The 72,089-nt window shown below is 36.0% G+C and overlaps 3 protein-coding genes, 1 long non-coding RNA gene and 1 pseudogene across 4 annotated transcripts; 3 read left to right on the top strand and 2 right to left on the bottom strand.

Moving 5' to 3' along the window:
* The first annotated feature begins 6,308 nt into the window (after positions 1 to 6,308).
* On the top strand, positions 6,309 to 7,553 carry LOC147522467 (uncharacterized; annotated as a pseudogene).
* Positions 7,554 to 11,505: 3,952 nt separating this feature from the next.
* LOC147522466 (uncharacterized) lies at positions 11,506 to 12,340 on the top strand. The gene is made up of 3 exons (XM_086593582.1): positions 11,506 to 11,839; positions 11,938 to 11,993; positions 12,087 to 12,340. The coding sequence occupies exons 1-3, from the start codon at positions 11,773 to 11,775 to the stop codon at positions 12,207 to 12,209; spliced, it is 246 nt and encodes an 81-aa protein (XP_086449708.1). The 5' UTR covers positions 11,506 to 11,772; the 3' UTR covers positions 12,210 to 12,340.
* Positions 12,341 to 29,179: 16,839 nt separating this feature from the next.
* On the bottom strand, positions 29,180 to 36,967 carry LOC147522465 (uncharacterized). Its single transcript, XM_086567827.1, has 7 exons — positions 36,935 to 36,967; positions 36,594 to 36,852; positions 36,378 to 36,481; positions 36,207 to 36,281; positions 35,841 to 36,080; positions 29,751 to 29,828; positions 29,180 to 29,618 (listed from the first exon to the last, which is right to left on the bottom strand). The coding sequence occupies exons 1-7, from the start codon at positions 36,965 to 36,967 to the stop codon at positions 29,361 to 29,363; spliced, it is 1,047 nt and encodes a 348-aa protein (XP_086423953.1). The 3' UTR covers positions 29,180 to 29,360.
* Positions 36,968 to 38,802: 1,835 nt separating this feature from the next.
* Positions 38,803 to 42,337, bottom strand: LOC147522464 (uncharacterized). Its single transcript, XM_086567822.1, has 5 exons — positions 41,578 to 42,337; positions 40,959 to 41,458; positions 39,862 to 40,493; positions 39,565 to 39,782; positions 38,803 to 39,410 (listed from the first exon to the last, which is right to left on the bottom strand). Exons 1-5 carry the CDS (start codon positions 42,335 to 42,337, stop codon positions 38,803 to 38,805), a joined length of 2,718 nt encoding a protein of 905 aa, XP_086423948.1.
* An 18,523-nt stretch (positions 42,338 to 60,860) lies between these two features.
* LOC147522463 (uncharacterized) lies at positions 60,861 to 62,057 on the top strand. Its single transcript, XR_015197048.1, has 3 exons — positions 60,861 to 60,989; positions 61,806 to 61,881; positions 62,003 to 62,057. It is a non-coding gene; the product is annotated as an uncharacterized LOC147522463 (long non-coding RNA).
* Positions 62,058 to 72,089: the final 10,032 nt, after the last annotated feature.

The raw sequence follows: 72,089 nt of genomic DNA, 5'->3' as shown, positions 1-72,089 counted from the left end.
AAATTTCTATTTCGTTTACATTACAGATCCAAATGGAGTATAAACAAACCTGGTTGTAGCTAGCAGACACACTGTGCTTCATCCGGAGCATCTCCCTAAATGTGTCCTCGTTACCATGCTGCACCTCAAAGTCGTGCCACTTAGTCCAAAAATCAGCATCAGACCTTGGATCAGCATATTGAGACGAGAAATTATATATTTCTTGAGCTTGATCAATCTCTCCCAAGCTCTTCTCCAGTTCGGCATACTTCATGCACATAACTTTAACATCTTTATCCGGCAGCCCAGATTCAATTGCTTGTTGTAAGAAATACAAAAAACACTATTAGCTGCAGTTAGCAAGATGAAAAATGACATAGCAAAAGACTGACACCCACACCATAATGCACCAGCCACATGCAAGAAAGAAGCAAACATGATTTCGTATAAAGAAACAGATCGGCATATCTGAGAGCTTTGGCCATGGGCCAAAGCCCAATGCAATATGAAAAGTTGAAAACTACCACGGGGGTTTGTTGGGGGACGGAGCTGTTTTGAATCTTGGGCAATTGGCGAAATCCCAACACAACAATATGATATGAATGAGGAAAGGCAATGCTTTACAAATTTCATGAATATTTATCAGGTTTGTTTTATGGAACTAGGAAATTTGTGTCACAAAGTACCTACATGACAAGGCCCAAGAAAAAGTTGAAGCTGGTTTACATTTTTAGACATCCAGAATATTAGCAAAATATTCAAAGAAGATACATGAAGATGCTTGCATCAACTAAATAAGGTAAAAGTGAATAGACGTTACCTCATAGATCTCTCTTGTTTTGGGGACACCAAAGATCTCAGCAGCACGAGCAATGTAAATTTCATACATGCTCATCTTCTCATTATCGGGAACAGTCTTTGCAGCCCGATCATAAACCTTCAAGACGCGCCCATAAGACCATAATCCTCCTCCAACTTTGCATATTGCAAATAAAGTACCTTGAGATTTTCAGCAGGAGACTGAGTGGTATATCAGATAAAAGAAATAAGGAGTCTCAGCATTGAAAGACATTCAATTTAAATAGCAGACAAAGTATATACACTAGAAACAAAGTGGATTACAAGAAAAGTTATCAACTAATCACGTAAGTTAATACAAAAAATATGTGAAGCTTGCAAAATAAATAGATGGGTTAACTAGTATTACCCCCCCACTAGATGAGCCAATTAGGATTTCCTCCCCACTAGATGGGAAATTAGGGTCTCCCCCCTAAATACACACAAAAAAAAAGTTGTATTTCCCCCCCACTAGATGACCAAAATTTTTGTGTGCATTTAAGGGGAGACCCTAATTTCCCATCTAGTAGGGGATCCTAATTGGCTCATCTAGTGGGGGGGTAATACTAGTTAACCCTAAATAGATTGTTACCTGCCTGATGGTCTTTCCTTACTGAGATGCCAGGGATGACGGGTTTTCCAGTCACCCCTTCATCCATCTGCGAGAGATTGATTCTTTGATCATCAGCTTCACTCTGTCTTGCAAACGGTGAAGTCGCGACCCATCTATGGAGTTGAAATGGGTAGTGGAAATCATTTCTAAGTTGGTGCGAGAGGTGAAGAGAGGGCAATATACACGAAGAGATAGTGGATAGGCGAGATAGTTGGGATTAGAATGGCAGTTGCCATCGTGAGTTCGTGCTAGTCATGAGAGATGCAGAGTACTGTAGAGCGGGACTTCTATTTTTTTGGGATTTCTGTTTTCTTTGCCAAATTTATTCCGAGATATTTGGTATAATAACAATTATATCATTTGAGTGCCGAGATATTTGGTTTAATATCAATTATATCAGTTCAATGTGAGATAAATTAAATTTCCTATTATATAAGTTCCACAATGGTGAGATAAATAAAATTTCCTATTATATCAGTTCCACAATGATGAGATAAATGAAATTTCCTATTATATCAGTTCCATAGCACCAGTGGTAAAATCCATATATTTTATCTCGGTTAAGTAAGAGGCGAGATAACAGACTTATATTCAGAGTTACTACCTAAGTTATGGGACATATTATCTCATTTACAGGACATATTATCTCTCTTATCAGCAGAATCGAGATAAGGCTAATTTTATAACCGAGATAAAACCCTTTTTTTAGTAGTGTGTTGTATGTATATGATGTATGATAAGTGGGCTCATCACAACAAGCAGGTTTAACTTTTTGGGTGTTCTTCTTCACATTGCGTATTATTTTATCCCTCACATCCAGGGACAGAGCCAGGATTCTAAGCCAGGGGGTTTGAGATTATTTGCACACCCACCCCACCCAAAAAAAAAATATGCAATTTTTTTTTTTTTTTTTTGTCAAAAAGTCTAAACAATAAAGATCAACAAAATTATGCATTTATGTCAATTCACAAAACTAGAGTGTGTTGACTAATAAAAATTTAATATGAACCGACGAAGTTAACTACTTAAGTACTTAAGCCATTAATTGATACTACTATGTCTATATATATCTACATAATCTAGTCTACAAGTCTACAACAATTCAACAAATTGTTAACTTCCTATAATACTATAGCTAGTCAATATAACCCTACTATCATGTGGAGAAAACTATAAAAGATTAACATTGAAAGTAAAAAATTACCTTATTTTTTTTTAAAGTGAAAATTTTATTGATAATGATAACGAGTTTTACAAATAATTAGGCTAAACGTGTAACAAATTTCGCAAGTTCTTTCTGAATTTGTTTTTTGTTTTTTTTTTTTATTTTTTGTTTTTTTGGGTTGAGGTCTTACGCTTGTTTAAGAATTGATAGTGAAAGAAATGAGGGAGAGCTTATAGGTTGGGTTTGTTTAAGAATTGATAGTGAAAGAAATGAGGGAGAGCTTATAGGTTGGGTTTGTAATGGGTGATTAGAATTATACAAACTGACCGGTTGGGTTTTGGGTCTTTGGCTATTTATTTTAGTCTCATTAACCCATCAAACATTCAAAGATATATTTGTCCATCTTTACTGGTTTTGGACTCAAAATAAATGATAAATGATAATTTTGTAAAGGCAAAAAGAGAAGTAAAAAAAAAAGTTGGTTTATTAGAATGTTTTTTAATAGTTTTTTTTTTCATATTTTTTTTTGTTGGTTATATTCTCACTATAGTTGTTAAAATTTTGGGAGTGTGGTAGGAGTGTGGTAGTAGAAGTTTTCTAAAAAATTTAGGGATGCGAGTCCTTATAGTTTGAAAAAAATTCTAGACAATTAGTTATGTGGTAGTATAGTTTTTCTAATCTCAGGAGTGCGACTGCCCCCACACGCACCCCCCCTATATCCATCTATGCCCACACCATGATGGTTTGTCAAGTCACATATGTTTTGGCTTCATGCCTTTAACATTACAACTAGGCCATTATAATAACGAGATGATCACCTACATTGAACCATCGATCATGCATTACGATCATGCATTAGGGGTGTAAAACAGGGTAGCCCCCCCTCAAACTATGAAACCCTCATGACTTGAGGGCCGAGCCGGCTTATAAGGGCCAATAGTAAAATTGTGAGTCTCTAATCCTCACCTCATCCTTCTTTTAGAGAATTGAGGGTTAGGTCAGTGAGCCGAGTTTGATTACTCTCTTAAACTCTTTATTTACAGTATAATCTTGCTAAATTGATACGCGATAAATTAATTATCACACTTAAATAATAAATTTTGTCACTCCCGACTCTGGTCAATGTACTTAGTTAATAATTTAGTTAAATTTTGTAAGATAATAAAATTCAAAAGTTTCAACGTATGGTTCTTAGGCTATGTGTGTTGCCCATATATTCCATGAATCATTAAGAAGTGTATATGAGACCAAATATGATGTGGTGTTGTAGCTAGATTGTAGAATAGTTTGTGTTTGATTAAAACTTTATTACCATATACCAATGATCATATCATATCATTCTAATTTATATTTTATTCTAATTTATACATAGAGAAGTGACCGGCCGGGTTCATATTTCGGCAATGGAACAATTTGTTCTTTTGAACTTGAACTAGATTTTTCATGTAATATTGCAGGAGCTTACACAAGACACTTCATTTTGTTATTTATACGTAGAGAAGTTGTAAAGGCCTTAATGTGGGCCTTATGAGGGCCTTAGAGGGTCAGACTGAGTACTGCCCTCATATATCTAAGCCCTTACCCTCAAATTGCATGAGGGCTTAAATTTCAGGGGTTTTCGCGAGAGCTTGAGGGCCTTTTCTACGCCCCTATCAGACATCAATACAAATTTTTCAAAAACCCATAGTCCAGAAGCTCATCCTCATCTTCAGCTGAAGAATTCACATTAAAATTGATTGTCAAATGCTCGATCCAAGTCCAAGTCCAAGTTCCTATTGAGGATCGCTCAATCCTCTAGCCATAAGTGAATTGGGCCCATGTGCAAATCACTAAGCCCAAAACTTCCAAAAGTTAATTATTGCCTTAACTAGTTGGCATTGAACTATAGAATATTAGCTCCAGCCAATAGGGAGGTTTTTACCGATAGTCAGTTTAAGCATAGCTAGTAATTTGCCGAATTATTCACGAATTATAAGGTTTGGCGAATAAAACGAATAAGTCAGCGAATTTTTGAATGATACGGTTCAATTCGCGAATTGGTTGGGCTGGGCTTATAATTGCCGAATTATAATATCCGGATCTTTGAAATTCAAAAAAATGGCCGGGCCTTAGTTGGAACCAAAAATAAATGTGTTAGTAATAGTAAGTAGAAGCAAACATTTGACATTTGTATTATTTTTTCATGAATAAAATTGTAAAAATAAAAATAAAAACGTTATGTACCTATATTTCAAAATTTTAAATGTAAAATATATAGCCGGATTTTAAAAGAATGCATTTGTATTATACCCATTTAAAACACATATATCGTATTTTTACCGTTAGCGTTTTATTGGACTGAATATTTAAAAGTATTATTGTTGAAAATTTCTAATCTTAGGCGAATAATTGCCGTATCGAACTTTTGCCGTCCACGAATTTACAAGCTATGAGTCTAAGTAGTTAAAATTGGTTTTCGAAACTAATAAGTCGAGGAGCGATATGTGATTAATCGGTGAATTGGTTATTAATTAACAATTTAATCGGATATATTGAATTTATATATCTAGTCATTTCAAAATATATAAGAATGTAATCATACCAAAAAAATTTAAATAATTATCCGAGATACAAAAAAAAAAAAAAAAAAAAAATCAAATTCTTATAATCGTATCCAACTAATGCAACTCAATTTTGGAATACTACGGAGATGTCAAACACAATAATTATATTATATTTTAAAAAGAATAAAGGGAAGAGAGAATAGAAAATATATATTAGAGAGATAATATAAAAATTTGTACACCTAACTTTTTTTTAAAATAAAAGAAAATAAGTAAGCTCTTAGCTTTGTGTGTTGATTACACTCTTTTATTATTAATCCGTTTTAAGAGTGATTTTATGTATTTTTTTTTATAGGAAACAAATAATTTCAGTGATTTTTTTATCTCGGTTTGGTGAGAAATCGATCATCTCGGCCAATTAGTCAATCTATTGAGTGATTAAATCAAGTCGGTGAGATAAATCGATAAATTGGTAAAAACTAATCACTTCACAAGCAATAATAATGGGTCCTATTACTGACGGACCCCATATTGTGTTGGGCATACTCAAAAAAAAACAATTATTACAAGTATGCCATTGGTCTTAAAAAAAAAAAAAAAAAAACAAATATTACAAGTGTGCCATTGGTCTCAAAAAATTGAATTAAAAAACCCCAAGCTTAAACGACTCGGTTAGGTCATTCATTGTGTAAACCCAACGATGTGGTCACATCGTTTGGATTGAGTCCCCAACGATGTGGCCACACCGTTTGATGCAACTCAATTTTGGAATACTACGAAGATGTCAAACACAATAATTATATTATATTTTAAAAAGAATAAAGGGAAGAGAGAATAGAAAATATATATTAGAGAGATAATATAAAAATTTGTACACCTAACTTTTTTTTAAAATAAAAGAAAATAAGTAAGCTCTTAGCTTTGTGTGTTGATTACACTCTTTTATTATTAATCCGTTTTAAGAGTGATTTTATGTATTTTTTTTTTATAGGAAACAAATAATTTCAGTGATTTTTTTATCTCGGTTTGGTGAGAAATCGATCATCTCGGCCAATTAGTCAATCTATTGAGTGATTAAATCAGGTCGGTGAGATAAATCGATAAATTGGTAAAAAACTAATCACTTCACAAGCAATAATAATGGGACTGTTATGAAATCCATGGGCTTATATGGATGCCCACCATTGCTATGTGTTATCCTGATAATCCTCTATCTTGGTATTTATCCTGATAACCTTCTATCTTGATGTTTATCATGATCATCCTCATTCTTACTGTCTATCCTGTTAATCCCTTATCTTAGAAAGGAGGTTACCTAGTTGTATATAAAGGTAACCTCCTCCCATTTAGTTTTAATCTCAAGAAATAAGAATTCTCTCTCTCTCTCTCTCTTTTATTGATTCAATCTACATGTTAAGTTAGTGTGGTGTTCTCTCCAAATCGGTTTAATTTCTAACACGTTATCAGTACGAAAGTCTCTAGCTTTGGATTAAAGTTACTTGAAAGATGTCAAATCTTACTAAACTCGATTTTCAAGCTCTTTCAATTAGAGGTGACAATTATTTATCATGGCAGTTGGATGCCAAGATCCATTTACAATCTAAAAAACTTGGTGATGCTATTAAAGAAGGAAACGAAATGAGCCCAGAGGAAAAAGCCACAGCTCTCATATTCCTACGTCATCATATTCATGACGACTTAAAGAATGAGCACCTAACAGAGGAAGACCCAGCAGGTCTTTGGAAATCCCTGAAGGATAGATATGATCACCAGAAGATGGTCATACTACCAAATGCTCAAAATGAATGGCTCAACCTGAGGTTCCAAGACTATAAAACAGTTTATGAATACAACTCTGCTTTGTTTAATATAGTTTCTCGGTTGAAATTGTGTGGTGAAAATGTAACTGATGAGCAGATGTTAGAGAAAACTCTTTCTACCTTTCATGCCTCGAATGTGCTCCCCGCAAAGCAAACAATATCGAGAGGCGATTCTCCAAATATTCGATCTTATCACATGTCTCCTTGTTGCGGAGCAAAATAGTAATCTTTTAATCAAGAACCACAACTCCAGACCAACTGGGTCAATGGCCATTCCAGAAGCCAATGCCAGCTTTCGAGCTAATGGTAGTTGTGGTAGAGGACATGGGAGAGGGCGTGGAAGAGGCAGAAATACTGGGAGAGGTGGTCGAGGTTATCATCCTTATAGAGATGGCAATGGTCATAGAAAAATGACCATTGGAATACTAATGACCAACAAAAGGGAAATTGGAACAAGTGGGCTCCCCAAGATAAAAGGGACTCAAATCCTCGAACTCGAGAGCACTTGCTATAGATGTGGAGAACACGGGCATTGGTCACGTGCTTTGTCGCATTACACCGACACATCTAGTAGAAAAATACATAACTTCTGTTAATGCCATGGAGTTGGAGACAAATGTGGTGGAAGGATTTGATACTGGAATACCATTGGACATTACACCCTTGAATTGTAATGATTTCTTCGAGGATGTTGATGGTCGACCTCTCAGTAATTAAGCATTTGATGCTATGTTTAAACCATTACCAAACTAGATCCAGAAGATCTAAATTTTATTATTACTTGTCTAATTATTAGTAGACAACTTAGTTATTTTTGTTTTTAAGTTTGATTTTTCCTCATTAGGTAATGGTCACTATTGTTTTCTTAATATTATTTTGAATTGGAATTAGACAGTATTAGTTATTATTCTGTGATTCTCTAATTACGTTAATTTATTCTATCACAATGCACTAGTATCAATTTCTCTAGCCTTGACTGTCGTTAATATTTTGAATTTCCTTATTTTGAATTTATTCTATCACAATGCACTAGTATCAATCTTTACAAATTTATTTTGCTTTATGTTGAAATGTATGGATATATAAATGGAGAAAAGTATTATGGATATATGTCTGGTCGACTATACCCATAAATGAGAAAGACATTGTGTATCATATCTAACGTTGGAAGCCAAAAGCTCACTTAGACAGTCTGTATTACATAATTGTCAATTTAATGAGATAGTATTCTCGTCGTTAGGGGGAGAAGAGCAATGGTTGCTCTAAGGAACGACGTGAATCAACTTGGATCACGTCCTCTGTCTCATTAAGAGATAAGGAGAATGATACACTTGCAAGCGGTTGCAAAGAAAATGCCAAAGCATTTAATGATATGGTAAAAGTAACCATGAATGTGCCAGCCAGAATTGATGTTCCATTTGGACGGGGTCCAAACATGGTGGCAAATGAATCTACTATACGCTAAAAGCGTGGTAGACCTATAGGATCCAAAGCTCCTAGGAGAGGAGAACTGAGAAACCATCTTGTCCAATTAATAGCCAGGTAATGGCTGGAGCTCCATAAACAAATAATGTGCAAATATCCAAATTCACTGAAATGCCTATATATGGTTGCCCATGGAGAGGCACAGGTACCTGAAAATAAAGAGATCGATCTCAATATTCCATGCATGTTCAGGTGAATTGTGGGATAGGAAAGCATTTGTCATAGATGACATATTTAGCTATGGTATAGCTATTGGAACATCAAAGGACAATGATGAAAAATAAATGAGCCACGTGTTTTGTCGACAAAGGAAAGATTGGCCAATCTGGAATTTGCTATTAAAGCATAATTAAACTCTTTGAAAAATATGGTGTGGACCTATAGTAAAATCCGAGGTTGGATTCAATATAGTAGCAGCAAGTTTGGTTGGTACAAACTTGATTGGGACTCCTAAGGAATTGGAGAAAACTGCTGACTATAGATTTTTGAAATGAAATGGACAAAGCACATGGTTGTGCGAAACTTGGATTTGGATAAGAATCCATTTCGAATAAAGGAAGAACAATGAGGAAGTTCTTGGTCTTGAAACTACTCTACTTGAGTGATATTGAAGCATTTATGTATCTAGCACAATATGTGCACAAGATCATACATTGCATTTTCTATTAGTTTCTTATCAAGATATAATTGTGCACATACACTTAGACCTTTGGAATGATGTCTAACACATATTGAGATATTTTTTATGAATTAACTTGTATGAAACTATTTTATTCTTATGGTTCCACTAATGACTATGATCTAGTTGGCGATATGCAGTCTTTGGTTATCTATCCGACCCTCGGAAGGGTCACTCCCAAACAGTATGTATTTCTTAGTGGTAATCTTTGTCATTTGTTGGCATTGCACTAAACAAACTTTAGTGGCAACTTTCTCTAACCACTCTGAAATTTTAGCTCTTCATGAAGCTAGTCGTGAATGTGTATGGCTAAGGTTATTAATTGGGCATATTCGTAGTTCTTGTCAATTGCCTTCTATAACAGGTGTTCCCAGCATTATTTATGAGGATAATCCAGCTTGTATAGCCCAGATTCAAGAATGATTTATAAAAGGAGACATGACAAAACACATTGCGCCAAAATTCTTTTACACTCATCAGATTAAGAAGAAGAAGCAGATTAAGGTCGAGCAAGTAATAGAAGCAGATTAAGACTTGTCTTTATCAGAGGGAGTAATTGAACAGGGGGAGCATCCTGAAGAATGTGTCCCAGGACATATGCGATCTGTACTCTTTTCCTTATCTAGGTTTTATCATTTGGGTTTTCCTAGTAAAAGGTTTTAATGAGGCATATTAAGCAAGTCACAATGATTCTAAGTAATGTTGTACTCTCTTTTTCCTTAGCTTTGGTTTTTCCCACTTTGGGTTTTCCTTAGCAAGGTTTTAATGAGGCAACCTCGCCATTGGATAGTTATAGAGCATCCGGAAGAATGCTACAAAAGATGCATCCACCATAATTTCCACAAGAATGGTGGACATCCAAGGGGAGTGTTATGAAATCCATGGGCTTATATGGATGCCCACCCATTGCTATGTGTTATCCTGATAATCCTCTATCTTGGTATTTATCCTGATAACCTTCTATCTTGATGTTTATCATGATCATCCTCATTCTTACTGTCTATCCTGTTAATCCCTTATCTTAGAAAGGAGGTTACCTAGTTGTATATAAAGGTAACCTCCTCCCATTTAGTTTTAATCTCAAGAAATAAGAATTCTCTCTCTCTCTCTCTCTCTTTTATTGATTCAATCTACATGTTAAGTTAGTGTGGTGTTCTCTCCAAATCGGTTTAATTTCTAACAGGGACCTATTACTGACGGACCCCATATTGTGTTGGGCATACTCCAAAAAAAACAATTATTACAAGTATGCCATTGGTCTTAAAAAGTAAAAAAAAAACAAATATTACAAGTGTGCCATTGGTCTCAAAAAATTGAATTAAAAAACCACAAGCTTAAACGACTCGGTTAGGTCGTTCATTGTATAAACCCAACGATGTGGTCACATCGTTTGGATTGAGTCCCCAACGATGTGGCCACACCGGTCAAGAGGCCAAAAAACAGAATTTTATATTTTTTCAAAGTTCAAACCCCAAACGGTGTGACTAAATCTCAAACTAAAAAAAAAGAACTTTATATTTTTTCAAAGTTCAAATCTCAAACGGTGTGGTCTCAAATAGTGTGGCCACATCGTTAGGGACTCAGTCCAAACGGTGTGGCCACATCGTTGGGTTTCTTACAATAAACGACTTTAGGCCGTTTAAAGCAGGTTTTTTAATTCAATTTTTTTGGGACCAATAACACACTTGTAATATTTATTTTATTTTTTTGGATTTTTTGGGACCAATGACACACTTGTAATAATTGTTTTTTTATTGGAGTCTGCCCAACACAATATGGGGTCTCTCAATAACAAATACCATAATATATGATTAATCGGTCATCTCGACTGATACTGATAGCATAGTAGTCAATATTATCTTATAAGCTTAAAATAGCAGCTCTTTATGCAACATGAAAGTACCTTTTGCCCCTTACCATTATTGTTTTCTTTGTAAAATCAATGAGTTGCGTGAGATTTTACATTGTCTATCCCTATAAAGATCAAATGCATAATGCTCTGACCTAACACAATAAACGATTCTTCTAGGAAAAGGAATTTCATCAGATAAGCTTAAATATATTTTGTTCTTAATTAGGTACATTGGAGCATTATCGAAAAAAAAAAAAAAAGTACATTGGAGGGAATTGCAGAAATAATCACATTTCAAAAACAGCATATTGCAATCAGATTTCTTTTCAGTCAGTTCTACTCTATTTGCAATTTTGCAGCACTCTTTCTTAATTCCCAAAACAGCCCAGGCCAGAAATCATCACCAAACTAAATTGTCGATTTTTCAACAAATATCTTCATGGTTGACCCGAGTTTCTACTAACGTGGGTTACATAAAAGGACTGGTGTTGAATTGTAACCTTATCTCCAGTAGTAGAGAATGTCCACTCTTAAAAATAGATTAAATTTTATATTCATGCACCAGTCTGTACTCTGTGGCCGCCGTGACCATTAGGGGACAAGTACACAGTCCACAGTCCACATCAAATGATACAATCCTTGTTCCTAAACACAAGTGGCGGTAGTATTTTCTTTTTCTTTTTTTTCAATTCTGGGTGTTGAGGTTCTGTAAAGTTCATAAGCTAGAACTCTCTTTCATCTAAGAAGTAAGAGTAAGGACAACCCTTTTCTTAGATACCCAAAAAACAAGAAATAATTAATGGCTCTGGCGTACTTTCTTAGGATTCTTCTAATTTCATCTCTTCTGACTCTATGCTTCTCTCAAGGTACTCTTACTTGATTTATTTTCAATCTTTTTAGTTGTGTTTAGCGATTTTTATGTTCTTGACCATTTTTCTTGCATGTTGTTTTTTCACAATTGTAGGATATGGAAGAAAGTTAGTGAAAGATGATAAAGAAGAATCTGTTGTTCTATTAGAGGTATACCATTAATATTTCTTTCCTTGTGTATTTGTTCTCATTGCAATCTATTTCGGCTAAAATATTGAAAATTGGGTTCATGGCATGTTGTAGGATTTTGAGAAATATATCCAAGAAGGAAGATTGTTGATTGGTGTGATGGATTATCCAGATCCAGGACCAAATCCAAAAAATCGTCCTTTGCTCAGCCCTCCTCCTCCTTCAACAAGGTTCTGACGATCATACCAATCAAACAACGGACAAACAATGGTTAATGTCAAATAAATAAACTAATATTTGTTTCATGTCTTCTTGTTTTCGTTTTGTTTTTCAGTTTATTTCTTAAATCAGTTTTGACTTTTGGACAATTTATGTGCATTGAACTAGATAGTTGGATTGTCTTTAATTTTCATGGGGTCCATATCCACCATTGTTCGAAGTCATTCGATGCCACTTCACTGCCAACGCTGGTAATTTCGGCATATACTACTACAAAGATACACAGCCAAAAAATGCCGCATCAAATTTCAGCAGTGTTTCTTGTGTGGGGTTTTTTTGCCAGAGATCCTGCATTCCTGCTGATGCTTGATCCAATCATTCTGTATTTATTATGATAAAATAAAAAGAGATTTAGGTATTGGTCCAAGTGAATTAGACATTGAGGACAAAATAATGTGTAATTAGAAATTGGTCCTAGTTCCGCCTATGGACAAGTTTGGGCGTGAGCAATGTGGTACCAATATTATTTAATACCCATGGGCATACACTCACGTGTATTTTTGAAAAAAAAAATTAAATCACATGATATCTACAAATAGTCGTTATAGCCGTTGGGAGTTATTACTTTTCTTATTCATCTATAAATACTATTATTCTTTACTGTTTTTCTTCCCCAACACACTTCTTCTCCATAATCTTTCTTCTTCAACAATTTTTTCACAAATTGCAACTCAGTAGTACTTGATCAAAGTATAATAAATTACAAATAGGTGGAGCCGCTATAGAAGTCTATAGGGCACCAAAGGTATGTTCATGTTTTAATGGCAGAAAAGTAGAACTTAAACCTAATTTTCTAATTTATAGATAGGACTTAAACCTAATGTTTTCAAGCCCCCCAAATTCATGGTCAAACGCGGTCGACTAACTTTTTCCGTTTTTTGACCCGTCAGCACACATGAAATAACCTTGATATTTTTTTAATATATATATTTTTTATTATTATATGGGCTCCACAAAAAACAAATGTTCTCAATTTTTTTAATAAGTGAATAAAAACGAAAAGAAAAATAATTAAAAAAAAAAAAAAAAAAAAAAAAAAAAACTAAAAATAAGTGCGGCTCACAGTAGACAAAATTTTATTTTTTTAGTTTTGTGGGGCCATATGAAAATATTTTTTTTTAAAAATTTTCTCTTTAAAATAGATTTTTTTCCTATGGGTCCTACCATAATAAAAAAAAATATGGGTTCTACTGTTACATATTATCCAAGATATAATTATCTCAATCGTCGTCCTATTCAATCATATGAAAACCCAAGATGAAATGAAACCCTAATAATATATTATCAACTACGATATTAAAATCTGAGATCAAATTTAAAACTAAAAGGGACAATCTTTTAATCACATTATTAAACAACAAAGAAACTAACAAACTCTATTACATCTGTCTAAAAACAAAACCGTACACTTCAGAAAAACTTAAACCATAAGACTCCAAGAGCAACTCCAACTCACGTGTCCTCATCTAATGCACTCCACCATTTATGTTTCCAAGAACACACCCACGTTGTAAAACAAAGCAAACATGTGTCAGTAAATTGAATTTGTTGGTATAAGTAAGACTAAAAATATAAAATAGTATAGCAGTATGTTCAATCTTTCAAATCAAGAAATATACTATTACAATTATTTTAACTTGGAAGACAATTTAGTTCCGTATTCTCAAAATGGCATGCCGTTTCTTCCTAAGTAAGATTTCAACCCCCAATATACATTTCCAAGAAATCTCATATAACAATATTCATCATTCTCACTTTCCAAAATAACTCACAATATAATTTCCACTTACAGTCCACTTATTACATACACATATGAAAACTTATTTAAATATGAGTTTGATACACTTTACCTTTAAGCCAACACATCGTCTTAGGGTAGGACAACGTCTCTGCATAAAAAGTTAATAAGTCCTACCCTTCTGCAAAACAAAGTTAGATTTCCCAAACGTAATCATTTATAGTATACATCTATTTCACTCTCACTGTAACCATCATGAGTATATATATAATCTGGCATAATATATCGCCAATATTAACATTTATGTCACATCACCATATCCATTATATCATAATATATCACCAATATTAACTAAAATTCATATCACACCACCGTATCCATCATATCATAATATATCATCAATATTAACTAACATTCATATCACACCACTATATCCATCATATCACGCTAACCATATTCACATTCCTTCGTAAGAAATTATATACATCATATTCACATATTCACATTCCTATACCACTAATCATATTCAACAACTCGCTCATACTTAAAACCAATATTTTTCATAAAAACCACTCGTCTACTTATCAGAACGAGGAAACATATCACAACTAGGGAGTATATTCATCCCTCGTGAGTATCAACTCACACAAACCACGTATACATTTTCTTGTAAGAAATCATGTACATCATAATATATAAATATTCATATCAATCTTCTGAGGAATGACACTTATACCAATCGTTTTTAAGTGTGATATAAATATATTTACCTTTGTTATACAACCGTGACAATAGGTGGTGTGGTATATAATAATAGCAAAAGCTGTGGTATATATGTTTAACGAATACCACGGTTTTTCAAAGAACCGTGGTTTGTATACCATTATATACCACGATTGGCAAATGTAACCGTGGCATATAAGCTATTGAAACCGTGGTTTATATTAGTGTATGTGTTATAATACCGTGGTATATAGTTATACTAAACACTACGGTTTATGCCAAACCGTGGTATATATATATATATATATATATATATATATATATATATATATATATATATATATATATATATATATATATATATATTTTAATAATAATGCTAGCAAACAGTCTTCCACTTAAAAACCGAACTCAGATAACAAAATTTACGACCTGCCTACATACAACATTTCCATCTTCCCAACAAATTCCAAAATATACAATAAACTATCAAACATTGCAAAAAAGATAATAATAATAAAAAAAAACTTCCATTAATTTTTGAGTGCACTAAGAAAACAAACTTTAAATTCCTTTTCATAAATTAAAAGGTAAGACTCATAAATTAAATTTGGAGGGTCCGAACATAGCTAAAACTCATCCTCATTCGCCCGACCGAAACACCCCATTTTCCTAGATGAACTAAATAATATCGAAGTATAACACCGACAAGTTCATCTTGGCGTGTATGTCTCCTTCAGTTCTAAATTTGTTATCCGGATGAGTCAAAGCACAACACTAGCAGATTGATTGACAAACATCTTTTCAGCCGAGTCTTACCCTGCAGAGTGGAATGCATTAAACAATCGCCTACTACCTAATTCTAAATTGTAATTGTAATCTAGAATTTGGGAAGGAACCAAAAGATTTAGGAATAAATATTTCGAAAAAGAACACAAACTTAGAAAGCATAAAACATACAAAACTATGGCTCGGTCGGGCACAATCACGAACATGATGTGATATTGATGGTAAATCCGTGAGGTTGATCTTGAACCGAAGTTTAGCTTGACTTTGATTGGAAAAGTAAAGATTTCTTCGGAAAATCTCAATATATTTTTCGGTCGGCCAGTATTTTTACGCCGCCATAACTTCATCCACCATATTCATGGCGAAGTTTATCATGATGGAGAAGTATATATTTTCACCACGTGGCATGAAATTTGTTATGCACGCTTATTGGAGCATTTTAAGAAAACTTAGAAGCTGGGGGTTTTCCTTTTTTTGAAAACACAGAGCGACAAAAGGACCATAAGTTTTGTCCTCGACTTACCAAACGCAGCCTTACATATCATATATAAGTTAGTAGAGATTCGTCTATGAGTTTGAGAGAACAACACGAAACATTCAACTTTGCTAGAGGCAGACATTTTCCCTTGACAAAACCTCAGATAATCATGGAGTCATGGAGAGATGACAGAGTAACTTAGTTGTAGAGACCCAGAGGACAAATAGAGAAGAACGAACACATACCTATTGCACTGCGACCGTGATGCATAGTTGTGGTTGCTGCAGTTTGTGCACATCCAATCTCCATCACGCCATTGCTTTGCTCTAACACAGAGAAAAGATATGGTTGTACTTTTTCCTCAAACATAAAATTTTTGGCAAACAAATGTGCACAATTGCAAATGAATGTCTCTTTAGCTTGTTAAGATTAAGTAGCAAACAAACATCCTTGAAAGCAATGTTGTTAAAAACTACTGGTTTAGGGGCAAACCTCAAAGCCAGTTTTATTGTACAATTCTTGGGCAGGTATGTTGTCGGCATTTACATGAACAAATAATTGTTTCATACCTGTTAATGAAACAAAAGTAGACTAAATTAATACAAAATATTCTAAAACAAAAGTAGAATTGGATATAACTACCGGTAATTGGGAACTCAAGGCGGTATACCGCCAAGGAGGCAATATCGTGGCCAAATACAACATATTAGCAAAGCAATCCCCGACGACGAGCAAACCGACACACAAAGATTTGCAACGTAAGCATACTTGTGCATATCATAAGCCTCGTGACTTGCCAAAACCGCGGAATACTTTTTGTGTTCCCGGAGATAAGATGTGGATTTAATATGGACAATGGCTACCATGTTGATTGATGTATTAGAATCAAAGCGATGAGAATCCATAATACAAACAAATAACAGAACATGAAGGAGTTGACATCATGAGGTTTACCCTGGGTATGTTTCTCCTTGCAAAATCGGCGGATCTTTGAGGTCCGGTGTTCCTACGACGCTATTTAAGACAGTACGCTTTACATTTTTATCATCCTTGACCTGAAATGAAGAAAGTGTATCGTACCACACCTAAAATTGTACATCATTACAAAGTAACTAAAGAAACTTCTAATGTGGATCAAAGCTTTACGGGGACTTTCTTAGTTAAGGATACTCCGTGCTATTGATTTAGACTCTTCTCAGTAACTACTAATGACTCAATTCTTCAAAGAGTTGCGAGATAGTGTAACTTACTTCAAAAGTTCTTTAACAAAACAATATCCGTGTGGATATCGAACACACTTTAATTATTTTTATTTGAAAAATTGATAATATTTCTTCCCCTTTCAACTTGACCCATAAAGTGGCAAGCCAAGTAACCTTCCACTTGTCTTATCTTCCTTATTAGATATATTCCAATAAAACGCCACCTTTTTAAATAAAAAGCTTTGACATTAGCATGTGACCGATCATTCAGATATATAGCTGGGGACGAGGATAGCTTCCCATTTAGAAAGTAATTAGTTGTGGGGTTGCAAAGATAGGCTTTAATCGCATGTTGTAATTTCACCCCAAACAATTTCAACCGACGGCACCATTCTTCTTATAAATGATTTATATTTTCACATTACTATTCACACAAAAACTACAACCAAGAAATCAAATGCATAAATAAGTGTAGTCGTCGGATGAAACATACTATAACCATGCAAAACAGCTCAACTAATTTCCATCCCCTCCCACCACACCGGGCGTTTCAAGGCATAGAACTCCTGCAACCCAACAACAAACAAAAGGTAATTTCCCATACGGACCAGGTAAAAACAGAAAAATTCTCTTGGGAAAAGAATGTGTTGAGGTAGAAATTGAGTCAAATCTAAAATGAAAAGGGCTGAGACCACCACGTTTTTGAATGACCTCCTAAGGGGAGAGGGTTTACTGTCAAAGACACTTCCTTCGTAACTATCGACATGCCCGGGGAACATATAAGTTTCTTTTTAGAATTCATATTAAATCACTTGAAGTCAGAAAAAATAATGATGTTCTTGGGTGCCAAAAATATTGTAAGGAAGGTCAAGTTTATAACAGAAAACGAACCTCATGTAAGATCTGAGGACTCGATATTTACGCCCGCAGCCATGATCTTTGTCGCAAAGCAAAACGAGATAAAATAACAGCTCAAAGTAGCGACCAAAGTTTAAAACAACTCAATGATGAGGCAGCCACCTCGACACAGATGGGAGTATGGGGCATAACCCAAAAGGATGGAGCACAAGCCCTCAAGCTCCATCTTTGTGGCAATAAGTTCCGTAATTAAAGATTTAAGTTGGAGGCAAAACGGGATAACTTTGAATAAATAAATATCTACATTGCATATAATCCTCTAGAAAATCACCCTTGCACTTCACGGTGCCATTCCATTGAAGAATGTGACCTCTTGAACCTACACCTTCTGAGGATATGTCACAAATGTAGGAACACACCATAGGAATGCAATCTAAACACCAATCACATCGAAGTCAAAAAAACGTACTCACCCAGTACTCCTCATCCAAAACAGCTCCACGAGCAACAAATCGACCAAATCTTCGTTTTTGAATACCACAAGTTTCAGTCGTGATCGTAAAGCGACCAAAAGCAAGCTCAGGCAGTGTTGTGCTGTCACTTGTACATACAGATGGTTGTAGGATACTGTGTGCACTATCATTACAATGGACTTCAATAGGTTTCCATCTATGGTATGACATTGGAAATGTCTCCCTGTACGTAATCACACAAACTAAATCACAACCACAAAGAAAATAAACTACCCATTCTCAATTGATGTATAATATACCTGAATTGGTGTGAAGATGAATTCCTAACAACACAAAGAAAAGTGTTAAGCTTCCGCTTTTTAGCAAACACTAATGGAAGTCGTAGAAATTCTGGTGAAACTATCCCTTTCAGCTCCATTTATTACAAATTCTTCAACGATCGACCCATGAAGCTCAGATCGTTGAAGAATTATTACTGGATTCGATTGATTGGAAACTCAAACTTTCAGACCTGATAATAATACAAGCTAAAAAAGGGGATTATTTATAGGTACTGCTCTATATATTAGTGGATAAAAATCGGTTCTTTTTGCAATTATGCGACTTTTTAGAGATGATTTTTTTGTCTTTTTGTCCACGCGAGCTGTTGCAGAGTTGCAGCCGGTCGATTTGATTAGTGGCTTTTTGAATTTCTCCATCATCTATCCGGTTTACATAAACAATTCGCCGGCCATATCAAACTTGGATAATTGAATACTCTATAAGAAAAAATCCAGTCTACCTACGATTTCCACTTTCGTTTTCTTTTTGTTATGTTCTCTATTCACATAACTACCTATCACTTTTCACAAATCCTAAATCTTGATTTCAACAAACCAAACATACTGTAGAGGTGATCGTCTACCAAAGGAAGCCAAGGCAGAGATTGAAGCTTCTGTAAGGATTGATCTATCTCCGGTCAACTGCTTTCGAGACTTCGGAAGGACGACTAATCCCGAATCCGGTAGATATAGTTTACTCGCTACAATTCGGACACACTTCGCGGTCCACTAGAAAGTGATGAGAAGAAGCATCGTGCAGATACGATGAGCCTAAGGATCAAAAGCCTTGATGAGTATAAGTGGTACAAAGGCGTTTTTCCTAGAACGCGTCTTTACATGCCCCTACGCAATCGAAAGCGATCACGGAAGGAGAAGTTTATCGCAGGATTGCCGAATGGCCTAGGAGATTTGGAAGCGGGCTAAAAAGAAGATGATGTAGACCTAATGACATTTGGTGAGCTCTTTGCGGCAGTAGATCAACTCATCGATAGAGCGTTGCCGACGAAGAAGAAGGTAGAGAATGCCGAAGAAAGCTCTTTCTTTCGGAAAGAACATCGTTGGCGGTTCGGTGAGAGCAAAAAGGAATGGAAGCCTCGAAGAGCTATCGACGTTCAAAGTATCGTCGGGCGGTATAAAGAGCAACACGAGAAGTGGTCTAGTGAGAAGAAAAAGTTCAGCGAGAAGCATAGCAGCCGTCGCCCAAGCAAGGGTGGCAAGGAAAGGCGTTGTTACAAGTGCAACAAGATTGGTCACTACGCCAAGGATTGCAAAGCAAAGCGTGTACACTACACCAAAAAAGGCGTTTACCAACAGCTATATCCGTTACTTATATTTTTACTAACGGGTTATATCCGTTAGCTTCGGGGGCCATCATTTACTTAGGCCAAATTTAGTAACGGATACAACCGTTACCAAAATTAGTTTTAGTAACAGTTATATCCGTTACTAAAATTCTCTATAACGGATAGCCAACTGTTGATAGCCGTTTAAATTTGTAACTTCTAACGGATGTAAGTGTTAGTAATATTTGGCGTGCTTCAATTACTTGCTCTGTCACATATATATCCGTTAGTAATATGTGTCAGTTTATTAGTAATTGTTTTTGTAATGGAAATATCCATTAGTAAAGGTATTACCAACTAAAAAAAAAAAAAAAAAAATCCTGGGTCAAATTGTTTCCTAGGAGTAACTTCAGAAAAATTGAAACAAGTAATAAATGTATAAAACCTCTAAAGCCATTCATCCACAAACTACACCAACTCTACCATTCAAATAACTTGACAAATATACCACAACACTGAACTTCAAACAATACTTCAATTGTATTTTATTCATTCATCCACAATTCATGTGTTTAACCAAAACATTCTGTACATCCACAGGCTATACCAAATTGTACCAATAGCAACTACCAAATAGTTAAGTAATACAATGCTTTAATAAAACACAAAGATTCCCCAAACCAGAATTATATTTCATCCCGTTTTCTTGCACATAATTCCACTAGAAGCCGATTTTTCTCAAGACCTGCATTCAAAAGCACAATAGGATATAACACTTAACAAGCAAGTCTAGCTCAACATCATTTAATAGTAAGTGAGTTCAATCTCAAGTAAAACATCAAAGTATCAAGCCACGAAGATTTCCTATCAATATAATTATCTACCCTCTCCATTTCTTATTTATTTCTCTTAAGAATGAATTTGGCATTTTCTCTTCTGAGAATGCCAAGAACTAAATAGAAAAAAAAAGAAGTAAGAAAGAGTGTAAGAACTTGATCAATAGCTCCACATGAAAAATACACTAAATCATATTCTATTTCAAGGTATATAATGTGGCCGACACATTGGATAATATGTACAACAAGTACCATCAGTCCAAATAATTATGGGAGGGATTCTAAAAGCTAACTAAGTATATGTATGTACATGTCTCGGCACAAAACGAACCAAACAATCAAATTTCTTGGTCATACCAGATATACAAAGCACATACATTCTATAGATCATAGGAGGTTCTATCTATCTCAACCATCAATGTATAGGGGTAGTGTAGATTCTATTCTTGATGAGCCACTGGATAGTGGAAACTTAGATATGGCATATATAATATGCTTGGGCCAAGTCAATTCCAGTCCATCATATTCCCACAACTCCATTTCAGCAATAATTGGAAAGCACTTAAACAAAATACGTTTTATCTACTCTACTAGTGTGAGAAAAAAAAATTACCAATTGTAAGGCTGGTTCTCTTCAATCCTTGTGGCTAGTGCTAGACAAGCTATCCAAAAGACTCACTCTTTGCGTTTGATTCCTGCTTGCAATCAAACACCAAATCATCAATAAGTATTTTGATCACAAAAGAAACCTCAAGTAACAAGCCCATTAATGACTACTCATTGATAAAAAAAACTAAATGTGAACAACTAAGTGAATAAATTTGAAGTGTATTTTCAGTAGGGAATCTAGTTTCGTTGGACCCAATATAAAATATTAAGACCGACAGTCAGTTTGGATTATATTATGCAGTGGGTCACATCAATGAAAGAGACCCCTTGAGTTCCTTAAAGTCAATCAATAACTTTTCTTCTAAAACAAATAGTCAAACTATCAAATGGCGGAAAATCAAATCAGAATTATGTGTTCCTTATTTGTTGAAAACAAAGACATTTTTCTAATGTTCATCACCAACCATGAAAGATTAAGAAGTGCTAGTGTAGAACTTGCAGCGTAAAAATTGTGAAGTTGTTTTTCTAATGTTCATCTCAGGGAAATTAGGATAAAACTAACTTGTGACAAGGTCCTCTTGAAAAAAATACCAAGCCATCATGATGAAGAAACATAACACCAAGACCGTAGTAACAGTAAAAGCTCTTTAATTATATAGGAGAAAGGAATACAATAGTATCATAGTCATACCTAAACAAAACGAGTGAAAATTGCGGCCATGATGTCCTAAAGGGTTGAGCTTTCCAAACATCCATTAAAACAATTCCTCACCAAGATACGACAAGCAAAACTATTACCTCACAAATGCAATAAGAAAGAACTAATTAAACCACTAGGCAGAAATTTCCCACAAACACATGCCAATGCAAGTTAATCATTATATGAAGAAAATACAAGATGTAAGGAGGAAAAGAGAAGCACTACAATTTGGCATTGCTACAAGTAAATTCAGGACAAAAAAAAAAATCAAACTGAGACAAACTCAACCATGAAGATTGTGTTATAGAAAGGATTGAGTTCTAATAACTTAACAGGAAAAAGGAGCACAACAATACCAAGTGTAACAACAAAGTGACAAACTCACAATACAACACCACAGGGGGCAAACACATACACCACAACATGTATATATAGCAATAGTACTACGTCATTGTAAGACTGCAACCAATTTAAAAGACTATTCAGTAGTGAGTAGCCAACAAGAAAATTTTGATAGAAGGTAATCGAAAAGAGGTTCAAGTTATCACCTGTGGCTGGCTGGCTGCTAAAGCAAGTTCCACGCAGCTAAAACACTCAAGAAGTGAGTGCTAAGCATTATTAGCTGAAATACAAAAAAGGGCCCTCAAAAATAAAAAGGAAAGCACAAATGAAGAAGTAAATAATGTCGTCTAGACTTTTACAAGCAATATTTAAATATTAAAAGAGAAATGGTGTCTACATGTAATATTAATAGGATGACTACATGTATACATGTTTCTAGGTTTTTCATTTCTTAATTGAACAACACCAACGACACTTTTTTTAAATAAAATTAACGCATCTAAAAATTAAAATGAAAAAGAACTCAATCTACAGATAGTAGGTGTACACAGAAGATATCAAGGTAAGGGAAGGGAATGTCACATTTGGACAATTAATAAATAGTATGGCCCCTCCATTCTAGTTCGCCGCCTTCACTTTATAAAGCTGCAAACTGTTTTTTGATGGATTAACGACCGCATTTGAGGAATAAAGACACACATCTGTTCGTTGTTAGAAAAAGACACGACTAGCATTGTTAATCATGACTTTAAATTCCTAATCGGCATAGTGTACTATCAAGAAAAATAAAAAGATAAACTAACGGTTGACTTAAACAAAAGCGGAAGATAGTGATGCCTTGAGAAGCATCTTGTAGTCAAATGATCCTCATAGCTTCCTTGAATCATGAAGCATACGGTAGCAGTTGAGGATATTCTCGTAGTCCCCAACCAACATCATCAGATTGGATGGTACAACTTGCCCCAAACACTCAACTTCTCCTGCATACCAAAATTCAAAGCACTAAAAACCGATCAACCATCCAATGTGAGTATGAGAAGAAATTGAATAAGGCTACAATAGTCGGTATAAAATCACATTATTCCAAGAAAAAACTTATCATAGCAAGTTTTAAGATATGATGACAATTAGAACAAGATACAAGACTATGATAAAGAAATTGTGTAACACGAAACATATGAATGACAAGGCAAGATATACATGGTGATATTAAATCTCTTAAACATATTCTATATAGTCATATATGCAAAATTATTAATGAGTGACAAATCTGAAATGCTCAAATTTTCTAACTAGCACTTCTGAAATATACATAAGTAACTATGACCAAAGAATCCCAACGAGCCATGAAGCACAAATCAACCGATTTCTGAATTAAGAAAGAACTACTGAACTACTTTCTTTTGCTCATGTATGTATAAGCTAAACCTAGGAGCTAATTATTTAGTAACTAGATAGACTTCACTTAGAACTGAAAACCCCAAAGCAACTATTTTTCTTAACATTTATATTTCAAATCCAACAATAACTATTGAAAACAGGATAAAAAAAAGTAGCTAATTGATACCGGTGTCTTGTGAAGAGATTATCGAGCCAACTTAATGGAGTTCTCTTGTATGGCAAAGAAGAAAAACCAACCTGTAAAACACAAAAGCAAACAAATGAGATATGATGAATCAATAAAAAGTGAAAAAAACGGGGAGATAATAAAGTTACCATTGAGAGTGCATTCACGAAGTCACGACAACATGTCTTCTTCTACCTCGAATCGCCACCACAACAAAATAAAAATTGATGGGGACGAGTGTTTGAGGATTGAGAAAACATAGGGGGTCTTGAAATGGTTCTTCTTCCGTTCATAATTTATCCCCATTAGCGAAGGATAGTTATTCACCCAAATCTAGGGTTAATTGGTAGGCTTCAATAGAAGGGAAGTTGAGTTTTTAGGTTGCTTTGTTGAAGTGAATCACTGCGATTTTGGATGGTGACGAAAAAATTGGTAAAGATTATAAAGGTTTTGATTGGATGAGAAACGCAGGTTTGAAAGAGGAGTGAAGACTGAAGAGAGGACATACGAGAATGTCGAGTTAAGATTATAAATTTATCTTACGTTTTTCATTTTTTATTGATAAAAAAAACAAAAACCGGTGTTGCTGCCTACTAGTATCGAACTGGGGACATTCAGCTAGCAAACCAGCTGTGCGACCATTGCACTACAGAATTCGTTGTATTTTAAATGCTTTCTAACGGATATTAACGTTAGATAATATTAGAAAATGTTTATAAAATAATTTAAAGAATAAAATGAAATAAAGTAACGGATAACTTGATCACTAACGCTTATATCCGTCACAACATTGGTAACGAGTATATCCGTTAGAAATGAAAGTTTTGGTCTGTTACAAATTGACCATTCTGGTGTAGTGGTAGGTGCTGCTGTACAAGACCAGGAAGATACTAGTCAGACAAGTGATGACGGGCAAGTGCAGAGGGAGGCAACTATCTCGCCAGATTCGATTCCTCATCATCCGAATCATCCAAGGTCGAGAGAAGGAGAGGTAGGTTTGTCGGTTTAGCCCCGTTTTTAAAGTAATGAGCCTCCCATTTTCGGAAAAGATGAAAGGAATCTTCCCGTAATGGGCGGAGGGAACCACCATGATGAAACCTCTGTTCACTACTGAATAAAAGGTTAGGTTATCATATATGAGAAATCAAAACTCAAATTAAGATCGGGGAAAAAAACCTTATTATTCGGGTGTGAGCCATAGCACGGGTGGACTCGGGAGGGGGATTGCTACCATACTTAGTAGGGCGTGAGGCTTCAACAAAGCGGCAAGTGGTCATGGTTAATGAGCCATAAGCCAAGGTGATGATAAAGCGGTAGTTGCAGGGCGGTGACTGGAAGTCGCGAGATGCAACACCCCATGTGCACACCCATAGACACCATGTATGCAACACCCACAAAAGAGAGAGAGAGTTAGGAAGAGGAGGGGGAGGGGATTAATTGGAAGACTCTAATCAAACATTGCATGTCATAATGTAGTGTTAGGTTATCTCTCTTTTAAAACTAACATGCTAAATGTTGACCCTCAACAAGTAAAGGTTAATAATCTGAGACAAGTGTTAATAAGTGGACATATTGAACAAGTATCATGACCACAATTGTTTGGAGTGAAAAGATGAGATCGGTGTTAATAATGACTAACCTTCTCTATCCGATCCCCGAGATCATTTTGGGTTCCACATTTTACGACTTCTTTATCTTCTTTCTCAACACGAGGTTCTCTAACAAGTAATGCGGTTGAGCTTTAGAAGCAAATGCAACAAATAAATAAGTAAAAAAAAAAAAAACATTTCAAATTAACCTTGAGAAAGAAAAACATACCTCAAATTTTAAAACACTCTTACACATAAGGTGTGCCTCGTGATATCCGAGATGTATGCAAAGTAATAAGGTCCGGACATTAGAGAATGCTTGAAGCCAAATTACAGTAAGTAACAAGACCTCGAAATGGCCGATGGAGTTTTGGGTAGCAGACTCAAGTTTCTGAGCTGATGGAGTTTCAGCTTGACATAATGTTTGGCCTCCAACATGCAAAGAATGCTACATTACGAAATCAATGAAAAAAATAAAAATAAGAGAATCAATACACTCAAAGCAGGAAAAAGGCTGACTGATGCCAAACCGTGGTGACAAATATTGAAGTGAATAATATTTTGGAAGAGTGAAGACTTGAAGGATGACAAATTTGGATTGGGGGTTTCACAGTTCACACTAACAGATTAATGGATATTAATTAAGTGAAGACTTGTGTAAATCTGACTTAATTTTGATTCCTTATAGGGTACACACTATAGCCATTACATCTATTGACAATAGTGATCATTAAATCTGAATAGCAACATATATAGAATGGTGGGTCTACTTGAACTGAAAAACGAATACCAAAACCACATGTGAGCATTTGATCAAATATTTAATACACATAAACCCATTAGCTACAAAGGAGTATAGATAAAAATCGAGAACAATGTATCAAAATACCCCTTCCACTTAAAACACATACACACCCAATTATAATTGTATATTACATTTGATTATACTCAACTCGGGAACTATTGTTTGAATGGCCCAAATAGTATAACAATTTGTAATCGTGCTGTTGCTAAAAGGAGTAAACTTTGTGCAAACAAATCAACAAGAAATAGGAAATTACCTTCCGAATATGTTTTCCTCGCAGTATTTTTCGTGTCTTTCTTCCGGAATAGTCGTCTTCAATTCGAGTTTGAGTGTTTTGAAAGAAGAAGTTACAAAAATGAGAAAGCAAAGAGGAGAGGATCGATAAGAAGATATGTGAAGATGGATGGGAGATCCAGAACGAACAAATGAAGGAGATGAAATTAAACCAGAAGGCGTATCGGGACATCGGGTTGATAATTCTTCAACATCTAGCCCTCGATGAAGAGCATGAGTTCAATTACCACACGAAATTTGAAGCCCCACCCGATATTCAAAGCTCAAATCACAATCGACTTTGATAGAATCGATAATTCAAACCCGTAATAGCGGGGAAAGAGGGAGAGCTTTTTTAACGAAGTGGAAGTGAAGATAGAGAAGAGAAAGCTTTGTCTTTTGAGTTTTGAATGAAGAAGATGAGAAGCTGTGGAGAGAGTGGTCCGTTTAGACTTTAGATAAAGAAACTGATTTTCACGGCCTACTTTCTATTTTTTTTTTGGCAAAATAACTTCACTACCCTTGTAACAATGATGAGAAAATGAGAAATACCACCACTAGTAATTTCTGGTCTATACAAACAGTGACAAATTGTGGCCTGGGTCACTATGCACGTTCTTTAGAAAAATAACATTTGTGACTATTTCGAAAACGCACGTCATCAAAAACATTTTAAAACAGTCATAAAAACCCTTTTCTGCTATTTGTGACCGTTTCAAACATAATGATCACAAATAACATTTAAAAAACAATCACAAAAGTCCTTTTTGTACTAGTGAACGGTTGCAAAATGATCCGAACGCGTGGTTTCGTTTGTGCGGCTTCCACACTCCCAATCCTTCTCTCTCTCTCTCTCTCTCTCTCTCCTTTGCAATTTTAGGTAACACAATTTGAGCGAGAGAGAGGAAGACCACGGACGTCAGAGTGGCGGTGGGTTTTTCAACCGCTTCGGGAATCCTAAGAGTCGTAGAAGCTGTAGAAGTTGTGGGAGAGACCGAGAGAATAGCGAGAATCAATTTGAATGAGTTTAAGATCTTGTGTTTTTTTTTTTTCGTGTATTTGACTATTTGACATAAAGTCATAAACCACGGTAGAAAGTGAAAAATTTATATACCAATTGTTTATGTTTAAGGTAGTGGGGATGTGGAGTACTCTCATCTTTGAAAAAAAAAGTAACCATGGTATATGGCCCAACGTATCCCACGGTTTTCATATAGCGTGGCATATACTAGTAAACCAATGACCAAAGAAATTTCGCCGTGGTATATAAGTATTTCCCACGGTTTTTGGAAGAACCGTGGTATAAACGTTCTTATTGACCATGGTATATGTGTCATTCTGTAGTAGTGTATGCAATAACTTCGGTCACACGTAAAATCAATATTTTATTTTGCTTATTAATTATCTCGTTAACTCATTTCTTAAAAGACACGCATTCAACCTTTAGTTCCTACTCCACGATTTTTGCACTTCACACATTTGCCAAATCACGCATATCCGTGTACCTCACTCATCATCCCGGAAACCACTTACAAGATATATGTCCCAAGCGGGGATATCACCTCTAGAAAACATATTTTCATCTTGTAAACTTCAGAACTTGTGAGTCAGCGACCATCTCTACGGGCTTTCCATACACGGACACAAAGCCTCTTTTGGGCATAACAAATATCGAGGTCATTTATGCACATTCAATGAATATCTTGGGTTATTTGGCTTTTACATTCGAGGAATACCCATCATAACACTAACAGTCATTTATTTATGGCATTCGGTGAATACCTTAGGTCATTCCCACCACATTCAAGGAATTCGGACCCTACCGGTCCGTCGCTCAAAGAATCAACCCACCCAAGAAGGTGAATACCTTAGTTCCTCTCTAAGGTGGCTTTTCACATGACATCAATACACTAGGTGAAAATAAGACTTTTTTGACGGGTAGACCCTGTAAAAAAACACTGCTTTTGACTGACATCGCCCGTCTCAAGGCCCGTCAAAAAATTCATAGTCGTTTTTTTTTCTTGATGGTTAGTTACCGTCAATAATTTTAAATTTATTTGACGGGTGGTCAACGTCAATAATAAATAGAATTGTTGAATGTCCATAACCATCAAAGTTTGCTATTTCACTAGTCAAATTTGTCTGATTTTAATAGAATTTGGGATGCAAATTTGAAAATTATTGACAGTTTGCTACGTCAATTTTCTATATACATAAATTTTCTTGACGGTCTATATCCGTCGTTTTTCTGACCATTAATGTTTTTTTTTAAAGAAATTCTTATAATCTAAATTTCATATCTATTTTTCCTGCAAAAATTAAACTATCTAACTTAAATCAACATTCTACCAAAATACAATAGATTCTTTCATCAAAACACCAAAATATTGTAGCAAAGTACATTACATGAGTTTTAATATACTCTATATACAACCATACATCTTCATATGTATGCAAAACCAACTAGGTTGCACAAAAAAGGCGAAACTACTAAAATGCACAAAAAAAAGTTCACCAACTCACATCAAATTGGCTCCACAAAAGGCATGGGCCATGTGATTGTATCTCCAATTGAAATGTCGCCAAATGTTCCTTCCCCAACATATAACTTAGTTGTGTAATCAAAGATATCGTCAATTGTTATGTTATATGAGTCCGCAAATGGTACGTCATTAGACACGGTTCCAAGTGCAATGGTTCTTTTCCTGAAGTTCTTTAAAAGGCATCGTGTGGATTGTTGAACATGTGACACTTCATAAAAAACATGTGATTGTCTTTTTACCTATAGTACAACATCACAATTATAAATGAATACAAGATATACAGGTTCAACTCTCAATGAAAACACAACAATATTTAAATTTAAATAATCAATTTAAATTGGCCTATTAGCTCAGTTAGTTAGAGCAACAACCATTCTCTCTCTACTGAACGGATGCTCTGACCGGTCTTTGTTTATCGAGTACTGTTTCCCGGCAAACTGCCTCATAACCTATTATAGAAGTACAAACCCATCTGACAAATATTAATTATTATAATTATTGAAAACAAGTATTAAGAAGATATTATCTGCCGTTTCATGCAACATGTTAAATTGTCATCTCCTGTACATTGCTCAGGTAGACTTGGTGGATAAATTGTGTTTTGAGATATCAAACAGTCTTGCACAAGAACTTCTGGTTTTAACACTTGGCACAGGTATCTAATTTATTTTATTTTAAATAATTTTTTTAGGTAGCAATCTAATAGAAAGAAAGCATGGTCTTTAGGTGTTTGGCATATTTTTGAGTAATGAAATTTTTACAGGTAAATACACATGTGATATTACTGCTGGTGGCCCCAAACTACTTCAGAAGTTGCAGCAGTGCTATTCCAACCATAGTACAAAATATCAGGATATGGCTATATATCGACTTCTAAATTATAGATATGTATCGTGGATATATCCTCTTATGTGGGGATATTTTACATTGGGCCATCTGCAGATATCGTGAATATATTGCCAAATATTGCTAAATATCCATAAATATCCCACTTTTCTTTCGTCTTGATTCTTAAAACCCCAAATACAAACAACCCAAGTCATGTCCCAAAGATTTATAACGTATACGTTTAGAACTTATGATTTTATAAGTTATTTAATCAAGAAATTGGGCTAGAGAGTCTCATTTAAAAAAAAAAACAACTCAAAAGCCCTATCCATAAATTTTTTGGGTTTTAATACCCCAACATTGTTTTTATCCGCCATAAGTGTTTTTTTATAGAAAATCTTTAGAATCTAATTTTTTGACTCGAGACCAGGTGCCACCTATTATTTTTTAATATAAATTATTCTCTTTTTCACCCTTCTAAGATAACTACTTGTAGATAAGATAACTACCAGAATAAGATTGAATAAGATAACTACTGTTAGATAAGATAACTACTAGAACAAAAAGAGTAGATTTTGGGTTTGAATAGAATTTAGTAAAAAGTACCGTGTATTGCTCCAAAAGTTAAATTTGACACTACGTGTTTTCATCCGAATGTGGACGTTATAAACTTATATATTTTAAAATGCAGATGCATCATGTTATAAACTTATATATTTTAAAATACAGATGCACCACGTTATAAACTTATATATTTTAAAATGCAGATGCACCACGTTATAAACTTATACATTTTAAAATGCATACACACCACGCATTTTAAAATGCAGATACAAAATGCATTTGATTATTTATTTTGTTGGTTTGATTAACTACTATTAAATGAGACGGGTTGGTTTAGGGTTTAATGTTTATAAATTTAAGATATAGGGATTAGGGTTTAGTGTCTTAAGGTTTAGGCTTTAGGCTTTAGGCTTAGGGTCTAGTTTATATGGGTTAGGGTTTAGTGTCTTAAGATTTAGGGTTTAGACTTAGGGTCTAGTTTATAGGGGTTAGGGTTTAGTGTCTTAAGATTTAGGGTTTAGGCTTAAGGTCTAGTTTATAAAGATTTTGGGTTTAGTGTCTAGTGGTTTGGAGTTTAGACTTAACGACTAGTGTCAAATGCATCCACAAAATATTGGAGGCGTAATATTTTTAGTTTTTTCATTTGAAAAGCTAGTGTCTTGTGAGGGTGTACTTTCGGTAACAGATATAGCATCTGGGCAACTCATATAGGCACAAATCTTTGGGTGTATTGCAAAACAAAGAAATCTTGTCAAGGCTCTCATTCTCAATCATTTGATGCACCCAAAAATCATATGCATTTACGATGCACCCTAAATGCCCTATTTTCATTATATGCATTTTTAAATGTGAAGGCAGGTAGTTATAAGTGAAATTTTTGTGTGAAATTCAATTTTTTGTTTTGTATCCCACTATGGTACTGGGTAGATAGTCGGTTATGTTTGTTTCCAGGTGAAGATATTTTCGTCTATTCCTGGTGAAGTTGGATAACAGGTGGTTAGTTCTATATTCTGGTCAAATTGAGGTATTAAATTCTAAACAAATTTAAGAGGAGTCTTGAGACTATTAAATATTTATAACTAACTCTTCTAGACTAATTTTCTGGTTATTTAATAATCTGATTCAAACATTCAGTTCTAATTAAAACATAGGGCAAACGAACCTTAAGCAAAGCCGGCTCAAGGTTTCGTAGTCCTTGTAAATGACATTTGATTCCACTTCGTCGTATGAAAACAATCCTTGATAAAAAAAAAATGTAAAAAAAAACTTACATTCCAATGATTCCATCACCAAGCTGCTCATTGATGATATCCTTGGTGCCTCCCCAAAATGCATAATTGCTTCATTCAATCTATTAACAATATATCAAGAAAAAAAACACCCCCCTCCCCTGTTGTTTCTAAACCTATTCCAAAATTAAGCAACCCCCAAACTTTGATTATCTGTAAATAGCAGGTTCTTGAATGAGAAGGTCATAAGATCTCAAAGGAGCCTTCATCATTTCATCAACAAGTTCATCAGACAATGAATCTAAACTTAACCGAATAACCATTAATTTTAATTTCACTGCGGATCAAACCAAGAGAGAATTATTTGAAGAAACAATCGAGTGTGGGTTCGATGATCTTGAGAGAAGCGGTATCAATCAATTGCGAGAATTAAAGGTTGGAGAACGAATTCGGTATCAGGAACGAGAGAAGCCGAGAAGGGAAGAAGGGTCAGAGGAATCAATTAAGGTTTCTAGCTTGTCTAGAGCGGATTTAAGGAACCCATCATCGTCAGTTATATTTAGAAATTGTTTTTGCTGATAAAAGATGATAAGATATCACGATATTTAGAAAATGTCGACTGATCCCTATAATATTGTGATATATCGCGATATATTGAGGATATTTACAATTTTACACTTAGAAAATATCTATTACATATCGTAGATATTATTGTATCAATGGCTGAAATCTCGATAAATATCGCGATATTTTGTACTATGATTCCAACTAACATTGCAATGGTTAAATATAGGATGGAAGTTTAGCTAACTAATACTTAAACTATTATTAGAAAGTAGAAACATTAGCAATTTTTAGCAGTTTACATGCCTATTGTCGTCAGCATAGTAAATATCTTTCTAGCATTAGGAACAATGAAAACAGAGTTGGTTGAACTTCATAAATAATATCAGGAACTCACTTGGTATCAACTCTCTGTTTGAAACCAACTTCCAAGACTTGACCTTTCACGGAGTTTCCATGTATTTTAAGTGGTGTTTACGCATGCTAACTTAATTTCATCAGGATAGGGGGCTCAATCACGCTCACCATTACTCGTGAAGCGATTCAGCCACGGAGTATTTCAGATCTGCCACATGAATAATTTCAACCATTTTACTCTAGAAAGAGGCAACTCTCAGATGGTGCACATTTATGATGGCCTTTTTTAGCCTACTTTTCTTCTCTTAATGGTGCCTCAATTTCTTCCGTGAACTTAAGAAAGCCTCTTGCTCATATTTTTTATACCTTTCACAACTACCTAGATACTTCTTTAAAAAAGTCTCTTGCTCAAGTCAACGTCAGAGTGTAATCTTAAACTTTATTTAAAAAAAAAAAAAATCGTAACCGAAAAAAGAATTTCTCCTGTGTATTGGGCTACTGTGTTCTGTCGTTCTATTGAAACCTAACAGTTACACAGGTAAGACGCAGGTGCTGGATACGCACAAAGGGTTAGCCTATGTGCACAAGTGGAGGAGCAGTATCTATGCAAATATCTATAGAATAAGGCAACATCGAAAAAAATGGATAGATCTCAAATTCAATGCTGTCCAACTCCATTTTCAAAAAACGAGTATATTACTACTGAATCCACTACCATGAGAATCTAAAGAAGATCTCTCTAAGTGCTATTTCAAGGGACATGTGAACTGAAAGAAATAGTAGGATTTTCAGAAAATTGTTTGACTACTTTAATGAAGTGGGCTTCAATATCATAGCTTCTACGATATATTGATCTCGAGTCAATCTAGAACGAATTGCACTAAGGTAATATAATTGAGCAGTAATGAGAGCTCCCGCTAAGTTTCGGTTGATAATCAGAAATTTATAGTTTGCTTGAGCCTTTAAGCTCTCTTATAGTCACTTTTGGTACATTTTAATCTCTTTTCACTAGTCTTTGCGTGTTAGATCATTTTCCACAAACACCACCTATAATTAGAAACATATTAAACTAGCCTTAAAGCCTACTGTGATAGGAAACATTTAAACTACAAAATGCTACAGAACAGACAATGGGAGAAGTAGGCTTTGCAGCCTCTGCTCATCGTAACTAAAATAGTTGAGATAAAAAAAAATCCCATAGTAAAGGTTATGAATATACAGAGAGGTTGCACTGGTTTAGGTAGCTAAGTATCCAACAAAGTGAGCCTGTAAGCAAGTACAATTGTTCATGCATGATGCATCACAGTAAGAAAGTAGTACTCTAGTAGTTTACCAAAAAAAATTTAAAGAAACTAGTAATGCAAAATTAGTTTAAAGTAGTACTCCTAGTTGGAAAACAAGCAAAAATTAAAGAGACTAGTAAAGTCTGAGAGGGAAATTCTCTGTCACTGTGTTGTTTTGTTATTTTTTCAATACTTGATTCAACAATGCAACTTGATTGAGTACTTGATCAAGGAGGAGGCCTTGGATCTTGTCTTAAATTATGAAGAGGGGGGAGCAGAAGGTAGTAGATTCTTCAGAATTGGAAGAAGCTCTGAAGGCAGTAGATTCAAAAGTGGAAGAAGTTTTAACTGTTCAACAAGGTTGTTCTACTGCTGCAAAAGAAATGACTCAGACGATCGTAATCGGGGACGAGCAGAACCTGAAACTAGCAACATCAGGTTCATTGGGTGAGAAGAAATCATCAGGTTCATCAGAAGTCGAGGAAGTTATAACGGTCAAGCAAGGTTGCGCTGCTGCCACCAAGGGAATGATTCTGATAACTATCGGGAATGAAGTAAACCTTCCAGGAGTAACGCAAGAACTCAATAAGGTTTCGAACCTGACTAACTAGGGAGTGCAAACTCAAGTGGCCACACCACAGGTACTCAAGGAAGATAAAGGCAGTGCTGAAGTAGAAGCTGCTGGACACACAGAGCACGAGAACTTCGGACCATTCCTATATGGGTGGTCGTGAAAGGGTTGCCAATGGAGATGTGGAGTAAAGAGGGTTTTAGCCAAGTTGGCAATGCAGTAGGAGTGCCTATTTTTACTGATAGACTAACTGAGAACATGTCTAGAATAGCCTACGCACGAGTGTGTGTAGAAATTGATGCCAAGTGCACATACCCTGAAGCTATACCAGTTATACTAGATCAAAGAAGGACTTATAAAGTAGCTTTTGAATATAACTAACTGGAAACCACCGCGCTGCTTAGAATGTGAAGTATTTGGTCATATTGACCAAAGTTGTCATAAGAAAAAGCAATTCGGTCGAGTTGAGTCAAACAAAGTGTGGTTACAAAAGACACAAGTTGAGAAGGAAGAAGAAGGCAAGGCAAAATCACAGGAGAGGATGAAACTTAAAGAAGTAATGGTAGACACTCAAGAACTGGTGGAAGTTAACAATATTAAGGAGAGTGATGGATGGGAAACACCAAACAAGAAACACAGCTGCAAGGCTCTAGTTATTCAAGCGGAAGGGTGCTCTCGTTCCAATGAGCAAAAGAAGGATGGAAGTAACACATGCCCAATTATAGAAGAAAATGACAGAACGTCAGAGAGAGAGATGGGCAAGAATTTACCCACCCGCACACCAGCATAGAACTTCTGGAGCTGGGAAATGCGGAATAAAAGAATATTTCAGAATAAGATAACTTATATTCTGAAATTGGTGAAAACAGTGTAGAGAATACGAGGATTAAGCTGATGGAAATGGAGTGAGGACCAGAAACGCAACAGTCCATGGATACTTGTCAAGAGGTAGCAGCAAAATTCAAGGTATGTTGGGTGGATGGGTAGCAACCATTCGCAATAAACTAGCACGATATATATTACTACATGTATAAAGAAATGTTGCACTAAGTCAGCTTTCATTACCTGTGGAGAAGTATTTTCGAACTCGGGTGCATAATCCTGTAACTTTTCAGCAAGAATTTTACGTTCCCTCGTCTCTTCATCAAGACGTTGCATCACTAGTTTGACATTTTCATCTGTACTTTCACGTTTTCTCTTTTCTTCTTCAACAATTTTGATGTAAGGAGCGGAGGCATGTACAACAGTCTTTGTAACACCAGTTCTTAGTCCTCGAACGCGACCCTTGCCATCACGACCAATGACCTAACCATAAGACAAAATGATTACATTCAACAAAAGACGACATTTAACACATACATCAACTGAAAAGTTTCAGAGTATACTAGATAGATGCTTGCTCTAACATGACCATTATCTAAATATATATACCCTTGCCACAGGATCATTATCCAAATCTTTCTCTCCCAAGTAGGGTTCAAGGCTCACAAGCCGTTTGATTTCATCCTAGAAACAAAATTTATAGTCATATACACAAATTTTTCCACCATGAAATTAAGAGCTAAAGTTAAAGAACAATAAAAGAATAAGAATTCCAATTACCAGACTTGGTCTCAATTCAAGAAAAGGACATGATCCGTCCTTACTTGTATGTGTGGCCACAAACACATGCGTTCTTGTGACCGTACCATCTGGGTTTTCCCAATCTAAAAAGAAAAAAAACTCTTAAGCATATAACAATATTCTGGTAAATCCAGAAGTTGTTAGTAACAATAGAAAATACCAGTTCTTCTTCGATTCTAGCACATCCAAGTCTACCAGATGTGTGTGACAACTTCATGTGCTCCCTAGATAATTTGCCCTTTTCTCGCTTAATTTTCTCTTCATCAGTCGAGCAAATTTCTATAAAGCTTTCCCAATCTTCTTTTTTTGTACGCTTTGGTATGTTTTCCATACGCTCAGAATTGGTTGAATATCGATCATAAACCTTGCGAAGTCTGTGTTTCCAATTTTTCCAAGATATGTTGGCTTTTAGCAAAACACCAACTCGGCAAGTAGGTGAAAGATCATAAACATCCTTCAATATAAAACAAAAAAAAGATAAAAATAGCTTAAAACTTGTTAACAAAAGAGAGGACTAAAATAGCTTACAATAGCACCAAGTGCAGAGGCAACTCTTGAGAGTCTACCATTTTAGTCAAGGAAGTAAACCTTAACATGCTTAGGAGACCTGAGTCGTCCCAAGAAAGTGAAGGGCCCCTAGACAAGTTAAGTACTCGCTCTATTAGGGAAATGAAGTTCAAAAACAGAGGACAAAAATTTATTACTCTCCCTCAGATGGAAACAATGGAGAATATAGTAAGCAGTAGCTGCTCATTCATTGAATGGAGATACAATTAAATTGGCTAATGTAAGAAGACAAGGTTAGAAGAAACAGTGCAATCTTAACTTTTTCCGCTCTTTATCAACTCATTTCGTTCTATATATAATGGGGTACTTGCTTTCTAAGTGAAGAAACAAATCATTTGTGCTGGCCAAATAGCTTTTTTCTTCTTTGTCTGAAAATTAGATATTCTTTAAAGTTAGACTTAGAACTCAAAAAAAAATACTTGCCAACAATCTGATTGCACTTCACAAAATGCGATCTTGTAATTTTGTTTTCAAACTTCTCTTCATTTTTTCATTTTGTAGTCTCTGAAAAAATACCTTAGCTCAAACCAAAACTTGCTTTCGAAGTGGACGAACTGCTCTTCTCGACTTCAAAGCCAAAATCCTAAAAGACTTGGTGTTCTCTCGTGCGGGTTGGCGTTGATTGTTATGTAGGAGATTGGGAGGGCATTCAATGTAATCCCAAGGCAGGGGAGAATAGTAACGCGATTCTGGTACCCTCGAGATAGGAGCGGTGCCCTTTACATGAAGGGCACATTGTCACCTTTATTGGGTGAACTTCAGTTCCTGGAGGCATTAGTCATAAGTGGAATGAAACAAATTGGAGGAAGCATTCCTGAGACTTTGTCAAAGCTAGTCCACCTCACTTAACTTGTCCTTGAGGACAACATTCTTGAAGGATCCATACCTTTAAGTCTAGGTTAGTTGGCTTCACTTATGGGACGTTACAAGGATCAGTGGGGGGGATGGGCTGCAGCACTACGCAACGACACAGGTGAGGTTATAGCAGCCAACAATGGCTTGTCAGTTGAACTGCGAGTAGTGGCACATGGTATGGGCATGGCATTGAGACATGGTAGCAAGGAAATTATAGTATAAACTGATTCCTTGGCAGTAGATGCATTCAACACAAAGAAGAATGTGTTTAGAAATGTACTTAGAGGGGAAAAAAATAAAAAATAAAATAAAGAGTATAATGTACTTTCTTGTTACTCTCTTAAAAGCGTGTTTCTTGATATCATCCGCACGATGGGCGGTCAGTAAGTAGGTGCAGAATACATTCTAGCCATTTTGCCTATAAAGGTGACAAATTGAGTAGAACCAGGACCAACTGGTAGCCCATTATAATTAATTGAACCGAACTTGCTTCTTTGGACCTAAAGATTTCGATATATTAGATTACACAACAAAGCAAAAGCAATAACAACTAGACATTTATGAAAAAAATCAATATCATAAAGTCACCTATATGTTGTTCCTCTCTTTCATGTTGTTCCTCGATTTCTTTAGAGTCACTAGGTTCAGAGTCAAGTTGATAGTCACTAGGTTGATCAGATCCAGTTTGCGACATAACTGATTCAAATCTAAATAATGAGTTCACTAAATTCTAGACATAATGTAAGTAATGAATTCACCAAACGCAAACTGATTTCAAACAAGAACATCATACCATTCAAGATTAGATATATTAAAAAAGCTCAACTTACGCAAAATAGAAATAAAATGCAATATATAAGTGTCACACCAAATCAGCAGACACAAAATAATAAAAAAAAAAAATGCAATATCCAAATCAGCAGACACACGCCAAAAAAAAGTTACAATTGTGTGCACTAATCTGATTCCACTTTACTATCCACTAAACTTCAACACCATCAATATCACCCATTAAATCAGATGCTAAACCATCTGAGTTTGCCATTGCTTCAAAAATTAAGGGATCTTCATAAACATCCACATCATGGTTCAATCTCTTAGGAGCATGCAAGACGACATGCCAATTATCTCTGCTAAGATCCTTGCAATAGAAAACTTGAGCGGCTTCAGAAGCAAGAATGAATGGTTCATCATCCTCATTCGTATTTCTTTGGCACCTTCTCAAATTAACATATACCAGATTTGTATCTAGATCAACAACGCATCCATTTCTTTTATCTTCAATACGCACCCAATCACAAAAGAACACTACTTGTTTAAACTTATGGTAATCTAGCTCAAGTATCTGCCTAATGATTCCATAATAAGTGGCTTCATCTTCCACTAAATTTTTGTCTTTGGCACTTGCTCTGAAATCAGTAAAAGCCTTCATTGAGACACCACTATTTTGAGTTGTTGAGTTTGCTTCTGAATCATATGTATAAAAAACATATCCATTTATTGCGTAGGAATTATATGACTTTGCAATAAAGGATGGCCCATCAACAAGCATTTTGAATTTAGACTCTTTGGAGGTATGTCTCGTACTTCCTGTAATTGTAAACAATGTACATTTATTATTAAAAATGTAGAGAGACATAATAAATGAAACTGAATGCAGGTGGTATCTAATTTTACCTTTCCCACTCAACATTTTTGCTTGACTTTCTCAAAACCCATTTGCGTGCTTGTTGGTATTGCAAACTTGGAAGCAAGTAGTCCTTCCCTTTTTTATCAATAGGGTAGCCACACTCAATTTTATCATCCAAGGCAACCTTTTCTTCTTGCTTATGTATTTCTCTTTTGCTTGATGGGATATATTCCATGCAGTATTTCATTGCTTCATCCATAAGGTATTGTTCAGCAATACACCCTTCTGGAAATTTTGGGTTCCCTACGTACGATTTGTATATTTTCATCATCCTGTGGTGTGTAATTAATCAATGTAAATATACACAAAAAACTAATGAATAACATAATTATTTTCAGAAGTAACACTAACCTCTCAAATGGATACATCCAACGATATCTAACTGGTCCATCAATTTGAGCCTCTTCCGCCAAATGCAAAACAAGGTGTGTCATGGACACAAAAAAAGATGGCGGGAAATACTTTTCAAACACACATAGTGACTCCACAACACGATGTCCCATTTTTTCAAGTTCAGCACGACAAATAAACTTCGAACACAAGACATTAAAGAACAAAGAAAATTGTCGAATAGCTGCATGCAATGGCTTATGTTTCTTGAACGCATGCATCAACAACACCGACAATAGGTGCTGTAACAGGATGTGATAATCATGTGACTTTAGACTCTTCAATTGAAAATCATCCAAGTTCACATTATGTTTCCAATTTGCACTATATCCGATTGGAACCTTCAATTGGTGCAAAGTTCTACAAATCAAGGACCTCTCAGAACGGGAAAAACAATAAGGAACCTTAGCATACGATAACCTCCCATTAATTTTCACAGGCCACAACTTCTTTTTGATCTTCATAGCCTTCAGATCTTTACGTGCTGCCATACCATCCTTCGACTTACTAGTGTTCATGATTAAAGAGAAGAGATTATTTGCAACATTTTTTACAACGTGCATCACGTCTACATTATGTGGAATAGGAAGATGCTGTAGTAAATGTGAGAAGAGTATTAGTATATGCAAAATATAATTACAATACTAGTAACTAGTAGTAGGACATGCTTGAGATAAAAGACTGGTCAACTAGTCTTGCTGCAACCATTTACTTTAATATCAAAAGAGCATAATACATAAACAAGAAGGGTGATGCCTAAAGACAAAGACTTGGCATTGCTACCCTAAAGACCTACAAGTCTGATCAACTGCCAATGGGTGAGGCCAACAATAAGGAAATGGATATGGAGGTACTACCAGAAAATTCAAAGGGAAGGTGATATTTTCTTTTTTTAGTGGCAGCAAGAAGTCTAAGGATGGTACCGGCAACAAGAAAAAGCCTAAAAACAGGAAGAAGTTCAAAGGATATGGTGGCAGCAAGAAGAAGTTTATGAATATGGTCAACAATAAATTACAGTGCTATTACATAGAATATTGAAAAGAAAGGGTAATAAAGACCTCCCAGTAATCCAGTTTAAAGAAGATGGAATCCTTCAACCAACCAGTCAACTTAACCTCGTTTGAACCCCTCTTCCTCTTTTTACCATTCACCTTACCGTATACATAAGGACTTTCACTCATTTTATGCTTCACTACTGAACCAACCAAACGGCGAGGATGCTCTCCATGTTCTTCCTTCCTATTAAATTGGGATTTTTGTGTTCTGAATGGATGGTTTTTGTTTTTCAGAAATTTCCTACACCCCATGTAAGAAAATTTCTTCCTATTTGTTAACCATTTCAACTCTATCCCTTCATTACAAACTGGGCAAGCGTACCTTCCTGCTGTTCTACGTCCTGAAACATGACCATATGCTGGAAGATTGTGAATAGTCCACAATAAAATTGCTCTCATGTTGAAAGTCTTCTTACTGCAAGAATCATAAGTTTCAGCCCCCTTGGACCACAAGTTTCTGAGTTCTTCAATAAGCGGCTGCAAATAAACATCAATTTCATCTCCTGGATTTCTTGGAATAAATAGTGTTAACATTACAAACTCTTTGTAAACATCAAAGATGGAGGAAGATTGTACGTGACGATCATTACATGCCAACAACTATGAATGCTATTGTTGTTACCAAATGGATTAAATCCATCTGTTGCAAGTCCTAATCGAACATTACGTGGCTCAGCAGCGAAATCGCTCCACCGATAATTAACAGACTTCCAACAAGAAGAATCTACTAGGTGGCGCATATGACTTTGGTTTGGAACTGATTTTGCATGCCATGTCATATTCTTAGCAAGCCATGACACACTATACATCTTCTGCAACCTTTTTGTTAAAGGAAAATATCTTAGCTTCTTCATTGGCAAAGGTTTAGCCCTTGGCTTGGATTCATCAGCTGGCTTCCATCTGCTCACACCACATGTGGGACAACTAACTCTATTTTCATTATCCTTCCCCCAGTATAAAATATAATAATTTGGACATGCATGGATAACCTCACACTTCATACGCAATGCCTTTATCATACTTTTAGCACTATCCGTTTTAACAGCCAATGTACTATTATCCGGCAGAATCCTCTTTAAGAATCCCAGTAACTGTGTGAAACTATTATTGGACCACCGATGTCTAGACTTCATCCCCAATAGCTCAATTGTCGCTGAAAACTTTGAATGTTCACTTTCACACGAAGGATACAAGGGTTGTAATGCATCTTCCATCAATTTCTTGTACCGAACATCCTCATGTATATTGATTTGAATATCATCTAGCGAAATATCACCATCAGGAGCATCATCTTCATCTTGATTCTCATCCACCTCATCTAGACATGCGTCCAAGTCATTAGGTTGACTATGCCCAAATGTATCGTTCACCATCTCCACCATTCTTGGAAGCATCTCTTCATTACCGACACAAGTTGAGGCACTAGCAACACTAGCATTGAAATTTTTTCTGGAAGAACGCTCTCCATGTTGAACCCATGATGTGTAAGAGCTTGTTATACCCTTACGAATCAAATGGTAAAAATATCTTGGTTGTTGATCTCTTCTCTTGGTTACGTAGTCAACACAAGGACAACGCGATTACCGATAGAATTTTTTTTCCCCAAACTATTTTGGGTAAATTTAATGAATAAACGAGCACCTTCAATGTATTCTGTAGATAACGTCGGTGCCTTCATCCATGCGCCTTGCTTGGCACTTTCGTAGACATCTTTTACAACACAATGTTGTGTTTTGAATGCATTTAGAAAAAATCAGTACAAATGCCACTTGCATATCAAATAAAGTGTCATACTAACTAACTAATACGACTTGCAGCACACGCAGAAACGTGTAATATTACATCACCAAGAACATACTAATTAAATTAAACTTGTGGTAGTGGTAGTGAAAGCAATATAATAAAAAATTTCATGAGTTGATATGCAACTAATTTTTTTTTTTTTATTATGTTTATGTCCCCTACTCTAAATTCGTAGTTCAGCCCCTACATTAGACAACCACCACACGAATAACATTTTCGACAAACCAACACCCTCACCATGTTGAACAAAACATAGTTTATAAAAAAAAAATCGTTAGAATTGATGGACAACACTCTCAACACGACAAACCAACATCTTCACCAAGAAATGCATCCAATTAAAGGATGAAAACTTCCATTACTCAGTAAAACGAATGGTGAAAACTCACAATTTTAACAACAATAATTTACTCAAAATTTTTGATAAAGCAATAAAAAGTCACAACGTTATACAATATTAATTCGCAGTAACAATAGCATATCAATATCAATAACAACGATAATGATATGTGTTTCATTTCTTAAAACAAAGAAGTCTTTTTAAACAAAGAAAAAAAAACACAAACCTTTAGGAGATGCAAACTAACTAAAATTTGATCAAAACTAGCTGTAATAGTGTATATGCAAAACGACCAATTTAAAAAGTTAGAGTTTTGACGCAACCCATTACAAGAATGGGAAAAAAAAACAAGGGTTATAATACCAATTTATACCTCTACAACATACATGTACAATCTTCTACAAAAATAAACAACTACATACTAACTACTACAAGATACAACAAGTAATGATTGCAATACTACAAAAATGATATTTCATTTTAGGCTCAAAGCTAGTAACATATATACCCAACATATGTAACAGATGAATTAGCTCATAGAGTTATAGGTGCCATAAATAATTGAAATAACTACAAAGAAATTGTACCTAAGTTCAGACTTATTCAAAAGAAGAGTAGGCGAAACTCCAGTCAAATTGTTTATCAACGGAATGATAGTTCTTTGAAATTGTTTTTTTTTAATCATTCATTTCTTACAAATTCAATAAATTGAACTGACTAAAACTCCTTAATCACTTAATAATTCACCCCACAACAACAATGAAATATTCACAAAGCAATTTTTTAATACACCCCCATATCATAAACAAACCCTCAGCAACTCCAATAAATTTCATGAGAAAGATGCATCATCCTAATATACTAATTAAAGAAAAAGTAACATCTTTTCTGAATAAAAGAAACAAACCGGTGAAATTGAAGCTTGCTAAATTTGTTAGCTTTGGCGGAAGTTGTTTGAAGTTGCTGTAGAGACGAAATTGTTTTTTTTTTTTTTTTTTTTGAAATAACTAGGGGTCAGCCCCCAAACTTTATTAACTTCATTTTCTCAAGTACATAGTGCCTTCCTTATCCCTCGTGATCAGTACATTCATTTTTTGATCCATCGGGGGAATAAAGAGCACCAATCCATTACACTCGTCTCTATTTAATTTCGATAAGTAGTAGTCACTACTTGGTTACCTTCCACGAAGACATGGACAAAGGAAACTATGTCGAACTTTGAGCTCCATTTGTTTGAATCTGTGCTACAGTGTTCCTACTGATCACCCGCGGTGGCTTACCTTGCTTTGTTAAAATCTGTACCCCTGCATAGAGTCCGATTCCACTTTAATTCGTGTTATCCTCGGTTTGCCCAAGACATTCCGACCCCTTTAGAACAGCTAGCGGTTCCTCGATAGATCACCAATTTCTTCTTAGAGCTGCCGCTATCGCGCTGTAGCACTACCCCATCTCTATCCCTCAATACACCTCCATAACACGCCATCCCTCTTGTACCGACCCATCTGTGTTTAGAGCCACTTTGTCTCACTCCCTGGTCTCTCCCATTTGACCCATCTTTCCTCCTTTTGTATCACTTGACCCTAATACCCAACCTCTCCAACATCACTTTGGATCCCACGCCCTCCTCAGATAGCTTCTAGCGTCTTTCCCATGTATATCTTCATGCTATTTATGACCTTGTGGCTTACCTCATCAGCTGCCTTGGATCGATTCCTCTTTAGCCTCCAATTTCATTTCGATCCATATAGCTTGCATTTGCACACAAGTAAAGGCTCGAATCACTTCCGACACCATGTTATTCTTCCCTTAGTCTCATTAGGTAGTACCATTCTTCATGTGATGCTCTTCTGCACTGTAAACCCATCGCCTTCTTGAACTCTTCCCGGACTATCTTGAATATGAGCAATCAAAAAGAGATGAGTGAACTCTCCCCGGTTACCACACAAACAAAGACTTTGTATTTTTATTACCTTCTTCGCCACCGGTCGATTCGTATTTGGGAGAGTTCGGAGAACGATTGCCAAACGGTGAAGGAATGCTTTGGTCGCCCGAGTACTTCCCCGGACTATCTTGAACCATTTGACTTTACTCCTCACATTCTTTTGATCGAAAGCTATGCGATCTTTGTAGAAAATACTCGAAGCTGTTAGGCGTCCATATGACTAGTCCTCCATGATGTAGGAGTTGATCTCCATTATCCATGATCCATTTCTTAATATCGCACTCCTGTAGATCAGTAATTACTCTCGTCCAACCACCATCAGCTATCACTTCTGACACCATTGCGTCTTCTGGGATTTCATTTGCTAGCAATGCTTTGGCCTGACTATTTAGGAACAGTGGGCCTGAACACCATGGGTCATGCCAGAAACTGGTACTCTTTCCATTCGCAATACTGTATCTGATGTACTTCCATGAGATCTCTCTATGTTTCAGTATGCCCCTCCACACCCATGAACAGTCCCTCGGTGCTTTCATGGTCCAAAAATGTCTCTGCTTGATGTGGTGTTGCCAAGACCATTTTACCCATAGACAATCCGATTTCTGTGCCAGTTTAAAAACCAAGCCACAGTATGCAGCTTTATTCCACACTCTAGGATCAACCAGACCTATCCCTCCTTGTTCTTTATCTAGTCCGAGAGTCGCACTACTCGTGATGATGCATCTTCTTTTCCATGCTTGGCCCAACCCATATAAACTGTTACAAATCTTTGCCACCTTTTCTATCACCGTCTCGGAAGCACAAAAATTTGAGCCCAATAGGTTTGAAAAGAGGCTAGCAGCGATTTTACCAATTGCACTCGCCCCGCTTTCGGTTGAGTTCCTTATTCTTCCGGTCGATATTCTAGCCGTAATCTTCTCTATTAGCGGCAAGCATTCTCTTACACCGAGTCTCGTAGCAGTGAGGGGGAGGCCTAGGTAGGTAACAGGTGGTGCAACCACTGAGATGTTCAAAAACTGCTGCCAACTCAAGCCCTTCTGCTTCATTCATGCTACCTGGGAGTAGTGTAGTCTTTTCTTTGCTGAAATGGAGCCCTGTTGCATCAGAGAAGATTTCCAGAGTATCCCTTATTGCCTTCAGAGATTCAATGTTACCTTTGCAGAATATTAGAACGTCGTCCGCAAAACAGAGGTGTGATATTTTTAGCTTCCTACACTTCGAATGAGCACTGAGTCTGTTCATATGCAGGTCTTGTTGAAGAAGAGTACTCAGAAGAGTCTGTTCATCTGCAGGTCTTGTTCAGACGAAATTGTTAGCTTTGGGTGGAACAAGGTAATGAAATTATCCGCGAGGCTTGCAAATGGAGCCTTGAAGTAGCTGTTGCTTGTGAGGTATGGAAGGAGATTGTATATGACGGCGAGTTTTTGGTTTTGAGTTTTAACCAAATAGAAACCGAAAGAGAGAAAATTGGAAAATAGCGAAAATTTTGGGGGGAAAGGTATTCGCGCTTCGATTGGGATTTCGGGGAAACTTTTCTTGACAAGCGTGGACCATCAATTTTTTGTTTGATGGTTATGGACCATCAATTTAATAAAAAGCCCGTCAAATATATTGTTGACTATTAGTACCCGTCAATTCCTATCCGGGCCAGGAGTAAAAAAAAACATGTTTTCACCTAGTGCTAGTCATAAACATTTCCTTTCATTTCTTTTCATCAAAGAGGCGTAGAGAGATCTAAAGATGTGGGCGACACATTAAATTTTCACTGGACACTTTTACACCGGATTTTAACACTCAAGAGTTCTCATTTATTATAATATTTTCATTTCAAAACAAATATCGTCTCAAATAATTGAATCATTACTATAGATTCCAAACACAATAATTAATCAACTCACCTCATTATCAATTATATAAATCATAGATATCAAAAGATTCAATCAGGAATAACGCATTAGTTAAATGTCTCGTGAATACATTTTAAACAACCACAATCACGTACACAATTAAGTACTAATATTGTACACATATAGTTATCACAATAACTAATAATTAATATATAATATATAATATAATGTCTGCACTTTTGCTCAAAGCAACCTACATATCCAAATCTTTCAAGATTGGAATCAAGCCTTCGTAGTTCTTATCAGTCACATAGTCAAAGTCCAAGAACAATAAGAATTCATGCTTTAAGGTTGCACACTTCATTTCCCTTTCATTCCTCAATTATATATATATTAAACACAAACTTTAATGTAACATGTCACGTGATATAGCATAAATCTACACTAACATTTAGTGTATATGCAACAATTGTACTTCGAATATAATACAAATGTGAAATTAAGCAATCAAGATTCAAGACACTCATATGTCTAAGTAAAATCATTTATCTTATTACAATAAGAAAAGTTAACTAAAGCTCCCTTAAAAAGAAAACGTGGTAGGTTATCTAAGTAATTTGCCAAAACAATAACATTTCTTATAGCCATCCAATGATACACCACTTGATTATTTGAAAACTAGGATAGGTATACTTACTTTTTCATATAGAACTCAAAGTCCCAATGTCATTCTATCTCGGAGTAAAAATAGTTCAAACTTGGTAAAAATCCTAATTTTCAGTAAATTAGATTTCTAACAGACTATCTTTTGAATGACACAACGCTTTCCACAGGTGTCCAAATGCATAAAGATTTTTTGCGTTGAAACTTTAACACATATAACTTACTTTCTTATGTTTTACAAAAATACTCAATCTCATTCTAAATGTTCGAAAACTAGGCTCGAACACAGTGCTCAAAAACTAATTTCTAACGCCTATTTTCTGCCAGTCAAACTTCCAGACACTATAACTACCTCCATAGTCCTCGGAATGCGACGAGGCCAATTGAGTTGGAAAGAAGACTCAGAAAACTCATTTTTTCATGTTTTGGCAAAAGTTTGAATCTGACCCTAACTAAATGAAAACTTGATTTCAAACCAAGCACAGATTCGGCCCAAAAACAAACTCTCACCCAAACCCATCTTAAACAAAACTTAAGCCCACATGTTTATATTTCGGCCCAAACCCAACTCAAACAAACTTAAGCCCAAAAGGTTATATCTTAAAAACAAAGTCAAGCCCACAAGTTATAACTAGGCCCAAGCCCAACTCAAACAAACTTTCTCACCTACTGATAGACCGAGAGCACCAAATCATTCTCTCGGCCATCTCTCCCAACCACTCCTCCTCCACTGTCGAGCTCGCGTGACCCCCAAACACCACCGAAACAATTCGGTTTTTCTCCCCATAAAAAACCCCACATTTTGGTATAATAAAAACTTAATTCCATCACTACCCCAAAAATCAAATCGACGCCATTAAAGTCCCCTTCGGAGCTTCAACAGCACCCACCCAATCAACCAACAACCAACATCAACCAACAACCCATTCAATCAACCAAATCAATTGGTTCACACAACCAAAACAAATGACAATTAACAACCTGCGAAACTCCAATAATTTAACTTAACACATTTTCGTCAGTATATAACCATCACATTAGAGTCAAGTAAATTCGAATTTTTATCAATTCACTTGTTCAACATACACAGAAAATTCGCAGACAGAGCATACAAAATAACCATGGAACTGCACAGACTGAATATAGCTTCTCCATAGTTTTAAGTTTTAAAGTTAGTTTTATATAAACAGTAAACCTTTTGTTTTCGATAGAAGACCTTTTGTTTTGAGAGAACATTCAATTGAAAATAGAAAATTCATTGAAAGATAAAATCTACTCACCTCTCGTATCCTGAAAACAAATATATAGAAAATAACGCCAAAAATCCGATCGAAAGCTAGATAAGAGGTGTACAAATCCGCCCCTTTCTTCTTCTTTCTTCTATGTGTAAAATTTTCCGTGTGAACTTCTCTCTATGTTTATTTTTTTTCAAAACCCCTGAAAACAGGGAAAAGGGTTTATCCTCTTTTCCCCGTTTCCTCTCTCTCCACTAATCTTTATCCTATTTATTTTATTTTATTTATTCTTATTATTAATATTAATCATATATTATAAAAATAATATATAGAAATAGCCGGGTGTTATACCTACAAACACTAAGGCTGAGTCCAATGGCTCCCTATCCCCTTAAAAGTAGAGCTAAAGTCAACAGATTTTACGCTCTATCATTAATTCCCTCTGTATATATACAAAGGATTTTACTCTCTATCCTTATTTTACTCTCTATCAGGGGAATAAGGATAGAGAGTAAAATCCTTTGTATATATACAGAGGGAATTAATGATAGAGAGTAAAATCTGTTGACTTTAGCTCTACTTTTAAGGGGATAGGGAGCCATTGGACTCAGCCTAAGTCCCCACTTCATTAAATTTTTTTTATTCACTTATTAAAATAAATTGAGAACTATTTTTTATTTGTTTTTTTAGTTTTGTGGGGCCCACAGAATAATAAGAAGAAAATAAATAAATATGAAAGTAAAAGGGTATCAATGTCATTTCATATATCTTGACTGGTGAAAAATATATCATATATCATATATCAATGTCATTACTGAAGCTCCACGCTAGTATTCTGTGACTTTCAACAGTCGATTTGTTGCTGCATTAAATCCTACATACATTTTGTTTAGAAAACTGCAGACAGATCAATAGAAACATTCAGTAATAATGCCTTTCTACTCCCACTGAAAAATCTATCATTTGCTTTGGAACCGAGACTGGTGAACGCATTAGCTAAATTATATCCTCGAGTGTGTTCTCTAAATGATCTGGCCTTTGCATCGTTTCCAACATATAAATCTTGAATGGTGGAAGGTAGCAGACTGGGCAAAGGGAGACTGATTTTTCCTTGCTTACAACATGACCCAAAAAGAAAAAAAAGAAGATATATGAACGTAACTGATATTATAAGGATAATAGAATGAGAAGATACTATATAAGAGCACGTTCGATAAAGATTAAATAACTTACAAATGGTGAGGAAGTTTTGGAACCGAGACTGGTGAACACATTAGCTAAATTATATCCTCGAGTGTGTTCTCTAAATGATCTGGCCTTTGCATTGTTTCCAACATATAAATCTTGAATGGCGGAAGGTAGCGGACTGAGCAAAGGGAGACTGATTTTTCCTTGCTTACAACATGACCCAAAAAGAAAAAAAAAATATATGAACGTAACTGATATCTTAAGGATAATAGAATGAGAAGATACTATATAAGAGCACGTTCGATAAAGATTAAATAACTTACAAATGGTGAGGAAACGTATTTTGGATAGGCAGAATGATTTCCAAGGTCGTATTCCAAGTGATTACCATCTTTGCCTGGTTTTAGTTGTGCAGGACTCTTTGCCGTTAGAATTGGTAGTGTTTTAAAAAGAGTGAATGACTAAACCTAATTAGAAAACTTAATTGGACTCTCAAAGTATTAGCACAAATCCCGAGGAAATCAGGACCACCATTTAATAAGCCCTTATAACTCTGCTTAAAAACTGAGCTGCTTTGTATTATAGACTAGAATTTAACCCGTGGCTACGCCACTCGAGTCATAATTAAATGAATACACGTAAATTAAACTTTTACAGTAGAATTACCATTTTTTTTTCTTTGACATTTAAATTGAACTTGTTAGTGTCATTGTGATACCCTTAACTGAATCTGTCTTAGAAAATCATCTTAGCCGAGTATATGTATTGAGAACAATTTGTTTATCCAAAAGCAGAGTGTATGTAGACAACTTGAACTGTCCATTCCTTGTGTAATCCATATTCAATTTATACACGTTTCTCAAACGGTAGGAGAAGCTATAGGGGTATTTAAATAATGAAACAATTATATAATTTAATATGTGAAATAACTACACCTGTTTGCGTGAAGAAAAGGGGTTTTGGAGGTTTTTGTCTATTTTAGAGTATTAGGTAAATAAGACTCTTCAAGCAAACACTTTAGTATTAGGTAAATAGGTTTTGGAGGTTTTTGTCTATTTTAGAGTATTAGGTAAATAAGACTTTTCAAGCAGACTCTTTAATATTAGGTAAATAGGACTCTTCATGCATTAGCACAGATCCCGAGAAAATCAAGACTACCACTTAAGCCCTTATAACTTTGCTTAAAAACTGAGTTGTTTTGTATTATAGACTAGAATTTAACCCGTGGCGCCACTCGAGTCATAATTAAATGAATACACGTAAATTTAACTTTTACAGTAGAATTACCATTTTTTTTCTTTGATATTTAAATTGAACTTGTTAGTGTCATTGTGATATCTTTAATTGAATATGCCTTAGAAAATCATCTCAGCCGAGTATATGTTTTGAGAACAATTTGTTCATCCAGAAGCGGAGTGTACGTAGACAACTTGAACTGTTCATTCATTGTGTAATCCATATTCAATTTATACACGTTTATCAAATGGTAGGAGAAGCTATAGGGGTATTTAAATAATGAAACAATTATATAATTTAATATGTGAAATAACTACACCTGTTTACGTGAAGAAAAGGGGTTTTGGAGGTTTTTAGTTGGGGTTTTGGAGGTTTAGTATGTTTTGGAGGTTTTTGTCTATTTTAGAGTATTAGGTAAATAGAACTCTTCAAGCAGACACTTTAGTATTAGATAAACAAATTTTGGAGGTTTTTGTTTATTTTAGAGTATTAGGTAAATATGACTCTTTAAGCATACTCTTTAGTATTAGGTAAATAGGACTCTTCAAGCATTAACACAGATCCCGAGAAAATCAGGACCACTACTTAAGCCCTTATAACTCAATTTATACACGTTTCTCAAACGGTAGGAGAAGCTATAGGGGTATTTAAACAATGAAATAATTATATAATTTAATATGTAAAATAACTACACTTGCTTGCGTGAAGAAAATGGGAGTTTGCGTGAAGAAAATGGGTTTTGGAGGTTTAGTATGTTTTGGAGGTTTTTGTCTATTTTAGAGTATTAGGTAAATAAGACTCTTCAAGCAGACACTTTAGTATTAGATAAATAGATTTTGAAGTTTTTGTCTATTTTAGAGTATTAGATAAATAAGACTTTTTAAGTAGACTCTTTAATATTAGGTAAATAGGACTCTTCAAGCATTAACACGGATCTCGAGAAAATTAGGGCCACCACTTAAACTTTTAAGCAGACTCTTTAGTATTAGGTAAATAGGACTCTTCAAACATTAGCACGGATCCCGAGAAAATCAGAACCATCACTTAAGCCTTTATAATTTTGCTTAAAACCTGAGCTGTTTTTTGCTTAAAAACTAAACTGTTTTGTATTATAGATAGCTAGATATATTACATCAATACGCTATGCTTCAAGATTTGATATCATATTATCTCTCTCCTCACTAGCTCTCCAACTTCTGTAGCAACTGTAGGTCTATAGTATTGTAAGTCTGTACTTGGATAGTTAATTAAGTACCCAATCACACATTTGTTTATACATTCAAAGTCAAAATCATGGTATTTGTCCAAAACATCGGACAACTTAAATTAATTAAAATTGATATTCCGATCCAACATAAGCTAGATATTTGCTAAGAAGTATACATACAAATACAAAATATTTATTTTTAGTGATTTGCCAAGAAGTATACTCGTTTCACCAACGATGCACTGCCAGCATAAACTTCAGCTCCCCTAGTAAAAATTTCAATTTTTCTGAAGCTTTTGTTAATCAAAATCTATTAAAAATGTGAAAATCAAACAAACTTATCAATATTTTCAAAAGGTGGATTAAACTGTTAACAAATAAATAGAACTAATTAATTTTTCTTGAGAATTGCAACCGCTTTGCCGGTTAAATTGATTTTAATTTGCAAAATAATTTATGGATGATTAGAATTTTTGAATACCCTTGAGAAATATCATGGGTCCATCACTGCAAATAACCTAGGGTCCTAATGAGATTTGAGCTGAGGCTGCTTGAATGGGTGGTGCACTTTAACCAATAGATTTACGTTGAGCAGCCAGATAATCTGCTGCCATAGTTACTCGATCGCTTACTCTCTCTAAAAAAATGGGTGAACTACTGAACTGGATGTTTATCGAAAGAAAAAAATGGTTGAACTACTGGATAAAAACAAGAGGAACATTTATTACTTGAAGGTTACTTGAATCGGAGTAAACCATGTTCCAAAGATACCGTGGTATTGGCGTCCTTTTGTTGGTGATGTCAGGTGCAAGAAGTGAAGAAAAGAGTTAGAGTAAACTCTCATGCTCCTGATGCCTATATAAGGCCATCAAGTCCATATCTAATATTCTAATTAATAGCATTCAGCTCCTGCTGCAGCAGTGGAAGCTTGTTGTCTCCTCCTGAGTAAGCCTTGTTACCTTGTATACTTATTTGTTAAAAATTTACGTATTTCATTTATATATATTATATATATATTTCTAAATAACTCATTTTCTTTTCGATAGAATTTCTAAATAACTATTTGTAATGGTTATCCCAATTTTTATTTTGCAATGGATATTCTTCAGTGTATACCCAATGTCCCAATCAGCCACTAAAGTCTAAAACTTCCTAAAAACGTTTCAGCAAATTTCTAAGTGCACGATTGACACTATCTATTTAATAGCGACTGAAAATGAAAGGATCTATCTCACTTATAGTGTGTCTCCTACCCGGCCAATTAATTGCACATCCATTATCCATAGTCTAGAGTCCAGACTGTTACAAATTTTTTCCAAATGGCATGATATGGACTAACTAATACTGAAATCAACTTAAACATATACAGAAATTAAGTTCACTTAAGAAGGTGTTTTTGTTTCTGTTTTTCATATCTTGTAACAACCATGAACTCGCTCGTACACATACGAGAGCTTATATTTCACATATATTTTATGTCCTTCAATTCAATGCTGAAATTTATATATTCCAGGAAGTATCATCTGTCTTGCAAGTTGCAAGTATCTTTCTTTCAATGTCTATTATTGCATATAAACTTGTTGTAGACACAAAGAAAAATATATAAAATTCAACGGAATTAAAGTCGCACTCCATATCTTTATATATATATAATAGCAGTCCCTTTTCCTGCTCTCTAAGGGTGTCCACGTAGGCAAATTTTAAGTACCCTATTTACTCACGAGAAATCAGGATGGATTAAGAAAAAAACGGAGAAAAAACTAGCGAACAACTTAAAAAGTCTGCAAAACCCACCGAATCTTTGTTTCGTTTTAAAACACCGAAAGAATGACATCAAAAGGACCGGACTGATCAAATAGATTGACCGTAATTCACATACCTTCTTTATCCCATATCTGCAAACGCTTGCTCCTGAAACACCAAAACATCAAATCCCCAATAACATTCTATAAACGTCTCGAGCCACGAAAGATTTTTAGAACCCTAAAAAGCGTTATTCTCCCTCCCCCGCAAGCGATCACTCCATTTTTCAAGTCTCCCATCTAATCATCTAATCAATGACTATCATTATTTTCAGAGACCTTCTCTAAATTCTTAATCTACCTTTGTGAAGATTGGTTATGAAAAGGTCGAGAATGAGCTCCATTAGGTACCTAATCCATCAAAGTTTTCAGATCCTGTAATACACTATTTTTCACCTTAACTCCTTGACCATTTTCTTCCAATATAACAAGAAGCACAATTTATAACTCCATAATGCCAAGAAGTAAACATGGCTACTTCAAAGCTTGAGTTTCCACCATCACCACCCGTCTCCTTTGAACATCTCGGACTTCGATCGCACCCCTTCTTTGGTAAGCCTTCTTTCTTTTTGCATGCGTTTGTTGTCGCGTTGTTGTTGTTGTTGTTGTATTTTTGAATGCTGGGTTTGGTTTGTTATACTGATGAGGAGAATGTATACATGCTTTGCAAGAAGCTAAGTGAAATTGGTGTGTCAAAAATGATGGGTTTGACCTCTTTGTTGCTTTTATCTCCAATGATCACAAAACAGGTATATGATCTCATCCCTTTATATTCCCTGTTTTATTAATATATATATATCAATGCCTCAAAGGAAATTGATCATAGACTTAGCACTGACTTTTTCTCGTGCTTATTAACATCCAATATAGAAAGACTTTTTTTTTTTTTATGTAAGTCAGCTTTTGAAGTTGGAAATGAAAAACGTAGCCTATTACATTTTCTTATAATTGAGCCTATTACATTTTCTTATAATTGAAAGAATAAGCCTTTAATACTTGAAAAGAGAAAGAACGGGTACAAGACCCTTCTTTATATGACTAAAGCGGAAATAAAACTTTCATAGTTTCGATCACCGGGCGAACAAAACAATAAATCCCACCGAAACTATCTTTTGGGTTTACTCCATCTCTTCCCTTTCGTCTTCTTTGAACCCCTATGTTTAACTCCAATTACCCACCCCTATTTATTCAAAGGAAAAAAAACGAAGGGTTTGGCGTTTTAGATTCTCTCCCCATTCGATGACAGTGATGAATATTTTTTTTTCACGCAGCCAACATAATTTTCATAGACTCTCCTAAGCATAGAAGGTTCAAAGAGAGGTGATATAGAATCAATGGCCCAAGCCTACCAATTTTTGAGAAAGGTACAAAATCTTGCTACAAGTTTTTGAGTTCTTCATAATATAAAAAAGAAAAAACTGAAATTTCATTTTTTCGCCCCCTCCTGAGTTGAGTTTTTAGTGGTTGCTCAGTCACCTTGAGTTCCTCTCACATTCAGTCTACATTATATAATAGCAGTCCCTTTTCAAGCTCTCTGAGGCTGTCCACGTCAGCAAATCTTAAGTAGCCAGGGGGATTAAGTACCCAGGGTTGTTACGAAAAATCTAGACAACTAAGTAAGAAAGTGTATTAGCAAAACCCACTAAACCTTCGTTTCATTTTCATTTTAAAACACTCCGTCTCCCTTCTCAATTAGATTAGATTGTATCTCTTCCAATACCAAAACCCAAATATCTCAGGTATGTATCTTAGCTTTCACTTTTTGTTTTAATCGATCTCACAGAAGAATAGCAATCAACAATAAAACAAAACCCAACCTTCATCAAACACTCCAAAGTCTCTCAAAAAAAACTCTCGAAGAAAAAAAAGTCTCTTCCTTTATTAATATGGTAAGTTTTGCTATTGCTTTTGTTTTGTTTTCGTTTCATGGCTTATCAATCGATTCCAAATCCATCGAACTCCGGTTATGGCTTTCATCTCTTCAATTCCCCTTTGGAGATACAACCTATACCAAGGTCTTTGTTGGGGATTGGCTTGGGGAGACCAGGCGAGACCATGTGTTGTTATTTTGACCGATTCGAAGAGATCCTCGAGGGCTGTTGTCATTACCGATAGGATAACTAGAAGATCCAAAGGCTATGGTTTTGTCGTATTCCTTTGTTTTTTATTTTAAACAATTGATTGACTTATTATTCTTCATTTTGCTAAAAAAAAATTATTTATTTAGGTGACTCTTTGATCCCGGCTGCCAAGAGAGCCTGTCTTGACCCAAGTCCTGTTATTGACGGGAGATGAGCGAATTGCAATTTGGCTTCACTTGGACGACCTCGCCCTCCATCGCCTTATGGTAATCTTATTTCCTCATTATTTCATGATTACTAAATGGAAGGCTCAAAAATGTCATTTATGTGTAAAATGTATACGATAGGTGTTTGAGAGTCATCTCAGAACTAATTCTCTTTTTCTATCATTTAATTGCTACCCTTACAAGTATGTGTAAAATGTATAGGTACAATAGCTTTTTTGCATTCGTGGTGGCACGATAATTTTATGTTTATGCTGTTTCCCCTAGGGCATTTGAGGGCAATGACCCCTTACTTTGCAAGTGAGCAAAGCTCGAGGCCTTACATTGGAAGCCCCCAGTTACCACCACCCGATCACTTACAACTATCAACAAGGGTTTGCATACCCTCAATATGGGTGAGTAGTCTTCTCCAGGATCTCACACTATTCACGATTCACTTTGATGTCAAACCTTGAATAAACAAAGAATGTCTATATTGTACATATATAAATGCATTACACTATATTGTTATCAATAACATCTATATGAACGTATTACATTATATTGTATGGTAAGAAAGGTCAAAACAATAATGGGAAAGGTTAAAAAAGGGTGGGAAAGAAGATATACAGAGATAAGAAATAAGTTACAGGAAAATCTCTTCCTCCAAAAACTCAGGACCAGCACATAACCAATACAATAATAATGTTGAAGCTGTAAAAACACTTCTTTGACATTGTGGTGCCTAATTTATGATCGTTGCCAAAATAAAACAGACTTATAACCTTGAAGTTTTACTATGTTGAATTGTTGGTCTGAAATCTGATTTACAAAGTTGAATGTTTAGGACAATAGGACTTGCATCGTACCCTGCCTTTATACAAGTTTGTTTGCATTAGAAATTAATTTTCTCTATAGGTTATTTAATGATAGTGGACCTTCATTAAATTTACATAGGGTGGTGTCAATGAGATATGGCGTAACAATTTCAAATGTTGATTTCAAGAGGAGCTTAAATGATTTAGAACCGGTTCCTTTTAGGATGTGCTATTATCTGAGGGTTTCCTTAGTTCGGGCCAAATTAATACCCGACCGAAGTTTTTAGATAATGAGGTTACCGTGTTTCTATTCCATGAATAATAGTAAGCTTCCTTTTACGACTTAATCATTTGATCAGTGCAGACCTTTTTGTTTACTAAATAAAAGTTAGTCGTTTCTTATAAACTAAGATTTGGTTCTTCTGCGTGGACTTGGAATTGGTTAGTTTAAGAACCTAATAAAGTATAGGAGAACCTCTCCTGTTTGGGACAATTAATTTGAACCTTGCTAAGGATTTAATGATTTGTTGCTCTCCGCACCATTGTACTTTGATGATCGATATGCTTTATATACCGTTTTGCATTGAGCTTTACGTGCTATATTAAACTGTCAATTTGGCATCATAAGCTCCATCGAATTATTTATCTATATCCCAGGGCTTAATATAAATATTATTTATCTGTTCGGCGAATGACTTTTAGGAAGTATGTATGTGATTCATGATTGTATGAAAACGGTGGCTACTGAGTGACTAATGTGTTGGGAATCATTTGCATAGTTTTAAGACTTATTGCATCAGATTTTAATAGTCAATGTTGTTGCAGCTCAAGTTGATGAAGGGATTATTACCTGGGAAGTTATGAACATGATACTGTGCTGATTTCTCAAGGTGGTTTCATGTTTGTCCTGCCATTTATTTTAGGTAGCCTATAATTTGAGTTTTCTTTGATATCTTTCAGGCTAAAAAAAATCCTTACGATAAGTAGAATTTTGTTTTAAGGTTTTGTTCTAATGAAGTTTCTTTGTTAGTTTTACTTCTATTGGTCTTCTTTACTTTTGCTTCATCCATCTGTTTTAAACAGTTATTGAGCACACACACTTATAACTCGATTGGATTGGTACACTTGATAATGATTATAGAAAACAGTGTTTTTCATTTGGGTTAAATAGGACTTGACCGCAGCATCATAATGAAAAACTTTGTTATCTCAAATCCAAACCCTACGCTAATTGATTCCCCACCTCAAATCCTACTGGGGCCATCGTTGTTTTAGCCTCACCGTACTCTGAAAAGTACAATAAACTTAATTATCAGGTATTAAATTTTCCTATCTGTTTTGGTGTTTACCTGGTTTGATTCTTCAGATGACAAGGCTATTTGATCACTTTATGCCATAGACATTTTAATTATTTTCTCTTTTACTAATTCTAAATGTAACAGTCTTCATAAACTTGAACAGCTGTCCGTTCTGCAATTCTGGAATTTCGTCAGGAAAAAGAGTTAAGTTCTTGCCGAGAATCAAAGAGAAGAAGAGAAAGGTTTGTCCTCTTTTTTTTTTTGACTATTTGGTAGTTTGGTTGGTAATGTAGATTATATATTGGACAATATAATATAGTGGGATGGGATGGGCCAAGTGTGTAATTGCAAATACACCGAAAAACATATCTGAAGAGATAAGTGCCCCCAACTAAGCAAACGGGAACCCCCTAAAAAAAAAGAAGAAGAATAAATCGGTTGAAATGAACTCCTAACAAAACACTAGATGCTCGGTTTCATTCTCTTTTGTGCGGGACAAGTTAAGTTGTGGTGATCTCTCAATGTATTTCTCAAGAGGTAAAGGTGTTAGTTTCCTTTTTGTAGTTCTTACGACATCGTAGTTATCAAGGTATGTTGTTCAGATTTAAGTATGTATGCAGTATGCTTGCTTTGTACAAATATCTAAGAGTTGCAAGGACCAAATCTGAGAGAAATGGATTCAAAGAACCATAGAGCAAGCGACCATTAGGTATTTGTTTTGTATAATATTGTAATTTGGTGACATTGTTTGTTCTTTAAAAACTTTTTATTTTGTGATTCATGTAGAGGAGCTTATTCGTAATAGTAGGAAGTCACGTTAGTTTACTCTCAATAAGTTTACTTTTAGTTAATTATTAGGGTGTTTGAGGGTGCAGAGTGCAACTTATGGTAAGGACAAGTTCTCAGAATGTTGCTAAGGACAACTTGAGACATTCGTGTGAATTATGAATTTGCTTTCTTTAATTTAATTTGGTTGTCACCGTCGGTATGCAATCACAAGTCGTCTATCAATCTAAGGGTCAAATTTCTAGAAGAGTTGATAACATTCTTTATCTTACATGACAATTTAGGAAAACTGATTTTTAGGATGTGGTTGAATGGTAATCACTTCACTTATAATTTAATTAAATTAAATCCTTTCCATCTCATTCAAAGAGTACAAAGATTATATTAAACCCTCGTAAATGCATGAGTTATCTGAAGTCAAACATTCTTGAAAAAGGTATGCTATTATGTCTATCACCTTTGATAAGCTTCTATTGTCCCATATTCTCCTACGGTAAATGAAGTAAAAAATTATATGTTAGTTCTTTGTTTCTTATGTTACTCCGTTGAAAGGCATCGAATCTCCCTTCTCTATATCTTTATGTCTCCTTGCTTGACTTTTGAATTGAATTTGATCGATGTTTTGAATTGATGGTGTTTCAAATGAAGGTAGCACTCCTCCATGGCTCCATCTCTTCAACTGCCATCATAATCACCATCTTATGTTGAACAACAACTACCAAACCCATTTCTAAATTAAAGGTAATCTTCAATGCCCATTTTTCAAATATTTTAATTAATGTAGTTTCAGTTATTTGAAATACCCGTTTTTCATTTAGTTATATATAATCTCCAATGTCATTCCATCTTACTCTAATGTCTCTGTAATCGATCTGTCCCCATAACTAGAGTTTAAACTTATGGTATTCTTGAAAAATCTGATAATGAGAGTTTACTTTGTCGGATTCTTTCATAGGCTTATACATTATTATTTCTAAGGTTTTGTTTAAACCTGAAACAATGAGAAGTGAGACTTGCTAAAACTTATTATATTCAATAGAAATGATAGTAATAATTAAAAAATCGATAAGAATCTCCACTTAGGCAAAGCCTAGGTGTTTGTGGACATCCCAATCGCTTCACCTTGATAATGCCTTTGACAACATATTTGGGGAGAGGTACTCTCATCTTTTATCTATAAAGCTTTTCGGTATATGATTAATTACTGCTAACACAGGGAAACCTCTATTTTTTTATGTGAGTTACCATCTCACTCTTTTTCTTTTAAGAATGGGATACTGGATTAAGATGTTTTGAATAAACTGTGGGTTTGCCTTATAATACAATTTTTTTTGCATCTCTTTTAGTTTTGCTTAACGAGTGGAATGTCTTATTTATATTCCCTTTTACAAATAGTTTTGGAAGAAGATGATAACTTATTTTGACGTTGGTTTCAGGTTGCTTGCTCTGTCCACTTCAAGTACAAGTAAAGCTGTTCAAGTACGTACAAGAAGAATGAAGCAATTTCTTGAGCAACTCACCGTCGCTTCTTAGATTCAGGTTTCTTTCGGCAAAGGCTAACTAATCGGGTTCTTCTTCTTCGAAGGTAAACATCTTTTATTTCTTGATATGTTTTTATGCCATAGTAAAAAATAGTATCAACTACAAAAAAACTGGGACATGTAGAAAATTAACCATTAGCACAAGGTATAGCTTGAACATAATGAAGTGGAATGTACGATGTTTTTTGATTCGTGAATGGTGAACCCATGATGCATGAGAAGCACAAAATGTAAAAGGTATATACACAATAATTTATCTTTGGTTTCACTCACTAAGTGTAGATTACACAAGGCCTCTGGGTTGCTTCTCATTGGTCTGTGTTAGAGTCTGTGTAACACAATGTGTTTTCCCTTACTAGGCAAACTTGATGGTGAGGGACTAAGAGCTGAATTTCTGACCAATATAGATATGTTTGACGTATCTCCAACATAAATGGAAGTATTTTCAATTCGTCTCTTTTAATAATAACTCTTTAATACACTGCATGTCTTATCTCATCTTATCTCATCTAGACGTATGTGTTGTTATTCAAGTCACTTTAGACTAGGCAAGGTTGCCTCACACCCTAATAGTTTGAGCTGTTCAATTTTTTTTCTTCTTCTTTAGAGCGTAATTGGATAAGTATACACTGATAGGCTGATATATAGGCTAATACTAGGTTCTTACCTTTGTGCTATATACTTCTCTAATGGATATGGTTCTCTATCAAAGTTTAGGTTCCACTCAACATACGAGCTTGGAAAATTAGAGATAAGCTTTGATAGTCTTTAAGCCAGCAACAAATTGTGTTAGCTATGTTTTAGCCTCTTGCTTGAAGACAACTATCTTAATCTAAAACTTTTCTTTCAATTGTTCGCAGAAGATTGAAGAGTAAGCCCTATGTTATCTCCATTAAAATCTTAATCGCTCTCACTCTCCGATAATCAATTTATCAGGTAATCTATTGAAAAGCTAAGGGTTCATTTACATTTGCTTACAAGGTCTAAGATGTTTTGACTAGAAAGTTTGGAATATTTATTAAACCATATCAAACTATGCTTTCTACACTTTTCGCAGTTTTCTCTTTTACCTTTCGGTCTCTCGACACACCAGTTTTGCTGCTCTGTTTACAATAAATTAGGCATGGTTTTTTTGAAACTCATATATGTATTTGTCTTTGAGTATTTCAAAGATAATGACAATAAAAAACATAGACATGAACTTGGATTAGGAAAATATTATTATACTTATATTGAAGTTCTGATTAGATATCCATTTTGATAACCAAACTTTATCATATATGTGTCAAAGATTGATTCAAGACTATACTAATCCTTATTTAACTTAGTTTAAGCCTAAAATGTTGCAGATTCGAGAAGCTATGAATTTTTTAAAATATTTGTGGGACGATTTGTCTCCAACCTATGTTAATCTCTGAATAGGTCGCAAACGTTTCTCCTATTCCCATTCTAGATTACAATCCTTATTGATATGCATGTGAACCGCCGACTTTATGAAGCATGTTAGTTATCTCATTGAGGATTGTTTTCAAAGCAATATATATATATATTGAGTTTTTACCTACTTGGTAACTTTTGTTTTCTTATTTGTTATGAGTTTCATTGCATATCCCTCAGTTTGATGGTTGGCTTTGTTTTTTATTATGACCAGGTGTTCCCTTGAGTATCTTGGGTCTTGGTGCATGTATGCAGATGCTTTCCCTTATGAGCAGGATCACTATTTAGCATGCTTTGTTTTCTATTCACCATTAGAACTTTTGTGTAGGTGGAGGTTGTAATAGTATCCGTGCTACATAATTTACAATGTCCAGAATCCCATCAATGGATTGAGGTGCTTTCTTTTATATGTTTGAAAGTTCCTTTGAGCTTTTACAAGTAAACTCTAAAAGTTTCAATTTATCTTTAAAGACAATTGTTCTTATGTCATAATTAATCCAAATAACTCAAGTCCGTCCAAACCCTTTTTGCTTCTGGCCGATGAGTGTCCGATCATGCCGACACCAGCTTTAATATCTAATTAGTTTGAATTTGATAGTTCTTACTTGCATGCCTTCCACTCATTGAACCACGGGACTTCATAAGATGTGAAACGTAACAAAAAAATCTGGTGAGATGCTTTGGAGGATGAGGTTGTACTATAACCATTGGATTTGTATCCAAATTAAATCTGAGCAATTGCAGTTCACCACTTCATATGACAGGTTAATACTATTACAGCTATTGCAGATTTGCACAAACAGTATTTCAACTTTTTTGATGGTGGTATTTCAACATTCAGTGGTGCTCGAGGATACACAATTGGTTTTCCGCGTAATGTCACCATTTTGTGGTTAAATAAGAAGTTTGAAAAATCGGGATAACTAAATAAGAAGTTTTTGTACATCTTAGTACTTATCTATCTTTTAGGAATTAAACTCTTTTTGGAAACGGAGAAATCTATACGGATCTTTTAGGAAATAAACTCTTTTTGGAAACGGAAAAACCCACATGAATAGCGACCGGACAAAGAATCAGACACTTATATGCTTACAAAGAGATCATACCACTGTTTTCTGTAACTCTGTAAGGTATTTTCTAATGCTTCAATATTCAAACGCTCAACTATTTGTAGTCTGAACCATTAGTATTAGTGTTGGTATTATTGATTTCTCTCTCGGACTACCCCACCTTGAAAGCAGCATCTCGAGCTCTGAATGCTCTGTGTTGATATATACTCCTGTGGTCTGTGTTGATTAATGTGGTTTGTGTTGAACACTTAGAATTACTACCACACCTTGAAAGCAGCATCTCGAGCTCTGACTACTAAAAAGTGTAATGAAAGCACCATGTCTTGAAAATCAAGTCTTTGGAGTTAACAACATAGCAAAAATTCAGCCCACATCTAGCTACATGACAATGAATCATATAAATAAGTATAAACAGGGAGAATGTAACAGAGTAATAGTGTAGCAATCACAACTACAAGTAGTACCTGTTGCAATAGAATTTCAGCACTCCAATATGACCCAATTCACGCTCCAGAAATATCTCTAAGGATACAACACGTACTCATACAGTTGGTAGTATCAACCTTAATCTAGAAAACCTACATGGTTCCTCAGTAAAAACTGGCTCCAAAAATTTGAACAAAGCCAATCATGTTTACAAAATAATTCATATTTTTTTTGGTTAATTGTAATTTTCAAGTGTTTTACTAACAATAAATTGATCTATAAATTGATGCAGCGAATCCAATTTTGAAAACTTATCCCTCTAAAATTCAAAGATATGTTAATGCACTGCACCAAAATATTAAAGATAGACGACCCAGAATTTTGCAACGAAATATTGGGAGAAAATCAATACAGATGTCAAATATCAATTGACGTTCCAATCTTTAACATCAAAGACAATCACCAATTCGAAGGAAACTCAACAACTCGAGAAGATTCAGAAAATTCAGCATCAAAGAAAGCAATTGATTTTCTGCACAGTGAGATAGGCTTTGAAGTAGTAGACTATAACTACGAAGAAATAGAAGAAATTTGCAACAAACTTGAGATTGTAGAAAAGAACGACATGCTTAGAAATCAGTGCATACAAATTCAGGAAGAAGAAATTCAGAGTCTGAAAGAATATATTAATTATCTAAAGGCAATTATAAAGAGGGAATGGTAGAATTATGATTCTCTCTACGTAACTATCTGTTCAATCTTGGAGATGAGATGACTTATCAGACATTTTTACATATATGGAATCATATCTTTAGTAATTTTTAAATCAAACAATTTTCTATATGATTTCTTTGTGTGTTGTTACAACTCATTTTTCTGTTTCGTATAACATAACAAAATTAAAAGCAAGCAGATACCAAATCAATATATCATAACCCATTTCAAAGCCCATTTCAAAGCTCATAGACAAGTGAGAAGCAAATGCAAGAAAAAAATCCCAGTAGCTATGTAACCAATAACCTAAGGGGTTCACAATGTTCTGTGCTTGAAACAGAACATTGCCAAATTCAGAGTAGAAGCATAGAGTTGAGGGAGCATGCCGCGCGCAAACATCTGGGTTTGATCAGCTATATCTGCTTAGGCCCAATGCTTGCAAGATTATACTCGAGTACCAATATAGAAAGGAAAATATTAATGCTGCTCCCAAGTGCAAAATTATGCCCTGTTGGCAAATGACAATGAGTAATGCGTAATTCTTTGCTCCATAGGCAAACATAAGCAAGCAGAGAGATAGACGTAAAGTATATCGAACTACCAAAAATTGGGTTTAGAATGCACAAGGAGGTAACCCTTGCCTAGAATGCATCAGATTATTCCTGCTCTTCCTTATAAATTCACCATTCCTTATAAAACCTCAAGCCAAGTTCATCAACACAGTGAGGCCAGTGATTTCAGCATGGTGATAAGGTAAGTGCCATGGCACAAAATATTAATGTTGGTTTCCTTACAGCATCTTCTATTTTATCCTAGAAAAGAACAATGAAACATGCATAGAAAGAGGAAATGAAAGCTTCAATTCACTTGAAAGGTGAAATATGAAAATCAGTTATTGTCTCTTCTATTGCGCGTTATCCCATAAGATTAATACATAATCAGAAATAACAACAGAGATGCAGTGATAACATTTCTTCAAGAAATTTCTTTGTTTTGTTGCTCTTACTTTTTGCCATTACAAAATTTTATGAATTTACACCATTTACATTAAAAGACTGAAAAAGACATCATGTCCAATCAACAACAAGTTCTATGTACAATGAAAGAGTTGTGGGATAATGCAACCCAGGATAACCTTTCTCCTCAAATCCTACAGTTTCTGGCAACCTTCAATTTACACCTGTACTCTGTCCGCAATCACTTATTTCCCAATTCCTTTACATAAAACCACCAAATATAGCTGATAATGGATGTAAACTTTAAAAGATTAACACTTTTTTGCTAAACAGCAAGAAACCATTACTAAATGCTCGATCTTAATTTATTCATAATGTAGCCCAGTATCATTTTCTAATAACTAGATTAAAGCAATATTACGTGATAGCTATTTCAACTTAAGGTTACTTCAGCATCTCTTTCTTCAACGTGAGAGATATACTGATTAATGATATTCATAAGAATCACATCAAAAATTTAGTGTAACCCAATATAATATTAATATATTCATATCTCATAGCTATCCACATAAAAAATTAAGTAAAAACTAATATAATATTCATATCTCATAGCTCCACAGCCCTACATAGTTACTATAATTTTCATAATAATTTAATATAACGGCACCCGTTCATTGAACGGGTTCGAAAACTAGTATATATATATATAGTCCTTCTCTTAAAAGTAGCTACTTAAGTTAATTTTAAAATAAGTACGGAAAGAAAACTTCACCTACAAAATGAATTTAAATCTATTTTTTTGTGGATATAATATACTCAATATTAAGATCATCTCTATAAAATTTCAGCTAATTTGGAAACCTACAATATGGGCAAAAAACAATTACAAAAATTCAACATTTATGGACCGTTAGATTTTTTTTTAAAGATGACAACAATTTTAATCTATGTTAGAGGTTTCCAAATGAGTTAAAATTTTGGGAAGATAATCATTATGGTGAGTGCTTCATAACCACAAAAAATTAGATTTGAATTCATTTTGTAGGTGAATTTTTACGTACGTACTTATTTTAAGTTAACTTCAGTAGCTAATTTTTAAAGAATTATTGCATATTACAATCGTAAAAGCAAAAACAACATATTACAAGTTCAAACTAATGAGACTCAAGCTTTGTTGCAACTGTTGTTATTCGAGTACAAATTCGGTTTATTATACACTACACGTACAAGAACGGTAAAAGAATCGCCCAACGTTGTGAGACTCCCTTCCACTTACGGTTGCGGTCAAAACTTTGAATTTCATTCATCCTAGCCATAATTCATTCCCAATAAACTTGTCCCAATTGATCATTCCCTACTATAGGATCTTCTCCAATCTCAATCCACGCTCTAGTAAGAGCAATATTTTCTTCATTTGTCCAACTTGGACCCCTGCCTTGTTTTGGTTGTGACATTGAGAGTGTTGTGTGTGAAATGGTTGAGTTGTTTAATAAGAATGTTTGAGTTGAGTGTATGTAAAATGAAGAAAGAGATGAGTGTAGATATATAGATGTAGAATTTTGGCCGTTTTTTGTCCCTTTTTTTCCCATTGGAGCACGCGACATTAGTAGTAGCGCGCGACAGTACCACTGGCGCGTGGTGCTGGTCAAAGTCAAAAAAATAATTGGGGCAACATTTGTAATGGCTCGCAACATTACTAATGTCACTCCGCATCCGCATCCAAATTGCCAAATTTGCGAACAAGAAGGTGATGCAACCGAATTTGAAGCCACCTAGAGTTGGAATTCCGAGAAATTTCAAAGTTTTTCTTCAAATTTGACAGGTTATACTGCCACCTAGAGATGCTCTAAGTTAACTTTAAGAGAGAGCTGAGAAATAGAGAGGAATGGAGTTACTTACGTATCTAGCATTCTGGCTTGGTCGGTTGGTCTGGATCTTGTTTTATATGGGAAGTCCGTATAGGAGCATATATATATATAGTTTCTAACAAATCGTGATTCATGTTTTCGTCGCTAACTCGTTTTAATTTATCAACAAATTATTTTAATTAAGTTTTAAAACCCGTTTTTTAACTGGGGGAGAGATACCGTTTTAATAAGAGAATGATTCATGTTTTAATAATAGAATGATTCATGTTTTAATCAGAAGTGCTAGAATTTCTTTTTTCTAATAGATGAAGAATTTCAGTTTTAATAGGAAAATAATTTCTGTTTTAATTAGAAGTGCCTTAAAAAAAATTCAATAGGAGAGGAATTCCCATTTTAATAAGAGATGATAATGTGGAATTTTAATAGAGCTCGAAAAATACCCCATGTGGGAGATTTAATATTAAGATATATATAAAACTAGATTTTTGACCTGGGCATACGCCCGGGATCTATTATATATTTTGTGTGCTGAAAAGACTTTACAAAATTGTTACAACCCAAACCTTGTTACTCTCACTATCCCTCAATCTTCTATCACTATTCTCTCCACTCTCTCCAATGGCCGCTCCTCTCCTCTTTTCTTTTCTTCTCCCCCCTTCTCTCTTCTCTTCTCTTTCTCTTTATATCGATTCCTTTCTCCATCCGGGCCCTCCACCTGTCCCTCCATCTCACGGTCCCCTTCTCTACGCGTGTAGGGTTTCCGTACTGCGGCCATGTGACTTAGCGCTGATCCAGTACACCGCGACTTGATACCTTTCGTCGACTCGAGCGCATCCTCCCTTTGATACTTCGGGCCTCCATACTACCCCTACAGATGCCCCCTCTCGAGTCCGCGACCATTTGGTGATCGGGGAGTCGAGAGTCCACAACGTCACGTTTCCATCCGCGGTCCCAAAATATTCTTTTTCATCGCTGGACTCACGAGTCCCATCGCAATTATAACTTGCGCCCCCTCGTTTCTTGCGCATCCACGCGTCACTCCCTGACTGATCCCTTTTAGTGTCGCCTCGATTTCAGCCCCCTCCAATTACTCTTTTGCCCCTTCCTCTTATAAAAAGCCCGCTCGATTCTTTCTCTCCTCCATTCAGTCTTTCATTTTCTTCCCATTTGCTCTCCCTCTCTCTACTCTTCCCCCTAATTAGCTACTCTGTTCACGCGTGCGGCTGTCCTTCCTGTTTTCTTTTGCTGAGGGTTTTGTTCCTGCTACTCCCCCTTCCCTCAGGTTGGTCCCTTTTCCTTTTTAATCCATTTATTGCTATATTGCGTGTTTCTCTCTTGAGTTTGAGACTGTTCGGTTTCTTCTCTCTCCCACCTGCCTTGACTGTGTAACTTCTTCCTTGAATTCGATGTCGGCTTCCAGATCGACACCTCGTCCTCCTCCCTGTCCCGCGGTGTCGCCTCCCCCCCACCCCGACCAGATCGGGGCTCCTTCCACCTCTGGGCGCCCCTTTGCCCTTCCACCGCCCCCTCCCCGCAGCCGCCGACCTAATCTTGAAGCTGTTAAGGCGGCTTACGGCATACCCGCTGACGTCATATTAGAGCATGTCCCTGCCTTAACCTACTACCCCCACTTGGTTCCCTACAAACCGGGCTGTCTAGTTGCCACGGTAGGGCAGATTGTAGCCGGCCTCCGTTTGCCCCTCACCCGTCTTGACATCGAGGTGTGCAATCACTTCAACATCCCTCCTTGCCAAGGCATCGGCAATTTCTGGAGGGTTATGTATGCTGCGAACTACTACAACCGGTCCGAAGTCCCCAAAATAACAGTCCGCGACATGACTGCTCATTTTTACATAAAAAAGAGCACCAAGGATGTCAGCGTGGGGATACCACTCTTTCTGCGTTCGACCTAGAAAGCAACACTTTATACTCCGTGTCACCTCCTCGGACAAGTTGTGGCACCATTACCCTCTTTACATCTCTGGGAACTTCCTCTCCGCGGATCTTCCTCCCGACTTGAACCTTAGTCACCTGGCTTTTCTCCCCAGCGGTGAGTCTGCCTATCTACTAATCCCCTTGGTGTAGGTCTTTTTTGTTCCCTCTTCTGACTTGAACGTTTTCTTTTTTAGGTTGGCGTCCGGACTTGAAGTCGCGGCCCTACGATAGTTTCTTTTCCACCACCTTCCGGAAGATTCGCGACCTGGGACAGGCACAATCCGCGGTACTAGGGATTGATCCTGTCACTGCCACTCCCCTCCTTTCCGATCCTCAGCTGAAACTTATTGGAAAATATTGTTTCCCATTTTATCACCCCCCACCGCCCAAAGAGAGAAAGCCTCGGGATACACCCCCTCCCAAGAAGAAGCGCCACCCCAAGAAAGCTTCCCCCCGCCACAAACCAATCCGCAGTCCCTCACCTTCATCCTCCGCTTCTCCACCTCATTCCGTTGACCCTCACCCTTACCGGTCCCTGACCACTTGGGAAGATCAATACTCTTCTCCTCATTCGCTCTCCACTACTTCTCCTCATCCCGACATGGGCGCCCACAAGCGTAAGCTCTTCGACAGCGACTCAGACGATAAGGAGGTCTCCGTTGTTGTCCCTACAGCCGCGGCTCAATCCTCTCCTCCTCCGGCTCCTAAACGCCCGCGGACTTCTGCGTCTGGAGAGGACCCTGCCCATCAATCCACTGACCACCCTGTTGCTCTCGCTCGTGCCAAACAGCGGCCTGGGAAGGAGGTGGCTCCCCGCTCCGAAAGAGGGGGGACTGAGCCCATTCCTACTTTCTGCCCCACCTTCAAGGTTCGAAACCGTACTCTCAACATCCGCGATTCGGCCTTGGACAACGCTGCCGTGGCCTCCTCTCTGTTCTACGGGTCTCATCTTCCTAGAGACATGGCATATGCTGACGGGGGAACGTTTGACTCTCACCGGACCTCCTTTTGCACTGGTTGGGAGAAGGTACTCTCTCCTTCGTACTGGGTATCTTTCCCTTCCTCCCTCTGAATACTCTAACTACAGTTACTTCTTTTCAGATGATCTTGGACATCTCCTATATGATCCGAGGCCTTTTTGGTGCACGGGCCAGGATCGACCAGTTGGACGGTGACGTTGCCCGCCTGGAGCAAAGGAATGCGGCCGCGGACATGGAGAAGCTCAGGGCCCAGGACGAGCTGAAGACTGCTGAGGCCGCCCACCTCGCTTACAAGGATAAGGTCAATGACCGCCTGAGTAATCAGCGGGAAACCCTCCTAGCTCAGCATACCGCTGCTCTGGCCTCCCTCTCTGAGAAGCACCAGGCTGAAATGTCGGCCCTCTATAAGCAGCACGACGCTAACATGGACGAGCTCTAGAATCACTTCCGTGCCCAGGCCGACAAGAGAGTGGCCAAGAAGATCAAGGAGGAGCATGAGCGGCTTGTCAAAGAAGGACGGCTTCTCCCTGAAGCCCCGACCGTTGACCCCCCCTTCTGAGGTTGCTATGCCGCCTCCGGAATCTGCTCCCGGGGTCGATGAGGTCGCTGTCTTAGTGGCCGAGGTGATAGGACGCCGCGGATGCCGATCCTCGAAAAAGCCCGCCGAGTCGATTGATCCATGAAGCTGCTTAAGTGTGTTTTGCTTGAAATGGCCTATTTTGTGCCCTCGCCAGGCTTCTTTTATTGCAATTTGTAGTACTTCTGATACATTCCGTTTTATTTTTACTCTCTCTGGTTGAGGATAACTGATTGTGGATATATCATATATTTTGTCTTTGTGAATTCCAAGTGCCTTGTCGGTACCCGATATCTGCATGACCTTAGCGACAGTGAACCTCTATCATCGTCTTCACCCGTTGGGTCGGGAGCACTCGCTCTCTCTGCCCCATGTTAGGGTCGGGGCCCCGCCCTAGCTCTACACATGTCGGACCCCTTGTCCGCGGATATGCCGGCATCTCATATCTTGTCCGGGGCAACTCCTCTCGCCCCGGCTCGCGTGAGATCTCGCACCCGTCGTGGAGAACTCTTTTTGCCCCGACTGAGTTTTAGACCTCTCGTCCTCGGAAGGCTCCCCCCTTCCATTCCCTTTACTCTGAAGGCAGTAACAATTCATGTGACACTATTCATCTCAAAAGTGCTAAGGTTTTATTTATGTACAACTAGCTCATGCAGTTTCTGACCACTCTCATTACATTTACTCATGAAATTTTTTAGCAAATTTTTTACATTCCACGGTTTTTCAACCGTTTTTCCCTTCAAGTTCGCAGAACTTTGTAGGTGCCCGATCCTCCCACCTCAACCACCATATAAGGCCCCTCCCATGTTGGACCCAGCTTTCCCTCGCTCACTTTCTTGGTGTTGGGGGTCACCCGCCGAAGTACCTTGTCTCCCACCTTAAAGCTCCTTAGCTTCACTTTTTGTTATCTTTGTCGTTTGGCGGCGATGGTACTCTTCTAAATCGATCGCTTGTGGTGTCTCTTCTTTCTTTCTTCAGCTAGATTCATATTTCTGGCCAGGATGCCCTAGTTTGATCCATCCTCGACCGCTAAGGTTCTAGTGGTCGCTGCCACCGGCTCTGTTGGTATCACGGCCTCCACACCATATGCTAACGAAAAGGGGGTCTCCATTATAGTGGTCCGCGGAGTTGTCCGATATGCCCACAGTACATGATTGAGCTCGTCGGCCCAGGACCCCTTC

This window comes from Coptis chinensis, chromosome 1 (genome assembly GCF_015680905.1).
Source record: "Coptis chinensis isolate HL-2020 chromosome 1, ASM1568090v1, whole genome shotgun sequence".
Taxonomy (NCBI): Eukaryota; Viridiplantae; Streptophyta; class Magnoliopsida; order Ranunculales; family Ranunculaceae; genus Coptis; species Coptis chinensis.
The sequence above is the reverse complement of the archived record's forward strand: the minus strand, read 5'-3'. Positions and strand labels throughout refer to the sequence as shown.

What these genes read in the sequence shown, in the direction of transcription:
- LOC147522466 (XM_086593582.1), top strand. Translation starts at nt 11,773, where the DNA reads ATGGCTCTGGCGTACTTTCTTAGGATTCTTCTAATTTCATCTCTTCTG. An exon ending in GACTCTATGCTTCTCTCAAG is followed by an intron (nt 11,840 to 11,937) that starts GTACTCTTACTT and finishes TCACAATTGTAG; the next exon opens with GATATGGAAGAAAGTTAGTG. An exon ending in AATCTGTTGTTCTATTAGAG is followed by an intron (nt 11,994 to 12,086) that starts GTATACCATTAA and finishes GGCATGTTGTAG; the next exon opens with GATTTTGAGAAATATATCCA.
- LOC147522465 (XM_086567827.1), bottom strand. Translation starts at nt 36,967, where the DNA reads ATGGTAGACTCTCAAGAGTTGCCTCTGCACTTG. An exon ending in AAGAGTTGCCTCTGCACTTG is followed by an intron (nt 36,853 to 36,934) that starts GTGCTATTGTAA and finishes TTTATATTGAAG; the next exon opens with GATGTTTATGATCTTTCACC. An exon ending in GAAGTTGTCACACACATCTG is followed by an intron (nt 36,482 to 36,593) that starts GTAGACTTGGAT and finishes TTTTCTTTTTAG; the next exon opens with ATTGGGAAAACCCAGATGGT.
- LOC147522464 (XM_086567822.1), bottom strand. Translation starts at nt 42,337, where the DNA reads ATGGTGGAGATGGTGAACGATACATTTGGGCATAGTCAACCTAATGAC. An exon ending in TGGATGTATCCATTTGAGAG is followed by an intron (nt 39,783 to 39,861) that starts GTTAGTGTTACT and finishes TACACACCACAG; the next exon opens with GATGATGAAAATATACAAAT. An exon ending in GAAGGACTACTTGCTTCCAA is followed by an intron (nt 39,411 to 39,564) that starts GTTTGCAATACC and finishes TTACAATTACAG; the next exon opens with GAAGTACGAGACATACCTCC.